This window comes from Lolium perenne, chromosome 4, assembly GCF_019359855.2.
Source record: "Lolium perenne isolate Kyuss_39 chromosome 4, Kyuss_2.0, whole genome shotgun sequence".
In the NCBI taxonomy this organism is placed as follows: domain Eukaryota; kingdom Viridiplantae; phylum Streptophyta; class Magnoliopsida; order Poales; family Poaceae; genus Lolium; species Lolium perenne.
This window is the reverse complement of record NC_067247.2, coordinates 283,059,550-283,130,607: the sequence shown is the minus strand read 5'-3', so window position 1 is coordinate 283,130,607 and position 71,058 is coordinate 283,059,550. Positions and strand designations below refer to the sequence as shown.

The following is a 71,058-nucleotide window of genomic DNA, read 5'->3' as shown; positions in this document are numbered from 1 at the left end:
ATAGAATTTGGGATCACTATATATATATATATATATATATATATATATATATATGCTCTGCCTATAGATGATTTGGGAAATAACATTTTCTCTCTCTACTCTCACAAATCTCAAGTCTCTCTTTTTGGAAACAAATGAAAGCACTTTCTGCCCCTCTCTCGCCCACATTATTTATTCTTTTTTTTTACCTAATTTGGCAGTAAATCTGGAGCAGTTTCTCTTTCTCTCTTGCTTACCTATACCTAATTTGGTAGAAAACGACTAAAAACAAATGCATATATAAGGTAATTTAGCAATTCATAATATAGGTTACTTACATCTCCCAACACACAATTTCAAGGGATTTGTAGTTTCAACAAAATGAACTGCTTAACAAGCAACAACACACACAGATAGAGACGGAGTCAACATGCAACAGTAACATATTCATAAACCCCTTCTTATCAGCTACAACCGCTGCCTATCCTTATTGCTACTCAGACCCATGTTCTTCGGCAGCTTGGGCTTGGGAGGCGGCATGCCACCCCTCTCAATGGTCAGGTTGTGTAGGCGACGCAGGTGAATTCCAAACGCCTTGGTGTTAGGCATGAAGGCATACTTGTTGACGTTATCTCCCACGCTAGGGCGGGTGGATCAAGGGGCTCTAGCATGCATCATGATGTTGGCGAAGTAGGTGCCAATAAACCTCTAGCAGAAGGGGCACTTGTACTCGTATCAATTCAGATGATCCTAATATGAACATGACAAAAAATAAATGAAACAAATTCAATTTAACATTGGACACACGTATGTATTCAAAGTTAGTGAATCAAAAGATCATGCACAACAAATTTGTACACACCACCGGTTCACTAACCCCACTTTGAACATATGAATCATTTAAGTGCATCATCGTGAAAAATCATCAAAGGCACAACCACAACCCCAAATCTTTAAAAATAACATAGTGAGTTTAATTATTTGCATGTCTAACTTGCATAAAATAACTAAATAAGTATAATTACTTGCATAAATTAACTGAGTGTGTTTACATACTACCTCTGTCCCAGTTCATAGGGCTTGCGCGGATCCTAGGTTGTCAATTTAACCAACATAATATTATTTGTATAATATAAAAATTATATCATTAGAAAGTAGAACATCTAAACTTTCTAGTGATATATATTTTGTAATACATATATTGCATTATCATTGTAGAATTTACGATCTAGGGACATGCGTAAGCCCCATGAACTGGGACGGAGGGAGGGAGGGAGTACTTACATAAATTAAGCGAGTGAGTTCAAAACTATAATCCCCAAATCTAAAAATATCTCAAAAATTACAGAGCCGCCCTAGCTAGGCCGGCTGGAACTGGGAGATCGGTCGGAGATGGTACGGAAAGACGGCGTGAGGAAGATAGGAGGATGGGTCAACTCTCGGGATGCTCGCATGGATAAGAGCATCTCCAGTCGCGTCCCCCAAACCGTCCCCCAAAGGGATTTGGGGCGCGCCGGACAAAAAAAGCGTTCCAGCCGCGTCCCCCAAAGCCCATTTTTGTCCGGCGCGGCCCCATACGGTGTCCGGCGCCCCGAGCCCGTCCCCGTCCCATAGGGGACGCTCCGGGGACGCCGGACACAACGAAATGAGAGGCGAGGAGGCGCGGGGCCGACGCGTCAGCGGCACAGGGAAAATTCGTCTCACACTCCCGCCAAATCGCGCCGCTCCCGCCAAATCGCGCCTATACCGCCGCGCACAGGCCTCCCAAAACACATCCCGCCGCCGATTCATTTCTCCTATCCCGCCGATTTCTTTCTCCCTCCCGCCGTCCACCCGCCGCCGCTACCCTCTCCCCATTCCATGGCGCCGCCGACAGCCCCCAAAAAGATGGCGAAGAAAGCGGCCAAGAAGCCGCCGGGCAATGCGACGATAGGGGCGAAAGCGCCGTTCGCGAAGCCGCGGAAGGCGCCGGCTGCGAAGAAGAAGCCTGAAGGAATGACCGACGATGAATGGCAGCAAGATTGCCTGCGCCGGAAGCTATCGACGGCGGAGCGGAAAGGACGGAGGGCGGTGGAGCTGGAGAAGAAGGCTCAGGCGGCGCGCCAGCACCAGCACGTAATGGCCGGGTGTATCGCCGCCACCAACGCGAGCCCATTGAGTACGTCCATGCCGGTGTACGTTCCCGGAGTGATCTCTCCGTCGCAAGCCGCCTTCTACAACGACGGCCCCTCCGCCACTCCCGGGTGCGTGACGCCTAACTTGTCGCCGCACTACCAGGATGCGCTGCCGCACGGCGGCTTCAACCCCAACAACCTCTACCTCCCGGCGTACGAGCAGCGCGAGCCAGGCCCCGGTCCGGACGGCGACCCTTTCACCGGCCGCAGGGGTCCGCTCGAATACGACGGCGCCGGTGCTGAGGAGGACGACGGGGTTGAGGAGGACGACGAGGAAGAGGAGGGGATGGAGGACGACGAGGAGGACGACGATGAGGACGAAGAGGGCGGCGACGAAGAGGACGACGAGGGTGCCGGTGACGATGAACTCGTGGAGGTAAACGCGGACGGCGTGAGGACGAAGAAGAAGAAGAAGAAGAAGAAGAAGGCGTCGGGCACACGAGGCCCGAAGTGGACGCCTCTGGAAGATCTTTGCCTGTGCGAGTCGTGGGCGACGGTGAGCCATGACTCCATCATCGGCGCCAACCAAAAAGGCGGGAAGTATTGGGCGAGGATCAAGACCGAGTTCGATGAGCGCAAGCTCATCAACAGCGACTACCAGAAAGTGACAATGAAGAGGAGCCAAAAGGCAATGTCGACGCGATGGGCCATCATCCAGGCGTCGGTGAACTCCTTCCATGGGTACCATCAGGACTTAGAGACCAGAGGCGATGGCGCGCCGACGTCGCCCAACTGGTACGACTGTTTCTTCCATAATCCGTAGCGCCCACATTGTGTTCGATGAAATGACTCTGCTTCCTTTGGTTAGTTTGATCGGGCCATGGAAATGTACGCCAAGAACTCGGAAGGTCACAAGCCGTTCGCGCTGATGCATTGCTATGGCAAGCTCAAAGTGAATGAGAAATGGCGGCTGACGCGCCTGTCGCTGTCCAAGGGGAAGGACGCCATTGATCTGGACGCGCCGCTGGCAACTTCGACAGGGCGTCCTACTGGCAACAAGGCTGCCAAGGCCGCCTTGGCCGACGCTGCGTCGTCTGAGAAGACGCAGGCGTCGATCACGAAATGCCTCGCCGACGTCTCCTCGACCTTTATCTCCCGCGACAAGAAGGCCGACCAAAGGTGGGCCGAGCTGCTCAAGAGGCAAGAGGAGAAGCTGGAGCTCAAGAAACGCAGGGACGACATGTCCCTGCTGAGAACGTCGACAGAGGGAATGTCTCCCCGGACGCGAGCGGCGTACAACTTCTTCAAAGGCCAGATCCTCGACGAGATCGAAGCCAAAATGGCGGCGGCGGACGCGGCGGCCCTGGCAGCGGCATCGGCATCGGCGGCGGCGCGCGCAAGAAGAAGAGCAGCCGACGCGTCTTCTCTGCTACACCTGCGTCGGCCTCCGCGTCGGCGACGGAGCAGACGCACCATGCACAGGAACAGGCAGATCGCGACGAGGTCGTCGTGCTCGACGGGCCTGCGTCGACTCAGGACACGACGCCGTCGACCAACCCCTTCTTTTGATCCCAGTACTTTGATCGATCGCCGCTACTCTGATCGCGACGAATCGGCGGGAAAGATCTCTTTTGAATGCATCTATTTGAATTTCTGATTGGGGCCGGCGTTTGGGGGACGCGGCTGGGGAGCGACGTCCCCCAAACGCGGCACGAACAAAACACGTCCCCCAAACGCTCGATCCGGCGCCCTTTGGGGTACGGTTTGGGGGACGCGACTGGAGATGCTCTAAGAACCTCGTGAGTGGGGTTCGTTCGTTTTCGGACGTAGTGGACCACAAGATTTGATCGATTCAATGGCTGCATATCCGGAGGTTGCTAGCGTCCATGGCCTGAATACAATCTTTTACCCTTCTATAAACAAGCTGCCAATAGGAAAAATGCCGATGTATGCTGAAATCTGAAGAAAAAAGAGAATCTCACTGTTAAGTCGACTCAATCGGTCCCTCCTACTCTATATATTCGTAAGCCTCGTTTGAAATTTATCATAACACACGCACTCCATTCTCCAATGGATTATTTATCTATAGTCGTTGCACTCGCTGTCACGGTTTCATCCATAGCCATCATTCACCTCCTAACCAGAGTAAAGAAGCCATGTCCGGCCAACCTGCCCCCGGGCTCCCTCGGCCTGCCGGTGATCGGGCAGAGCCTCGGCCTCCTCCGTGCCATGCGTAGCAACACCGACGACCAGTGGATACGGGACAGGATCGACAGGTACGGGCCGGTGTCGAAGCTGTCGCTGTTCGGCACGCCGACGGTGCTCATTGCAGGGCCGGCGGCCAACAAGTTCGTGTTCTTCAGCAGCGCGCTGGCGACGCAGCAGCCCCGGTCCGCCCAGCGGATACTCGGCGGAAACAGTATCTTCGACCTCCACGGCGCCGACCACCGGCGCGTCCGAGGCGCGCTGCTGGAGTTCCTCCGGCCGGACATGCTCAAGATGTACGTGGGGAAGATCGACGGCGAGGTGCGGCGCCACATCGAGGAGAACTGGGCGGGGCGCGCGACCGTGACGGTGATGCCGCTGATGAAGAGGATGACGTTCGACATCATCTCCGCTCTGCTCTTCGGCCTCGAGCGCGGCGACACACGGGACACCCTCTCCGGCGACTTTGCGCGCGTGATGGAGGGCGTATGGGCCATCCCGGTGAACCTGCCTTTCACGGCGTTCAGACGGAGCCTCAAGGCCAGCGGCAGGGGTCGCCGGGTGCTGGAGGGGATCACGCGGGAGAAGAAGGAGAAGGTGGAGCAGGGAAGGCGTCAAGGAACAGCGACCTCGTCACCTGCCTGCTCAGCCTGACGGACGAGCATGGCGAGCGGGTCCTGACCGACGAGGAGATCGTCGCCAACGCCATAGTCGCCCTCATCGCCGGCCCCGACACGACGTCCATCCTAATGACGTTCATGGTCCGCCAGCTCGCCAATGATCCGACAACCCTCGCCGCCATGGTCCAAGGCAAGTAACCATTTGACTCCACTTACACGTTTGTGCATACGGCAAAAACAATCCATGGTCATGCTGTGATCTGTCTCGTGACACAGAGCATGAAGAGATCGCCAAGAACAAGGCTGACGGAGAGGCTCTCACCTGGGAAGACCTGGCCAAGATGAAATTAACGTGGCGAGTCGCGCAGGAGACACTTCGCACCGTCCCTCCCATCTTCGGCAACTTCAGAGTAGCACTCAAGGATATCGAGTTCGACGGCTACTTCATCTCCAAAGGATGGCAGGTCATCTCACCGTAGCATCACCCTTGTCGATGAACTGAAGACACAAACTAACTTTTGCCGTTTTTCAGGTGCTTTGGACAGCAAACGTGACGCACATGGACGCGAGCATCTACCACGAGCCGGCCAAGTTTGACCCGTCCCGGTTTGAGAACCAGTCAGTATCGGCGGTTCCGCCATGCTCCTTCGTCGCCTTCGGCGGTGGCCCGAGGATATGTCCCGGGATAGAGTTCTCTAGGATGGAGACGCTGGTCACCATGCACTATCTGGTGAGGCACTTCACATGGAAGCTCTGCTGTCAATCCGACACTTTCGTCAGGAACCTCTTGCCGTCCCCGCTGCATGGCCTGCCCATCGAAATCGAGCACAGGACCTCTGCTTGACCGGCAATCAGAACTGGTAACTCTACGTCTATACCAGTATTGAGGTCGGTCGCGTACAAACATAGCAGCATCAGATCTCTGTCGAAAAACGGAATAGGAAAAGGACGCAGCTAATTCCGGTCAACCTGGAATTAGCTTAATTCCCGGTCATCTGGTTTCATGTGTAATTCATGTGCAACTAGGGCAAAAGATATGCAATTGCATATGCATGTGCAATTACACATCCATGTCTAATTCTCGTGTGCACGAATTACAATGCAAATTTAACGGTTGTTGAGTTGATCTAGAACTAACTTGATTTCCGGTCAACCTGGAATTATCAAAAGTTATAGGAAAATGTACTACTTCCTTCGTTTACTATTATAACATGTTTAAGATATATCAATATCGACTAGATATAGAATGAAATAAGTAACCTACACCCTCGAACGGTTCTAGATACATGCAATGAAATAAGGTGTGTTGCTATCTCCCCGCAAGAGCCAATCCTCTCTTCATCTCCGGCGCTAAAAATTCTCTTCATTATCAAGAATTTTAAGTAATTCCTGCTGTATCTGAACTTTTCTTTTTATTTGATCTGCAGACAACTTTCTAGATTCTTCCATTAACTCTAGGTCATTCGATTCTGCAGTGATATCTTTCTTCCCCTTTATATAGCCAAAAATTCTCTTCATTCTCAAGAATTTTAAGTAATTCATGTTGTATCCGAACTTTTCTTTTTATTTGATCTGCAGACAACTTTCCAAATTCTTCCATTAACTCTAGATCATTCAATTCTGCAGTGATATCTTTCCTCTTTATATATTTTCCCCTCAAATTAACTCCCCACCCTTTCAAACAATTCTTGACAATTTTCATCTTTTTCTGCATTTTTTCTAAGCTGTTTCTGGCCACCACAAGCTGCATCCAGATCCTATTCACCTTATCTAGAAAATTTTCTTCTAGGATCCATCTTTTTTCAAATCTAAACTCTCTGCAACACTTAGTTTTTGCCTCCATTGTATCCAGAATTGAAGGATTATGATCAGAAACATCCAAGTTTATGAACAGTAGTGAGAGGGAAAATATCCTCCCAAGAACCGCTCATCACGAATCTGTCAAGCTTCTCAAGAGTGGGATCTGCCTGATTGTTTGACCAAGTGTATTGACCTCAAGAAATGTGAATCTTCCTGAGAGCACAAGTATTTATAATAGAATTGAACAAATCAGACCATTTATTGCATCTCATCAACTTATTTTTTTAGAGGAAAATCTTAGGATATTGAAATCTCCCCTACTAACAAGGGGAGGGCTTCATTGCTATAGACATTTCCCAATTCAATACGGAAATCTTCCTTGTCACAAATCTGATCAGCACCATAAACAATAACCAAGTACCATTTTAGATTCAACTTCAGATCCATCAAAATTACATTGATATAAAATTTTGCAACACTTGTATCACAAATGGTAAACCTGGCAACCTAAAACCACCCAGGATACCACCACTTCTCCCAATGGAATTAACCCACTTCCAATCAAACTCACCTCTGGGATCAATCTTCCTGAAAAAGAAGGAGGATAATCTTTCTTGATGGTTTCATGTAAACCAATAAAGTCCAATTGTTGATCTTTCAGCAGGCCAGATAGGAAAATTCTCATGTCACTCTTACCATTAAAGTTGCTTCTATCATATATATTTTGGATTTTTCTTCCTATTCCTGGTTCCAGCAATAATACCACACAAAACGTGGTCATTGAGTGCCTTCACCGAGGCAACACTTGATTTAGACTGTGCCCTTCTAGTGGCATCACCTGATTTAGCTAGTGATCAACTCATTATCACCTTACAAGAAGTTTTTATTCTCTTTTTTTCCTCCTGGATACAACAGGTGTAAAACCCTCCTCATCATCATGGGCATCACTCATTCCCAGCAAAATAATCTGCCTTGTTTCAACAGGATCAGTGGCCACATGTTTGTTTTGTGTATCTACAATAGCATGTCTAGCAATTTCCAAATCTTTCAAGTAATTGATTTTTTCAAGGACAAAAGAATCAGCACTAACATCCATTTCCAAAGCTCTAGCATAGATAACATCATCATCTAATATTGCGAGTGAAAGATTAGCCTCCACATTATTTCTAGCCCTTGCATTAATTCTTGTTGATTGTAAATCAAGAGATTCAATTCTAGCACTCATCCTGGAGATTTAGGGCTATTGCTCACCACCACCTGCACCAATAGTAGTTTCTGATTTTTGTCATCACCAAGTGGATCACTGTTAAATGTCAAATGGAGGATTATCAACTTGTGACAAGGATTTTCGATTGTCTGGTTATGACAAAGACCTCAGTCCCGATGTCAGTTCTGGCAAAATTCCGCTGGGACGCCCCTCCTCGATTCGCCCCTATTCCATTGCCGTGCCCGCTGGAGCTCGCTGCGGCCCGGCGCGAGTGGCTGACAGCCTGACATGGCCGCCGCCGCAAGCTCGCCACGCTCGGGTCGGGAGGGAGCAACCTCCGGAGCAAGCAGGTCGCGTTCACGCAGACCACGTAGAAAAGCCCTGATTTCAGGAACCGACAGAGAAGGCATTGAATGGAGTAGGACCAGAGTCTTAAAATGACGCTTGCAGTTTTGCACAGACATAAAGCGGCCAGCTACCCAGCCTAATCGAGACGCTAACCCAATTCGCCCACCAGATTGATGGCCGCCTCGTCCTCGTTGCCGGACTCCGGCGACCTCATCCTGGTCGAGCCAGCGAGGCCGGGATCACAGGTCGCCGTGGTGACCATCAACCGCCCCGACGCGCTGAACGCGCTGACGCGGCCGATGATGGTCTCCCTGGCCGCGGCTTTCCGACGACTGGACGCCGACGACGGCGTTGCCGCGGTGGTGCTCGCGGGGCGCGGCCGCTCCTTCTGCTCCGGAGTTGACCTGAAGGCGGCGGAGGAGGCGTTCAAGGGCGACGTGAACGACCCCGCCGCCAACCCCGTCACCCAGATGGAGCTCTGCCGCAAACCAATCGTCGGCGCCGTGGCCGGGTTCGCCGTCACAGCGGGGTTCGAGATCGCCCTTGCCTGCGACCTCCTCGTCGCTGGCCGCTCGGCCAAGTTCCTCGACACCCACGCCAAGTAAGCTCTACTCGCACACTTATTTCTCCCATTCTCTCCGAGGCACTAGGACTGATTCTTGCGAGATAATCACTCCGACCTCGCTGTTCTTGCAAATAGAATTACTACGTTGTGAGTGTCGTGGCAGAAATATCCTTCTAGTTAAAAGTTGGTGCTATTTTTTTTTTTTTTTTGAAGCTTTCACCGCGGGGGGAGAGGATCCCCACCTGAATATATTGCATCAAGAACTGTTTTGTTGATTACAGAGGGAGAGGTAGTCAAGCCACAGGTCGGCGTGTACCCTCATTTCCGCTTTCTTGAAGCGGTGGGACCATAGAGTGAAGTCTGAAATAATGTTGCTAAGTGTCGTCGCCGCTGTTTGATCAACCGCTCTGAACACTTTGGCGTTTCTGGCATCCCAAATCTTCCATAGTATAGTGAGGGCGACAGAGCTCCATATCGAGGAGGGGAGGTTGTGAGGTAGCGGCGAAGACCATATGTCTGAGAAGGTGTTGGCATTTGGTGTAATGGCCAGGCGCCTCCATATCGCTGCCGATGCTGGACAGTGGAAGAACAGGTGTGAGCGGTCCTCGACTGGTGCTTGGCATCTCGGGCATTCTTGCGATGTGATGATGTGCTTGTGCAGCAAGTTTGCCCTTGTGTTGATCCTATCCAGGTGTAGCAGCCACCCAAACACCTTGATCTTTTTTGGCACCTTGGAGCTCCAAATGTGTGAGGCGTCTGGATCTTGGAGCTGGCTTTGGATGTGCATGCTGCTTTGGTGGAGAATGGCGATCCATCTAGCATCGTTCTTGTGTCCTGTTCGTCGGTGAGGTGCACCTCCTGCGGCAGAGTAGAGAGAGAGGCAAGTTGCTGGGACGCTGCATTGGTTAGTCTACACCGTAGGCCAGCCGATATATCATTCTGCAAAATGTCACATACGAATGCATGGGTTTGTGTATGGTGGGAGTATAGAGCGGGGTAGGCTGTAGCTAAGGTTTCTGGGAGGAGCCAGTTGTCATGCCAAAAAAGAACTGATTTACCATTGTTTGCAATGCGAGTGGTTATCTGTAGGAGTGTGTCCAAGTGTTTGGCAATAATTTTAGTAAGGTAGGATGGGTTTGAGGCTGCAAATGGATTTGTTGTCTGAGATAGTATCCATTGTTTCCATGGTAGATTTTGTGAATGCAAGAATTTGAAACAAAAGTTCAGCAGAAGGCAAACATTCTGTGCTTTTAAATGCTTTGCGCCAAGACCCCCTCATGTAGTCGGAACACATAACTTATCCCACGCAACGAGGCATTGAGAGCCCGTACATGTTTCTTCAGCAGCCAGAAAAAAGCTCTACGATGAGCATCGATAGTTTTAAGTACAGAGATGGGAATGAGGAAGGAAGACATAAAATATGTTGGTAGAGCATCAAGAACCGCGGAGAGGAGTACAAGCCTCCCCCCTTTTGATAGGAGGGTGGCACACCATCCTGCAAGGTATCTGTCGCAGCTGTCAATGATTGGTTGGAAGGCTGAGGCCGGTAATTTAGTGGAGGATTGTTTTGTCGAAGTTGATGGAGAGTCCAGTGGCTAGGGCAATGTTATCGAGGATTTCCTTTAGGTTTTGGGCAGCTGTTGGTGTGGCTATGACAATGATGAGGGTGTCGTCCGCGTATTGCAGCACATGGCATGGGATATCGTCAAGGAGAAGGTGTGTTAGGAGACCGTCTCGGCAGGCAAAGGTTATTAGTTGTTGTAGGACATCTGCTACTGTAATAAATAAGTATGGTGAAAGTGGGTCGCCTTGGCGAAGCCCTTGTTTACAGTTAATCCAATTGCCTGGCACTCCGTTGACAAGAACCGCTGTTTTGCCTATGTGTAAAAGTTTTTGGATCCAAGAGACGAATTTTGGCGGGAATCCCCGGTGTTTCAAAATTTTGATGAGTGAATCCCAATTAATTGAGTCGAATGCTTTCCGAAAGTCGAGTTTGATGACTAAAGTAGGAGCATTTCTTTTGTGGCAGCAGTTAGGATGTTAGCTGCAAACACAAAATTTTCAGAAATGCATCTCCCTCCAATAAATCCTGTTTGGTTAGGGTTCACTAGAAGCGGGATTATTTTCTGGAGCCTATTAGTGAGGGTTTTGGCAATTGCTTTGATGGGGCAATTTTGCAAGGAAATTGGCCCGAATGCATCTGGTGTTCGTGCATTTTCTTTTTTTGGGATAAGGACCATGTATGCTCTGTTGAGGCCGTCCAAGTCGATTTATCCGTTATGAAATTGTTGGAAGAGGGCGAGGATTTTTGGTTTGATGGCGGTCCAGAATTTGCGGTAGAAACTCGGCCCGAAACCATCTGGGCCAGAACTTGCTGAGGCGTTCATGTCAAAGAAGGCGAATGTGATCTCCTCAGAGGAGAAGGGAGCATCTAGGTGGCGTAGGTGGTGGTGAATGGGTTGATATATGTCGTGGAGATGGAAGTGCCAAGTTGCATTAGAGGAAGTGCCAAGTAATTGAGTATAATAGGAGGTTAGGATGTCTGATTTTTGCGAGTGGTTGGAGAACTCTACGCCGTTTTGCTCGATTGTTGAGATCTTGTTATTCCTGAGATGGTTTGAGGCACAAATATGGAAATATTTTTGTGTTTTCGTCGCCGTAGATCGCAAATTTAATTTTTGATCGTGTCTTCCAATTATACATGTGCATTTCTCGGGCCGGGCCGACCAAGGCCCGACGGGAAAAATCTCGGCCCAGGCCCGGCCCGACCGTCGGGCCGAAAATATTGGCCAAGCCCGGCCCATAGCAGTGAAAGCCCGTCGGGCCTCGGGCCGGGCCGCTTCAGTAAATGGCATATAATCACGGCCTAGGCCCGGCCCATCCTGACCATCGGGCCAAAAAATTAGGCCCAGGCCCGGCTCGGAGACATGGTCGGGTCGGGCTTGGCCCGGGAATTTCGGGCCGGGCCGACCGGGCCAGGCTGCCCATGGCCGCGTATACTTCCAATGGTCAACCCTGGATCGTATGGCCCGGCGTAGAGTTTTTATGACGACGTGTCTGAGGTTGAATTCAGGTTTTGAAAGTTGTCTATGTTCCTCGATTAAATCAAGGAAGGAGATAACATATTTGCAATTAGCTTCGGCCAGGTGGTAAGGGAGTAGATTTCGTCTCCACGATTTGAGCGCGAATCTGGATTTTTTAAGGTTTGAAACTAGCCGGCGGCCCACGTCTGGGTTTGGTTGCTCGGCGGCCCATATAGCGTGAACGATGTCTCGACAGGCCTGGTGGGCGGCCCAAGAATTTTCAAATCTGAAAAAGGCGGGACGAGGGACGGAGGTGGAGATTGAAGCGACAATAGGCACGTGATCGGAGACGAAGCGAGTAAGAGAGGAGACTGATGAGTTTGGAAATGTATTAGCCCATTCAAGATTGATGAAAGCTCTATCAATTTTTTGGAGCTTTGGATTTTGTCTGTTGCTTGACCAGGTAAACGCTAAGCGGTAGTTCGATTAGGGAAAGTGAATTGATGGTGTCATTGAAACTATTGGCTTCGTTTTGCCTGAAATTGTTATGGTTTTTGTCCGTTGAGTATCTCATTAGGTTGAAATCTCCAAGAATAATCCAAGGTGTGGATGTTGCTGGTTCAATAGATTTTAGTTCATCGAGGAAAGATTGTTTGAGGGCGTGTTCGGTTGGGGCATAGACATTTGTGACACAAATTTCATTGGGAGATAGGTAGGTGTGAAGGCAGATTATTAGGGTATACGCTGTCCGTTGGGTAGATTGCAGGGAGAAAAGGCGTGAAGAGAACGCGTTGATCATGCCACCGCATGTACCATTGGATGGGAGGAGTTCAAATTGGTCACATAGGTGAGGGAGGAATGATTTTGCCTTAATTCTATCGCAGTCATTTAGCTTAGTCTCCTGTAGTAGTGAAGTTGGTGCTATTTTGCGAATAGGGTTAACCTTTTTCTGTATGGTGGTGTGATTCTTGTAAAGCTGCCACGCTCGGGTTTCAGGAAAATGGGAAAAAACACTAGAAGCTTTTGTGGTACAAAATTAATCTTCCAACTTAGTAGGGGGAAAGCCGGAATTGATACTGAAGCTTATTTACTCCTACTGTCCTGCTACCTATAATGATAAATCCTGCTAAGATACATTACAACCTCCCATGTTGCTTCCTAATCAACCTTTGGACAATCTGGTGTAGGGTTGGGATATTTCCTTCTTGGGGTCTTTCACAGAAGCTCTCCCGTTTCATTGGGCCGAACAGAGCACGAGAAGTGTCACTAACTTGCATGCCTATCACTGCTGAAATGGGGGAGAAGTGGGGACTCGTTAACCACATTGTTGAAGACAGCCAGGTGCTGAGTAAGGCCATAGAGGTCGCTGAGGCCATTGCGAGGAATAACCGCAATCTGGTGATTCTATACAAGTCAGTTATAAATGATGGGCTTCAGCTGGACATGAAACATGCCCGAGCTCTTGAAAAGGTGCGAACTTAGAACATGCATGTCATAGCATATTTCTGTACTAGCTTAATGTACATTGTGCGATCAATTATTTTTGCAAACACGTATATATGTTGTTTTGAATCTAGTTGTTGCTCAAGTTAGTTAAGTTTGATTTAATCGTGTGCACAATTATAACAAATATGACATAAATATACTTAGGAATTGACAGGATGATCGTCTGCCGCAGCCACTTGTGTTTTCCTGGCTATGATTCTTGAAGATGGATATGTCTTTTGTACTAGTTCTTCTTGGGATTGGAAACAAGAAGAACTGGAGATTTCTTTATTCGTATTCTATTATTCTGCGAGTGCACCCTTCTCTCGTTATTCCACTAGAAAGATCTTTAATAACTAATTCCAGATATCATTGTAACTTATAACATCATGTAAGATGATGACAGTTTTTTAAGGTTAGCCTACCTCCCATAGTGATATGATTCACCAATAACACCAGAAATCTTCTGTGATCTTCCTGGGGAGTTCTTTATCTGGCATGGTCGGTCTTGAATAAGTTTTGGGAAAAGGAGACAATTGGACATCCCATAACGGAAATGATAGAACCACTCTCTTCACCCGTCACCTTCGGATCTATTGATCAAACCAACAATACAAACTCCCTAGGAAAATAAAGAAAATACATCGAGGTTCAGAGGGTGCGATCGTTTTCTTCATCCCGAATTGGTTGATGGCGTGATGCTGCCTCTCCATCACTGAAGCCAACTAGTCTTTGTTGATCACATACGAGAAGTAATCTAGGTCAGGGTCCTACCGGACCAACGCCTTGGATGAAAAACCGTCGAAGCCACGGCCACTGGAAGATCCATATATCCATGATCCCAACCTACAAAAACCTTGCAGACCTCACGCCGGCGCCCGAGGCCGCACGGCCCACTGCCCACACCAACATGATAGAGAGGGGGCTAGAGGACTAAACTGCAAAGACAAACCCTAACCTCACCAACCAAATAGTTCAGTAGTAATCTATGCCAACGTGGCATCGACTTCGACGTAGCCGACATTGTCAATATGGAGAGGCTCGTGAGAAATTATTTGCAAGAACAACATTGTTCTAATGAAGCAACACCGTGTAGCCCTACGGAAAGCCCCATATGGTAGATTGGGGCCTCCCCACACTCCCAAGGTGGTGGAGCCGTTGAAGGAGGAGGGGGCGGCGAGCTACTGGTGGTGGATGGTGTGGCCGCGAGGTGTGCCTAGAAAGTCGCCTCTCTAGGGTTTGGAGAAGAGAGGACGAGTTGTAATTGAGTCCTATTTAGTACTAGTGGGAAATGCTTCCAGTATCTTTTTAAGAATCTCGGCTTAGTTTTCTGTGGACCCTTAACCACAACATGTTCATGAAAAACTTGGTGAACTTACGATATATTTTGTGCAGACTTAAAATGTTTTTTTGGTAATAACAACAAATTATTCTAAGTGAATATTGTGCTTACCGGTTTTGATTGGAAACAGAACAAATAAATATGAATTTCCTTGTTGTTTCTAACTTTCTGTATTGGTCACTGAGGACAGCCGGCCCTCTTATGTTAGCATTGCTCTGGTTTCAGGAAAGAGCTACCAAATTTTACAGTGACATGACAAAGGAGCAATTCGCAGACATGCAGAAGTTTGTGCAAGGCCGGGGATCTACATCAAAGTTGTAGATGCATTGTTCTGTATGTGTGTATTGATATAAAAAAAAATATCAACTTCTATGTATACAGCTACAGTGTGGTGATCTGATTAACTTTAAATGTAAGACGAAGTGAATCTTCCAGTAATAGTAGTACTTTTCTTTTGCGTGGAATTCAGAGTGCTTTATTCAGCTAAAACAGAGACCGAATAAATAATCAGCTTGAAGGCTGGCTACCAGAAAGTCAGGGATACAATCTAGCCAGCTGCTGCTCACCATCAGTGTTCAAGCTAACTTAGTACAAAGATGAGCCAATTGATTAGCTGACCTGGGAATATGCCCAATTAAAAAAAATGAAAACTACCAACTAGCTCTCCAATTCTTGTAGAACTGGCGCCACTGTATTCTAGCATGCCATGCCTCTCCACACAATCTGTCTCCATCACCACATCAGGGTAGCCTCGTTGTTTAGCAAAAGTGACACCATCACGTAGTGCCAGTACTTTGGAGATGAGAGGATCAGTATTACCTGAGTAGGGTTTACTCCATGCTCTAAGATAGGCTGCAGAAGATCTTGAAACACCTCTCGCCCCCTCCCTTGCGAGCTTTCATTGACAAACCACCATCTGTATTAATCTTGATCATATTTTTATCTGGTGGTCGCCATCTATAGCCAGGTAAAATCACCACATCTCTTTTCGGAATTTCAAGAACTGCGAGTTCTTCTTTGGCCATCTTCACAGACCGAACAGATTGAAACTTCCCTTATCATGTGTCGAGCTGTTTCAAGAATTCTAGATCACCCATATAATTGTAATTATTTTGGCTCGATCTGAATCATAAAACCACATGTCACTAGTTATGCCACGTGACCAAGTATGAGGACGAAATTTTTGCAACACAAAATTCATCCAGAACTAGGCTTATTCCCAGAACTTCCGTCCATGCTCCCATTTGATCAAAGCGTGCATAAGAGCATCTTCAACAGACGCGCTATATAGACCGCGCGGCATAAAAACGTCCGATATAGCGCGCGCGGGACAGAATGTGGCGCTCCAGCAGGCGCGGTAAACGGCGCGGCGCTGTAAAATTTTAGGGCGCGCGGCTTTTTGCACAATCCGGAGCGGCATATCTGGCGCGTCGGCTACAGCGCGCGGCATCGCTCGTCCAAGCGCGAAAAAGCCAACGGCTGGAAAATTCCTCCCCCGCGCCCGCGCCTTCATTTCCCCACCTACCGCCGGCGCGAAATCCAGCCGCCGCCCCCGCTTCTGCGCGCCGCCGCGTCGTAGATCCGCGTCGCCCGCACCTCCTCCTGGCAGCGGCGGACGCTCCGCCGCGCTGTGTCGCTCGCGCGGCCGTCAGCGACGAGTTGTAGCCGGCGGTCATTCTCCGCGGCCCCCTTCGCGCCGCCGTCGCGTTCTCCTCCGCGCAGGCGTCGACATGTCGTCCTCGTCGTCCTCGAGCTTGCTTGCAACATGGCGCGCCCATGGTGCTCGCCCATTTGCTCGCAAGGTATGAACCTCCGCCGGCCGGCCTCTATTACTCGCCAAGTAGCTACAATAGTTTATAGTGAAGTAATTTCATACATATGTTTGTAGAGTTCCTCATATGATTCATCGGATGACGAGTTCGACCAAGAAGAAGAGGAGAACATATCGATACTATTAGCATACCGCGCCGTTAAGAGGCCAAAATTTGGTGGATCGGTGTTCGGTAGACAGAAGTTGTGGAGAGAAAGGATTGAAGGGCATGAGAAGTTGATGCGGTCGTATTTCAATGAGAATCCGATTTTCCCCGAAAGCTATTTTCGGCGGCGTTTCCGGATGAGTCTCAACTTGTTCAGGCACATTGCAACGGAGGTCACCAAATATGATCGTTTCTTTGAGCAAAGGAGGAATGCCGCCGGAGAACTTGGTCATAGCACATATCAAAAGGTGACCGCCACCTTGCGTATGTTGGCATATGGTATACCGGCGGATCTTATTGATGATCATTTGGCCATGGGAGAGAGCACTTCTATCTTGTGTGTGAAGCGCTTTGTCGTTGCAATTGTCAATGTCTTTGGCTCCACATACTTGAGAGCCCCCAATGCTCAAGACACGGCAAGGCTTTTGGAGATCAACGCCAACCGGGGGTTTCCCGGTATGCTTGGTTCCATTGATTGTATGCATTGGAGTTGGAAGAATTGTCCAGCGGCATGGCATGGACAATTCAAAGGCTACAAGAAGGATGCCACCATAGTACTTGAAGCGGTGGCCGACCAAGAGACTTGGATATGGCATGCTTTCTTTGGAATGCCCGGATCTTGCAATGACATCAATGTTCTTCAACGGTCACCACTAATGATAAGACTTGCAATGCGGGAAGGTCCATTGGTGGAGTTTGAAGCAAATGGCCACAAGTACAACTATGGCTACTTCCTCGCCGACGGCATATATCCAAGGTGGCAAACATTTGTGAAGCCAATTATTCAACCAAGAGGTAAAAAGCAAACTCAATTCCACAATGCACAAGCGGCGGCTAGGAAAGATGTAGAGAGAGCATTTGGGATTTTGCAAGTCCAATTTGCCATTGTTAGAGGACCGGCTAGATTTTGGGATCAAGAATGCCTTTGGTATATCATGACCGCTTGTGTAATCATGCACAACATGATTATAGAGGATGATCGCGGAAAAGATGTGGATCATACCCACTACGACTTGATGGGGGTTCCCGTGCAAGTGACGAGGTCCGCACATAGGATTGCCCGATTCATTGCCTCATACCATGCCATTCGGTGCAACGACACACATGATGAGCTTCAAAAAGATCTCATGGAAGAATGGTGGAATTGGAATGGACAACAATAGTTGCATATTTGTTGTATTTGTTTGAAAACTATGTGTTGTATTGTCTCAAAACCATGTTGTATTGTTGTATGTTGGACGTGTTGTATTTGGTGTGAAGTATTGTTGTGAACAATGTATTGTATTTGGATGGTACAATATATTTGTGAATTTTTATATATTGTTTGATCTTCTTGGATGCATACTTGTTTGTGTTTGTTGTTTGCGCCGCGTCCGCGCACTGCAAAATGGCGCGTCCGGCGGAGGTGCTATTTTACCGCGCCAACGCGCGCTGCAAAATGGCGCACCCGGCGGAGGAGAAATCGATCCGGCGCGAGGCAAAGGTATAGCGCGCGCAGATTTTTGCTTTTAGCGCGCCGCGATATAGCGCGCCTGCTGGAGATGCTCTAAGAACTTCGTCTGCATCAAGGCAAATTTTGCATCTGCCAATTGAAGCAATATGTCCATGCTTCAAGATAGATTCAACCCGGAGAATATCGCGAAGAACCCTCCACCAGAATACACGTACTTTTGGCATAAAAATCAATTTCCAGAGAGGCCACATATGTTTTTTTGGATTCTGAAGTTTCGCTTATCGCCCCTCCGTCTAGAGCTGCAAGCTCGCTGCAACTCATTAGAAATAGATATGTCTCTTAAGAGAACAGGCTTACAGGCCCGGAAGTCATCACCACCTTCATACCTTAACGGGATATTCAAAATAGCACCCGCTTCTGGTGTAATGAAGTCTCTTCTTACCATATCAATATTCTAGCATCCTTTTTCTTGACCAAATAGGTCGGGTACTGTATTATGATCCTCCTTTTCATCTTCCTCTCCAAGTTGCATCGACGGCTGCATTGTCTGGATCCTAGGGATCCACTTATCATTCCAAATAGTAATTGAGGAACCATCACCAACTCGCTTGATAAGCCCCAATTGAAGGACATCTTTTCATGCAACAATTGCTCGCCAAGCAGTTGCATGCAGAAGCCCCAATTGAAGGGCATCTCTTCTTGCAACAATTGCTCGCCAAGCAGTTGCATGCAGAAAATCGGTATATGGGACTATCTACCTTTAATAACTCGGGAGCAAAGCGTGTCATGGTTGGACACAAACCGCTAGCCATGCTTGCCCAATGATGCCAAATTAAAAAGCCCAAAGCTCCCGCATTCCCTCTTTTAGATTAGGTGTCGTAAGTATGTTCCTAGAGACCCGATGCAAAGAATGATGGTCCAAAGAATTACTTCACCGGTATTTCTCAATAATGAACATCAAGGTTTTGTAAACTTTCTTTGTCACTTCAAAGCAGCTCATACCGTTAGTGGGAATCACCAGATTAGCAGTTTTCAGAAACACATCTCTCCCCACGCACGACATAACTCTCTCATAATCTTGGATCTATATGATTAACGGGCACACTGGAAATTATACCAAGTAACACTAACTAAAAGCTTCTACTTGAACACCCAACACTTACTTTACATTCTGCTGCAAGGGATCTGGAGTATTGGGACTAAAGAAAGTTGAGCTCTTCTCTCTTTTTTTTTTGAGAAACACAGTACAACGCAGACGCTCATATACACGTGCATACACTCACCCCCATGAACGCACACACGCACACCCTACCCCTATGAGCACCTCCGAAAGACTGAGCCGGCGGGGATCTTGAAATTGACGAAGTCACCACTAGCGCCTCGCTGTCGACGGGAACGTCGCCTCCCACTGAATGAATATTCCACCTTAATGAGACACACAGATGCCAAATCTGGGATTTGAACTCTGGTGGGCTGGGGGTACAACCACCCTCCTAACCACCCAACCTCAGGTTGGTTCTCTGAGCTCTTCTCTCTATTAACACTTTGTAGGGATACGTAGCATAGAAAACAAAAAATTTCCTACCGCGATAACGCAATCCAAGCCAAGATGCAATCTAGAAGATGGGAGCAACGAGGGGATGAACGAGACTAACCCTTGAAGATTTCCAAAGCCTACAAGAGGAGGCTCTCGTTGCTGCGGTAGACGATCACTTGCCGCTTTCAAAAGCGCGTAGAAGATCTTGACGGTGCCACAATCGGGCAGCACCTCCGTACTCGGTCACACGTTCGGTGTTGATGAAGACGACGTCCTTCTCCCCGTTCCAGCGGGCAGCGGAAGTAGTAGATCCTCCTCGGAATCCCGGCAGCACGACGGTGTGGTGGCGGTGGTGGTGGAGATCTCCGACAGAGCTTCGCCCAAGCTATGTGGGAGAGAGAGGGAGGAGGGAACCGCTAGGGTTTCTAGGGAGAGGGGGCTCTTGGGGGGTGCGGCCATGGTGGTCTTGGTGTGGCCGGCCATCCCCTCCCCTCCCCTTTATATAGGTGGAAGCCCCAAGGATTAGGTCAAAAATCTCCGAATAAGACCCCAACATAAAACCTTCCATATGACCAAACCTAGGGGGAGTGGGACTCCCCCCTTTCCTTTGGTAGGGTGGCCGGCCACCATGGGGAGGAGTCCACTTGGGACTCCTCCTCCCTTAGGCTGGCCGGCCAAGGTGGGTGGAGTCCCACCTTCCATGCTTATTTCTTCCGGACTCTTCTAGAACCTTCTAGAACCTTCCAGAGAAAATACCGGATCATTTTCAAACCTAGAAAATGACTTCCTATATATGAATCTTATTATCCGGACCATTCCGGACCTCCTCGTGATGTCCTGGATCCCATCCGAGACTCCGAACAAAACTTCGAACTCCATTCCATATTTCCATATCTACTTAAACGACATCAAACCTTAAGTGTGTCACCCTACGGTTCACGAACTATATAGACATGGTTGAGACTTCTCTCCAACCAATAACCAATAGCGGGATCTGGAGATCCATAATGGCTCCCACATATTCAACGATGACTTAGTGATCGAATGAACCATTCACATACGATACCAATTCCCTTTGTCACGCGATATTTTACTTGTCCGAGGTTTGATCATCGGTATCTCTCAATACCTTGTTCAACCTCGTGTCCTGACAAGTACTCTTTACTCGTACCGTGGTATGTAGTCTCTTATGAACTTATTCATATGCTTGCAAGCTAATTAGACAAAATTCCACCGAGAGGGCCCAGAGTATATCTATCCGTCATCGGGATGGACAAATCGCACTGTTGATCCATATGCCTCAACTCATACTTTCCGGATACTTAATCCCACCTTTATAACCACCCATTTACGCAGTGGCGTTTGATGTAATCAAAGTACCTTTCCGGTATAAGTGATTTACATGATCTCATGGTCAAAAGGACTAGGTAACTATGTATCGAAAGCTTATAGTAAATAACTTAATGACGTGATCTTATGCTATGCTTAAATGGGTGTGTCCATTACATCATTCATATAATGATATAACCTTGTTATTAATAACATCCAATGTTCAGGATTATGAAACTAATCATCTATTAATCAACAAGCTAGTTAAGAGGCTTACTAGGGACTCATTGTTGTTTACATAACACACATGTATCAATGTTTCGGTTAATACAATTATAGCATGGTATATAAACTTTTATCATAAACATAACGATATATAATAACCACTTTTATTATTGCCTCTTGGGCATATCTCCAACAGTCTCCCACTTGCACGAGAGTCAATAATCTAGATTACATTGTAAGGTACCTAACACCCATGGCATTCTGGTGTTGGTCATACTTTGCCCTAGGGAGAGCTTTAGTCAACGGTTCTGACACACTCAGAAACGTATGTATTTTGCAATTCATTTGCGTCTTCACGCATCACTCATTTTCCAAATGAGTCGGCATTAAATATGTTTGGTCTTCTGGTGGAACCTTAATTCTGCGGTCTGAAATATGTCACTAATATTGTCATACACAATATAGCTTCAAAGTTCTGACACTATCGGAACTACACCAAGTTCTCAAAGAACCTCTTTACTTAACATCCTCAGTCATTGTCAAAACAATGACATATTCTGCCTTCGTTTGTAGAATCCGTCACAACATTTAGAACTTATCTAAATCTAGCATAGACAACTTCTAGCTCATTGTGCTACCTTTTAAACAACACTTAGTCTAATTTGAGATTGAAATTTTTTATTTTTATATGTGACCAAACTAATATTGGTGCAACACCTTACAGCGATTTGTTTGTCATTACTCATACAAAACTATATATCCTTGGTTCTTCTAAAGCACTCAGGGATATTCTTACTGTTTATCCAATGATCATCACATGAATCATTCTGGTATATGCTCCTAACATTTTATAGCACAGGACATCTGATTGTGTACATATTATTCGTGATCCATAATCACTCATGTGTTTTTACTCATTGAGTGTCAGATACACTCAAGTCTTGTTAAAACTTCACATGAAAAGAACACCTTCTTAATATTTCTATATTGAACTACTTCAATATCCATTCTATGTACTTTGACTTAAACTTATTATGTGTTTTAATCTATCTTCATAGATCTTGACACTAAATATGTTTCTGTCCATATTCTTTCATTGAAGTTAATTCTCAATGAAACCTTTTATAATTAAGTATATAATTACAACATTTATAACCAACTATATGTCATCTACATAAAGTATTATAAATATGTCTCAGCGCTCCCACTTAATTTCTTGCAAATGCAAGCCTCTTCATCGTCTCTGATGAAATCATAACTCTTTGATCATTTCATCTGGTGAAGATTCCAACTCCGCGATACTTACTTCATTCAATTGAAGTTCGTATTCCTATCTAGTATTCCACGGACTAGCAAAACTCTTGGTTGTATCTTGTATACACCTTTAATACACACTTCTGTTAAGTAATGTATGTTGCCATCCTACGTAAACTACTTTTCGACAAGTCGAGCTTCTTCAATGATATTCCATCCAAGTACATCAATTTTATAGATCCATTTACTTTCAAAAAGTATTCATCTATCTTGGATTTCATGGCGTACAGCCATTTTAACGGAGTCGGGGCCCATCATAACTTCTTTGTTTGTAGTTGGTTTATCATTGTTCAAAATCAATCCTTTGTCCACAAATCATTTATTTGATCACAAAGTAAACCATACCTACAAGGTTCAATAAGTACTTCGATCTCCATGGCTAAAACACTTTGTAGTCATGGAAGCTATGATCGTCGTGGCCGCTTCCGGAATCAATTTCCGATGCTGCGCTACTCTGATCATTATGCTCAGGTTCATAAACCTTATCAAGTTCTATTGTCCTCCCACTCAAATACTTCGCTGGAAAACACTTTCTTGGAAATAAGCAAGTAACATTAACAAACACTTTTGTCTTTTACTTCATAGTGAAAAGAATTCCCAATCAATTCTTTGGGATAACCAACAAAGACATTCATCCGATTTTGGTTGTAAACTCTTAGACCAAAATTTAAAGAAAGGACTATTATGGTTTATACCCATGCCATAGCTTGTATGGTGTCATTTCAACGGATCATGATGATGCTCTATTTAGTGTAAAAGCGGTAGTCTCTAAAGCATAATTCACAAAAAATATAATGGCATCAATATTTTATCTCATCGTTGATCCAACAAGGTTTGGATACATCTCTCGGATACTCCATCATCATTATGATACTCCAAGAAACGTGAGTTGTAGAACAATTTCATAACTCTCTTAGATGTTCGCTAAAACTCGTAATTCAAATATTTCCCCCATGATCCAATCATAGATATTTGACTTTTCTATTACGATGATTTCCACTTCATGCTGAAACTTATTTGAATCCATTCAAATGTTTCAAACTTCTTCCTTATCGAATATATCCATATATATACTCAATTCATTGTTGGAAGTTTTCATGAAGTAGAAGAATCTCCCGCACACAACTATGCCCAGTGAACCTCATACATCATCATGTATGTTTCCACTAAGTTAGTTATCCATTCAACTCTTGGCCTATGAACGGTATTTTAGTAATTCTCTTTAGAAAAGATTTGCAAGCGCCAAACGATTCAAAAATCGAATGATTCCAAAAATCCATTTGCATGGAGTTCCTTCATGCGTTCCTTTCTAATATGACCTAAATTGCGGTTCCACAAATAAGTGGAATTCAAATCATTTGCCTTATGGCATTTTAGCGTCAGTATTATGTATGTGTATTTCACCATTAAGATTTATAATAACATATCCACCGTACATGGAGTAATGTCATAATTTGAACAACTCATTGTTTTCATTTGACCAGAGCAAAATAACAATTATTAAGTTCTTTATTATAAATTCTAAGGGCTAGATAGGATGCCAACGACGAACATAATAACACTTTATTTTTTGTTCCAGAAGTGCATTCCTATCATATTCCTTGTCAGCCACTTAGGCCATTGTATTCTTGTATTGCGTTGTTTTGTATGACATTTCATACCAACCAATATGGTACTAATACCCAAGAATTTCATTGTGTGACCAAACTAGGAATACAACCATAACATGTATATCATTTATATACACCTGAGCTAGACTTTCTAGTCTTTTCTTTTCTTTCTGCCAAAATATCTTTTGTAGTTTCTCTTTTAGCTTTTCTCATTATTCAGAAAACACTTCACCTTCAATAACTTCTAGGTTTGTTGGTCAAATACCAATAACCTTGAGGTTCTTACTTTGAAGTTGATCATCATATGACAAGTGTTCCAGATTTCACTATTAGTAACTTTGTAATATGATGAACAATTTCACTCATAATTTTATCCATCAATTCATGACGACTTTTCCGAGACCATGTCTGTACATGCTAAGCTCGTAAAGTTTAACCTCAGTATTCGCATGTGCAAATCTGGCTTGCACCCGTTGTATGCACACGTAGAATCTATACCTTAGTATTCGAAACGACGAGTCTTTAGCAATGGTGCATACTAAGGATGATTACTTCATGGATATGCGAATATCGTTACTGCCCCAATAGTTGGAGGATTGGGACGCCTTGCGTCTTCAACCTTCATACATTCCCATAAAACTTATGAGTTTATGTAGTCTCACCAAATTATATTCTATCATCTTGCAATAAGGTCTTAGATATCACATATATCTCATACCTTGATTATTTCTGAAAATTAAATTTTCAGCTCCTTACTTTTCAAACAGATTTGAACTTCAAGTTTCACGGAGACAAGATAAGTTTAGGTACTAATTGAAACCATAGTTCTTTGAATCAACAATGTGAGGTTTACTAAAAGTTTGCAATAGGACTTAATCATTTCTTGATTCTTTAACAATACGGTACCAGTCCGTAAAGTTTATTGTCAGATTTTAACAGTATTTCTATCTCAATAACAAGACTAGCGCATGGTAGAAAAACGGATGCCAATACTACAAAATTAATTCAAAATACTACTCAGACTATGTTTATGATAATTAGTTCATGTTTTAATCTAATTACTAATGAACTCCCACTTAATACAACATCCCTCATAGTTGTTAAGTGGTACACGATCCACATCCACTACACCAAAACCGATCATCACGTGAGATGATGTAGCTTCAATGGTGAACATCAACATGTTGATCATATCATCCATATGACTCGTGTTCAACCTTTCGGTTTCCGTTGTCCCGAGGCCATGTCTGTACATGTTAGGCTCGTCAAGCAAGCCCAAGTATTCCGCGTGTGCAACATGGCTTACACCCGTTGTTTGTGAACGTAGAATCTATCACATCCGATCATCACGAGATGCTTCGAAACGACGAACTTTGGCAACGGTGCATACGAGGGGAGAACACTTTATTATCTTGATATTAATGTGAGGGATCATCTTATAATGCTACCGTCGCGATCTAAGCAAAATAAGATGCATAAAGGATTAACATCACATGCAATTCATATGTGATACGATATGGCCCTTTAGTCTTTGCGCCTTCGATCTTCATCTCCAAAGCAAGGACATGATCTCCATCATCAACGGGCATGATCTCCATCATCGTTGGCGTAGCGTCAAGGTCCATGGCGCCGTCTTCATGGTTGTTCACTTCATGTAGCAACTATTACAACTACTTTGAAATACTACTCAACATGAAATTTTAAAGACAACCATAAGGCTCCTGCCGGTTGCCACAATACAATAATGATCATCTCATACATATACATCATCACATCATGGCCATATCACATCACCAAACCCTGCAAAAACAAGTTAGACGTCTCTAATTTGGTTTGCATATTTTACGTGGTTTAGGGTTTTGGAGTGAGATCTAATCTACCTACGAACATGAACCACAACGGTGATACTAGTGTTGTCAATAGAAAGAGTAAATTGAATCTTCACTATGGTGGGAGAGACAGACACCCGCAAAGCCACTTATGCAATATAAGTTGCATGTCGAACGTGGAGCAAGTCTCATGAACGCGGTCATGTAAAGTTAACCCGAGCCGCTTCATCCCACCATGCCACAAAGATGCAAAGTACTCAAACTAAAGACAACAAAGCATCAACGCCCACAAAACAATTGTGTTCTACTCGTGCAACCATCTATGCATAGACACGGCTCTGATACCACTGTAAGGATACGTAGCATAGAAAACAAAAAATTTCCTACTGCGAGAACGCAATGCAAGCCAAGATGCAATCTAGAAGATGGGAGCAACGAGGGGATGAACGAGACTAACCCTTGAAGATTTCCAAAGCCTACAAGAGGAGGCTCTCGTTGCTACGGTAGACGATCACTTGCCGCTTTCAAAAGCGCGTAGAAGATCTTGACGGTGCCACAATCGGGCAGCACCTCCGTACTCGGTCACACGTTCGGTGTTGATGAAGACGACGTCCTTCTCCCCGTTCCAGCGGGCAGCGGAAGTAGTAGATCCTCCTCGGAATCCCGGCAGCATGACGGCGTGGTGGCGGTGGTGGTGGAGATCTCCGACAGAGCTTCGCCTAAGCTATGTGGGAGAGAGAGGGAGGAGGGAACCGCTAGGGTTTCTAGGGAGAGGGGGCTCTTGGGGGGTGCGGCCATGGTGGTCTTGGTGTGGCCGGCCAGGCCCTCCCCTCCCCTCTTTATATAGGTGGAAGCTCCAAGGATTAGGTCAAAAATCTCCGAATAAGACCCCAACATAAAACCTTCCATATGACCAAACCTAGGGGGAGTGGGACTCCCCCCTTTCCTTTGGTAGGGTGGCCGGCCACCATGGGGAGGAGTCCACTTGGGACTCCTCCTCCCTTAGGCTGGCCGGCCAAGGTGGGTGGAGTCCCTCTGGGACTCCACCTTCCATGCTTATTTCTTCCGGACTCTTCTAGAACCTTCTAGAACCTTCCAGAGAAAATACCGGATCATTTTCAAACCTAGAAAATGACTTCCTATATATGAATCTTATTCTCCGGACCTCCTCGTGATGTCCTGGATCCCATCCGAGACTCCGAACAAAACTTCGAACTCCATTCCATATTTCCATATCTACTTAAACGACATCAAACCTTAAGTGTGTCACCCTACGGTTCGCGAACTATGTAGACATGGTTGAGACTTCTCTCCGACCAATAACCAATAGCGGGATCTGGAGATCCATAATGGCTCCCACATATTCAACGATGACTTAGTGATCGAATGAACCATTCACATACGATACCAATTCCCTTTGTCACGCGATATTTTACTTGTCCGAGGTTTGATCATCGGTATCTCTCTATACCTTGTTCAACCTCGTGTCCTGACAAGTACTCTTTACTCGTACCGTGGTATGTAGTCTCTTATGAACTTATTCATATGCTTGCAAGCTAATTAGACGACATTCCACCGAGAGGGCCCAGAGTATATCTATCCGTCATCGGGATGGACAAATCCCACTGTTGATCCATATGCCTCAACTCATACTTTCCGGATACTTAATCCCACCTTTATAACCACTCATTTACGCAGTGGCGTTTGATGTAATCAAAGTACCTTTCCGGTATAAGTGATTTACATGATCTCATGGTCAAAAGGACTAGGTAACTATGTATCGAAAGCTTATAGAAAATAACTTAATGACGTGATCTTATGCTATGCTTAAATGGGTGTGTCCATTACATCATTCATATAATGATATAACCTTGTTATTAATAACATCCAATGTTCATGATTATGAAACTAATCATCTATTAATCAACAAGCTAGTTAAGAGGCTTACTAGGGACTCATTGTTGTTTACATAACACACATGTATCAATGTTTCGGTTAATACAATTATAGCATGGTATATAAACTTTTATCATAAACATAAAGATATATAATAACCACTTTTATTATTGCCTCTTGGGCATGTCTCCAACACACTTTGTCCTGAACAATCTCCATATATACGCATAATTTCATTCAATCTCTCTCCAGTTTTGATACTTGCACTCATGAAAACTAAACGGTTTATCATCGAACAATAAGCGATTGATCCAGCTAGGGAGAATGTAAACTCACCCTTATTGCTCTATCTATATAGCTACCACCAAAATGATTAAGCAGGGCACTAAAACATCGAGCACACAAAAGGAGAGGCTCACGATGACCGGGTTTTCTGCACTACAATAGGATTGTTGCAGTACTTAATAACATCAAAAATTTATAAGATCGATCCTATGGCAGTTTTGCAGAATGGAAACTAAACAACCCCGCGACTGTGTCAATGCAGCCATGTTCACACCCTATTAAGGAAATAGCATATTCTATAGGCTGGTACGGAACTATTGTAAACAATAGTTTGAAGAAGTTGTGAATAAGAATAATAATTAAAACAAGGTAAAGTAAATGTTATAAGTAAATTAAGAACATGTGAATGGTATTAAGATGAACTACAAAGGAATAAAATGCGCTCTCGGGGGAAACATGGATTCACCACTAGCATGAGTAGTATGTTGATTAGGACTTAATGTGTTAGTTACAATATGTTGGCAAAGTGAGGAGAGGCCCGTACAAAGGTGCTCCAAGAAGCATTGTTCCACACCTCTCATAGCCACTACCTTGTCCCTCCGCATGTCATGTGGGTCTAGTAATTAAGGGTCTTCCCGTGGCTATGGTCGTATGCTCTTGTACATCGTACCCCTTGTTAAGACATGATTGAAAGAAACACCGGATTGTTGTCACATGTACGCCCACGTACCTCCAACTACGCTTAATGATGATTGTCTTCAGTGTCCCTAATAGCAAATATACATGGTGCACAACATACACCATCACTGAAGACAACCACCACTTTCACATAGTGTAACTAATCAACAAAAATCTTTATTTCGAATCATAGAAGTGCTAGCGTTCCTCCATCTTCCCAAGAACTAAGAGACTACTCACATATAGAGATATAAGGGAATCATCATGACAATAAGGAGAAATGTATATGAATGTACGAATGAATACAAGTGCAAATCCACAATCAAGTTCTGGATTACAACAAGATGAATGGAGGAATACATGATGGCGCGTGGATGATGATGGTGTTGATGGAGATTGATGTTGCTGCCTCCTTATCCCAAGTCTTCTTATTTTCTCCCTTCAATGGTGGCAGCGACACGGTGGCAGGGCTTCATCGTGCCAAGATGGGAATGAGATTGTTGATGAAGGCTAGGGTCCCCCTATCCTTTTATAGCCTCCCGGAGGTCGGTTTTGCGTTTTGGGTAACCCCCCCCCCCCCCCCACACACACACACACACACCAGATATGGCATCCGATACTACTATGGACTTATACAATAATCGGGGCTACATTTCTTCATATGAACTCTTATTTAGGTGATCTTCAGCTCGTTAGATTCATGCGGACGAGGGATACAACACCATGATCTTGGATCTTTATTATCTTGTGATGGAAAAAATGATTTCTTTCCACCCTTAAAATGGCTAAGTTTTTGGTGCGTGTAACTACTCCAAATTGCATCCTTTGGCTCCTTTCCTTGAGTTTTGGCCATAAAGGTTCATAACACCTACACACACGCTAAAGACAATGAAAAGTGATAAAATCCTACTAAAACTACTAGTTATACAAATTTCTCATAAAAATGAAGCATTCGTGCATTTTAGACTCATCAACTCACCATTTACACGCACAATAATTCTGACCGAAGAGACACAATAATTCTGACCGAAGAGACAATGTTGTCATTAAAGCCTAGTTTTAGCATAATTGACTATAGGAAATGCCATTCAACCCCATTGTATGCTTTTATCATGGCAAGCTTGATTGCACATATTTAGTTGGGTCCTTCTTTCCTCCTCATGGAGTGGACACTCTCATATGCAATTAGCACTTTGTCCGTGATAAGTTGTCGAGGAACAAAAGCACTCTATTCTTCCTCCAATGATGTCATCCAAAAATATGCACAGACTATTTGCAATACATTTGGTACCAATCTTGTATAAAACAATGCCTATACTGGGAAAAAAATTGTGGGTGGTGGTGCCTTTCGGATAAGAGTTATAGAAGTGTCATTCATGCCATCAGGCAAGTTACCACCATTAAGGAAATCTAGCACCGCTAAAACCACAATTCTTGATTAAATTCAAGTGCCTCAGAAAAAAACCATCAATAAAGTCCTCCAGGAGCTCTTCTTAGGGCTCCTTTGATTTAAGGAAAATCATAGGAATAGGAAAGGTATAGGATTGGAATGGCATGTCTACTTGAATCCTATAGGAAGATGTCGGACCCCTTTGATTTAAAAGATAGGAAAAAGCATAGGAATAGGAAAGGTATAGGATTGGAATGGTATGTCTACTTGAATCCTATAGAAAGATGAAGTGTGTTTGATTGTAGTAAAGGGATTTTTTCATGAGGTATGAGCTAATGCCTTTTTCCTATAGGAATTACACTACAAGATACCTATAGGAATATTTTCTATAGGATATGTTCCTATGAATCAAACAACATGTATAGAAAATTTTCCCATAGGAACCAAATCCTACACAATTCCTATACAGATCCTTTGAATCAAAGGAGCCTGAAGTTTGTTTGATTGTAGCAAAGGAATTTTTTCATGAGGTAAGAGCTAATGTTTTTTTCCTATAGGAATTAGACTATAAGATTCCTATAGGAATATATGTTCCTATGAATCAAACAACATGTATAGGAAATTTTCCCATAGAAATCAAATCATACATAATTTCTATGTAAATCCTTTAAATCAAAGGAGCCCTTAATCTCCTCCTCCGTGTATAGTGGTTTTGACCGGAAACAAACCAAATGAATCGAAATTGGCTTTTATTGCCGATTTAGTAGCATTGTTATAGTTTCAGGAAAGAGCTACTTTTACAATGGCATGACAAATGGGCAACTCACAGGCATGGAGAAAAGTTCGTGAAAGGCCGGACCTCTAATGCACCATTGTTGTAGCACGTCGGTTTCAAAAATTGTTTTTGTAGTAGTACTAGCACGTACATGTTCTGTATGTGTGTGTTGAAATGTCAACTTGCATATACAGCTCCCTCTCCCTCCGCCAGGGGGAGAACCCTAGCCGCTGCCACCACCCGCTCCCACCTCTCCCCCCATCCTCCCTCGCCGCCGCCATGGGGCGCGGCCAGGCAAAGCCTGGTCGACGTCGGTGGCGGGGATCTCTCTCGCCGCCTCGTCTTCTCTATGGAGAGAGGGAGTGGTGCAGGCGTCGGGCACCTCGGCGGGGCGGCTCACCGGCGCGTGGGTGTAGCAGCCGCGCGGCGGCGGCAACTCCGGCCGTTCACGGCGGTCGGAGGTTAGATCCCAGGGCAGCGGCCCTGGTTTGGCGGCGTTGTACTGGTGGCAGGTCGTCTCCCTCAGCCCCGTTGACAGCGTCCTCGCTATGTGGTGGCGGTCGCCCTTGTCGGCGTCGAGCTTGCGGGACGGTTGTCATCCGTCTGCGTCCAAGAGTCTCCGGGGGAAACCCTAGATCCTTCGGATCAGTCGATGGTGGCACATCGTGTCATATCACTGTTGTGGCATCGTCTTGGAGGTCTTATCACAGCTGATGTATATCGTCTGCTAGACCGGACTGCTCCGGGAGAAATCCTAGATCCGATCCCGGATCGGGCGATGGCGGCGTACGGCATCGTTCTTCCTCCTGGGGGCATCGTCTATGGAGCAGATGTAAGCTGGAGGGTCCTGAGGTGGAGCAGCGTTTTTCTTTCGTGTTGAAGACGGTGATTCTCGACGGTGTGGTGCAGCGGGGTAGCATCGTCGGATACGTCATGTTCGACGTGTGCAGGGTGGTGGAGCTGTCTAGCGTCGTGGTGGCGTTGGTGGCAGGCCTCGCAAGGTCATTGCATTGATCTCTCCTAAAGATGGGTATGCGGAAGATGGTGGCAGCGAGGTCTTCTGGAGCGTGTATGAAGGTACGCGCGGAGGGTCTGCTAGACCGGTTGTGCCACATGCTCGCCGTTGGGCCACTTGTCGAGGCCTTCGGTTTTCTGATGCGCGTTGGTGTGATGTCAGGGTGTTGGCTCTATTCATTGACCCCCCCCCTTCATCGGTGATGTAGGATTAGCGAGATGTCATTAGTTTGGTGGCTTTGGTTCGATCTTTGTAATTCTTCTTGTAAGGAGTTGTGAATAATCTAATAAAAAAGTCGTGTGCATCCCTTGGATGCAGAAGCTGGGGTGATATTCCCCCATTTCAAAAAAAAACTTGTGAAAGTGTCCAATAAGAGCATCTCCACCGGCGGCCCCCAAATAGACGTCGTCAGAGGCGCCGACACTGTCTTATGAGGGGCGCCGACAGAGCATTCTCTATTTGAGGATGTTGTTCCCACACCGGCGCCCCCATATGGCAGCCCCAAAAGAAATTTAAACTTAAAATGACATTTTGAAAACGATATTCATACGAAATTCAAACGAAATTTATACGAAAGTTACTCAAATTTAAACTAAAAACAAAAAAATCTAGCGGCACCGTGCGTCGAAGCCGCTGAAGTCGAGGTTGTTGCCGTTGTCGTCGTTGTCCTCCTCCTCCTTTGGTGCCGGCGGCTCGGAAGGTTCGGCGAGGTCGACGAAGTTGGCACCGGTATCCCTGGCGGATCACACCGCCGCCTGCCGTGGGTCAATCGTCATCTGTCGGTAGTCCTCCTCGATGGAGCGGCTGACGATGAAGTTTTCGCCGGGGAACTCCTACGGGTCGTCTCCGCCACGGAGGGCTGCCTGCGCCTCCGCCTCCTTCTCCCACCATTGCTTCTTCGCCGGCAGAAGTGGTGGCGAGGCCGCGGCGTCCTCCTACTTAAGGCAGCAGCGTTGGCCCGACCCCGTCGTCCGAGACGGAGCCCAAGACGCGCGCCTCGCCTCATCGCGGATGACGATGCCTCCCGAAGGAGGCGCGGGCGCGGCCGAGCGCGTGCGGTCGCCGGCTGCTGACGATCTGGTGTGCGAGCTCCCGGACGCCGTCGTCCTTGCCAGCCCGCTCTGTAGAGGCGGCGCCTCCGGCGCCATGCACTCCGCCTGCGGGAAGTAAAGTGGGACGCGCGGTGGGTCGCCGCGGGCGCGCTGGCGGTAGCCATACTGCTGCAGCATGGCGTCGACGTCGCGGCTGTGCCACCAGGCACGGTGACCGACGTTGTTGAAGCGGTTGTTCGCGCGGCCGACCACCCGCCCGAGCTCGATGGCGCGCTCATCTTCGAATCGTCGCGGCCATGCTGGGCTGTTGAGCGTGTTCGCCGGCAAGTTCCTCTCCATCGGCGTCATACGCTTCCTCCGCTCGTTGATGAGGACACACATCTCTAGTCCTGCCGGTGGCGGCGGTGGCACGGCAAAGCCGGAGTTGGAGACGTGCCACCCGTGCGGCAGCTTGTACTGTACTGGCACAGGGATGCACTTCCAGTACAGTACATCCGCCTCGTCGTAGGTAAGTTGTAGCGAGCGGAGCATGCCGCCGCCGCCAGCCTCGTCGTTTTGCGACATCGCGTCGGTGGGGTGCGTGGGAGATGTGGTTGTTTACGTGACGTCTGCGACAATGTCGGCTAGGGTTGGAAGACGGGGAAGAAGAAGAGAAGTGCGCGCCGGTGGGATTTTAAGGGAGGCGGCGGACGCGCATTGAAGGCGCGTGGGGAAGGTGGGTGGACGCCGCGTGGCCAGTCGCGGCCTTCGTCGCCGCTTCGGTTTCCGCGCGAGAGGTCATTAACACCGACGACCAACCTTCCCGCGTCGTTTTCGACGCGAACCGTCACGTCCTCTCGCTGACAAGCCGCCCCCACCCGCGAAAACTGTCGTGCCGCGAGGCACCGACGCGTCCGATTTGCGCCCTTCGCGAAGGGCCGGCACGGGATTGCCGGCGCTTCTATTGGCTCGAAAAAGGGCCGGCGATTTTTGGGGTTCATCGGTACGAGCTTATTTTCGATGTCGGCCCCTAAAATGCTATCAGGGCTGCCAGTGGAGATGCTTTAAATAACATGACATAAACAAGCGCTCCAAATATGCCATACTCAGAAAGTACCTTCACATGTACTATTACACTTGTTTTACATTTGGAAATTAATCAGGTCACCCGTAGCTAAAGATATATATGGACCTGTTCCCCGCCGTACGATCGGCCAACCGAGTTGGAGTGCTTGCCATCCAAACGTAGAGTCCCAGTCCTAGTTCGAGTCCTTATTTTGCTTGCCGTGTTGAGTCCGTCATTGAGTCCTTGCTTCGTATACATACCGACGCACCGTCGTAGTGTCGTACGTGTGAGACCAAGCACTTCGCGGCGAGATCGCATCGGCAAGTCGGGCCTACGCCAACAACAATTCTTCGTCGCCGCTGCTGGGAGCGATGGCGGCCAAGCGAGCGGCAGGACTCGCGCCAAACTGGTCCGCGCTCCCGATGGACGTCATGTACAGAGTCGTCGGCCGCCTCCCCGTCGGCGTCGACCGTCTCCGCGCCGCCAAAGTCTGCCGCCAATGGCGCGCCGCAGTGCGGCGACGGAGGCGAAGGCACGGCAACGGGCCCGTGGTGTACCTCGCGCTCGTGGACGGGAAGGTGTTCAGCTTCCCGGGCGCGAAGCCCGCGCGTCCATCTCGCTGCCCGGGCTACCTCGGCGTGTGCAACGACCAGCTTCTCTTCGAGGATAGAGAGTACTGCTGCTACCGTCTGGTGAGCCCTTTCACCGGCAGGGCGACGGCTCTCCCTAACCTGTCCTCCATCCGGGACGAGCAGATGAGTCCGGATATGTCCATCCGTAAGATGATCGTGCGCCCGGACGGCCTGATCGCCGCCATCGTCGGCCGCGAGCACTTCGCCAAGGTCGCGCTCTGCTCGCTGGAGCACTTCTCGTGGTCCGTCGGCGCGGGCGACCAATGGCGGTGGTACGAGGACATGGTGTACCACGATGGGAAGCTGTACGCGCTCGTCGCCAACGGTGGGGACCTCCTCGCGTTCGACCTGGGCTACGAGGACAACGGGGAGGCCATGATCTCCGGAGTCAAGACCGTCATCACCGGCAGTGGCTACAGCGGCCTGCGGGGAATGCGCTACCTCGTCAAATCACGCAGCGGCGAGCTTCTCATGGTCAACAAGATCATGAACGGCGCCGAGAATCCGTACGCTTTCGAGTTGTACAAGGCGGTTCTCCAGTCGTGGGGGTCGAGCTGGGAGCGGGTGACCCCCCTGGACTGCGATGAGGCGCTCTTCGTCGGCCGGCTGAGCTCGCGGGCCGTGCACGCCGACCGTGAAGGATTTGAGGGCTATCAGATCTTCTTCCTTGATGATACGGTTGGGATGTCGTCCCGGACGTCGGCGCCGTGGGTGCAGCCTTCGCATCACGCAGGCGTGTATGACATGCTGACCGGGAATATTACCAAGCTCCTGCCGCGGGAGTCGACGAAGAACGAAGGTCCGTCGCCGGCCACATGGCTCTTCCCTGAGGACTCCGACGACGACGATGAGTGACCAGAAAGCGTGTATGCGGCAGCTTGCCTGTTATGATCTCTGCGTTGCACATCTGATGTTCGAATCTTGGATTGATGAATCTTTGGCTGTTAAGAGAACTGAGTTCCAGCTCAGTGGCAAGGCAAGCGAGTGCGCAGCCAGCCCACCCGGGTTCGAATCCCCATCTCGCGGTAATTTCGCGGGGAGGGGCGAATAAACCGGGTTATCATCCTAGCGTCCATCCGCGGGGAGAGTCTCATCCTACCTAACAACGTATAGTCAAGGGAGGTATCATTCCCCCTTTGGCCCATAGTTTTAAAAACCGGACCGGTGACCGAACCGGTGAGGCTGTTGGTTCAGGTTTTTACCGGTTGGACCACTGGTTTACCGGTTCACTGTCTGGTTTTTTAAGATTTAGATTTGTATAGTTATTACTTATAAATGCTGTAAAATAATGTTTTGTGCAAAAATAATTTAGAATTGCAATTTTTCCTAACATTTCACATAATAACATAATAAATTAGTGAGCAGCTGAGCACCTAATTTTTGACTTTACCATGTCCGAGGCAGCCAAGTATCTACACACATGTATGCAATTTTGCATGCAAAGCAAAGCATAGTAAGTAGAACAGCTTATTTTCATTTTTGAGGGGAAGCCAGCAAACAGGTAACACACAATGTATGCCATGGAGTGCAAAGCTGGAACACGAAGCCCATCACGTGTACCGGTCATGTACAAAATGAACTTACGCCATTTTTTGGTGCTAGCGTGTTGATTATGTACAAAACCATCCTGTGTCAAGTCTATACATTACTCCTAGAAACGAGCCTGGGCTACTCGGCCTCCCAGGGGCTTCGACGGGGGGATTTCATCCTGCTCGTTCATCTTGGCGTGTACAGTAACTTTGGAGTTTCACTTTTTACCATAGCCGTCGGATGCAGGGAAATGTTTTCTCGCTTTGTTCATCTTCTGAACGAGTCCATGACGAGTAGGGCCAAGTACGTGGTGGGCCGACAGTTCCAGGCAGCGAGATCTCCTCGTCCGCGTCACTTTGCTTTTCCTATCGACCAATCCTCTCCCGTCCCCGCCCCATTCCGCCGCATCCTCTCCAATCCCTGCCTCGTCTCCTCCCCGATCCTCTTCTTTCTCTCCTCGTACCGATCCGCCGCCTCCTACCGCCGACCAAGACGACCGCCCCCACCTCTCAGATGCGAGGAGGTAGAGCGCCGGGGCAAGGGCAGCGGCGACAATGGTTGGCTGGGAGAGAGGACGCGGAGGAGGACGTCGTGGAGGAGCGGGAGGTGGGTGGCGGCTGGGAAGGCGGGGCGCTGCCCGCGGCCGCACGCGAAGAAGAGGACAACCTCGACGTGGTGAAGACAGTGCAGTCGGTCGGACGGCAGAGATGCGGCTGTTGGACGGCAGCAAGGGGAGGCCGCGGCGAGCTCAGGCAGGGGCGGCGTAGGCGGGCGGGCGAGCTCCAGCTTTAGCGGGGGCGGCCGTGAGCGAGCGCAGTGAGCTCCGGTCCGGCAAGGGGCGGGTGCAGCGACCTTGGACAGGGGCGGGCGCAGGCGAGCCCCAGCTACAGCGGGGAGCAGTCACATCCCATCATCTACCAGGTAAAATCCAAACGCTAGCTCATGTATTTCCCGATCTGACAGTGATGGGCATGGACAGTGATCTGCTGCAGACTGAAGAATGACAGTGATGAGATGGAGTTGACAAATTTCAAATGGACGACTTCTGGGCTCGTTCTCGTCTCCGTCAGGAAGGTGAGCTCCTGCATCCTTTCTCAGTCTACACTTGATTTTGTTGCTGGCACTGTGCTATGTGCTTGTAGGCTACTGCCACTCGTGCTGCTAGATGTGTGTGCTGAATTCGTCATATGGCTGGGTGAATACTGTTGGAGCTGAATTTTATGTTCTTGTGGCCTATTTTCATGGGACACTGCATCTGGATATTGTGACGTCCTCAGCTGTGATTGCATATCTGGTCTGCGCTTTTACATTGTTTGTTTTGTTGACAAACTACATCTCATCTGCACATAGCCAGTGAAGCACTGCTATATTTATGTTCGGCCCCTCGTGGTCCTGGAGTCTTCTTTCCCTTCAAATTTCTGAAGCCAATAAGCCTAAAAGATCAAATTGTGATTTTTAAATAAATCGTGAAATTAGGTCTTTCTCCGGCTTGCCAAATTTCTATTGTGACTGCCATGTAAAGTAGAGCAGATGTGGTGAAGCATAGCATCCAGAACTAGGTTCCTTCTTTTTCCAACCAACTATTGCAGTTATTGTATAAGCTAGAATATGATTTAGCAATATATATTCCTATAATCAACATAAGAGCAGGCACCAAAGTATTGATAGTCTCTTGCTTTGGTTACTGATCAAATCTTCAAGAGAGTGATGGTCTATTAATAGTTAGCTATCCACCAAAAACTCGGATAACAAGGCCATCAGTATCACTGTATGATGATCATCTTGGCCCAGTGTACATGATAGTAACTACTTTCAACTTGTTTGTAAATTTAAATTGGAGAAGTAGATAGTTCTAATTTCTTAACATCCATTGTTCAACAACGCAGGGCTCTATGTTTCTAGCATTGAAGGCATGTTTCCCTTGTAAACAAAGAGCCAAAACTGAAAGGCGTCTCATGGTTTGAACTGAATACTGCTCTTCTTGAGCTTATTGATAATTGCTGTTCGAGAAGGCTGCAAGCTTGCTGGCATACCATTCAACAGTGATGAACCAAATGAAACACGGATTAGGGTACATTCTTGAGCTGGCTCAACTTTACAACAAAGGCCTTCCTTTGCCAGTTTTTCCCGTTAATTTATTTGTACTGCATTAATGCTTTATTTCTTTTCACATTTATTGTAACATTTTGTCAAGTTAATGGCATGCACTATATGTTGAGTTTGTTTGTTTGAGTTGTTATCTCAGAGTTGAAGCATGTCCTTTTTGCTACATGACCCACCATCTTTTTCATTGGCGTGCCTTTTACCATATGATTGCATATAGTTTCCCTTTAATGTGGGTAATATAACATGTGTAAAGAATGCCTCCAAATTGTTTAGTAATTCGGTTTGACTACTGGCTTTTAGCATTGTATTTTTTCACAGCTCCAGGAGCCTTTTGCAACATGTAAAATTTGTGGATGCTACCGGACCAACTTAAGTGCTTGAGCCATTGGCGCAACTACATATGGTCCATATTCAGGAGAGTGACTTCCATGTTGAAAATAAAGGAAATGATTGGGATGTTCGTATCGGCAGTAGCATGTCATGTTTTCATAATAGGAACATACATGAAATATGCTGCTGAAAGAATAAGTAAAAAGTTATGGTTATAATTCAAGTTGATTCACCAATGGCGCAAACTCTAAATGTATGGCGTGTATATAAAATGAACGGATGAAAGTGCCTTCTATGTTATTGAATGTGTTGGTGTCACCCAAAAAAATACATGATAGTGCCTTCTATGTTATACACATTCATTTCTCTTTGCTATGAACAAATCGGTAGATGCACAAAATGTTGCTCCTATGTTATACATGTGTTATCTTTATGCAGTTGCTTGAAAGTTTTATTTTTTTTAAGAAAGATTTCTTATACAGGCTTAAGGGTTCGCAAAAACCTGTTAAATTCTTGGACAACGAAACAAACATCAGCCAAGTAAACTTATGATTATAGTGTGGTTTTGCTTCCGCCTCTGCGCCAGGGCGCACCAGGTCATCTAGTAACAAAAAGGTAGCTGAATGGGTAGGAGTGCACGACAGCAGGAGACGCACGTTCGATTCCTGGGACCATCATTTCGTTTTTCGCGCGAGGCAGTATTTTCAGCGGTTCGACCGGCCATCTGTCAAGCTGGTTTTCTCCTGAAACCACCGATCGAACCGCGGTTCTGCCGGTTTGCACCGGGTCACTTGCCTGGACGGTCCTGTGCGCTTAATAGACCGGCGGAGGCACCGGTTCCGGTTTTTTCCGGTTCAACCTGTGGTCCGGTCCGGTTTTTAAAACTATGCTTTGGCCAACGTTTCCGTTGTTTTTGTGTTCTTAGAGCATCTCTAGCACCCCCAAATTGATTAAAAACCCGGAATTTTTTTTTTGGAGGTTTGTTTGCAGATCAAGCTAGCGACCTCTATAGTTGGGGATTGGAAAGCTTTTTTGCAGGCCAACCTGGATACGGTCAACGCTCTCACGACAGCTCGCTCCAACACAGTTCGACGATAAACTCGCCGGAGTCCGGGTAAATTCCGGCGAACTTCCACGTAATTCGACCGGGGATTAGGCAAATCGAACCGCGCTCGCCGTAATTAGCCACCGGTTGAATTCGGGTAGAGCCGGTCGAGCAGCACGACGAGGATGCTCGGGGCGGCCGAGAATGGGGCGTGGGTGTGGCCGGCAGCCGGTGGCGCGGGGCGTGGGTGTGGCCTGCAGCCGGCGGCGCGGGCGGGCTGCTACGCGCGAGCGTGGCAGCGGTAGCGGCGATCGCTATGGCGTGGCCAGCGCGCGGTCTCGTCTGCGAGCGCGGGCGGGTTGCGGCCGACGCGGGACGGCCGAGCGCGGGCCGACGGCGTGGTGCGGCGGCGCAGGGTGGGTGGGAAGAAGAAGGTGGATTAAAAAAAAATGTCACCTAGGTGGAATATTCGAGAATATGCTATTTTAGAGTTTCTATTTACGGGGTCTGGTATGTGGAGGCATTTTCCGGCCTCCAAATCACGATTTTTTTGACCTCCAAACCGCGTATTAAGGTTTCTGCTAGAGATGCTCCTAGAGCATGTATAATTGTATTAGTAGAGAAATATAAGTGGTACAATCATTTTCTCTTGCAATTAATGATAATTAATTAATTTTAGTACAGAATTCTATTGATAAGGGAAAACAATATACAATGGAGAATATAGACTTCTCTTATATTTTCTAAGTGATTTTTTGAGCGAATTTATAAGTGATTATTCCTTAGCTAAGGGAGCATAACTTTCTAACTTTTTCTTTCTTTATTCTCTCTTCTCTAACTAAGCAAAAATTCAACGTGGTGAGAGGTAAAGAAGGTTGAGATCACCATACTGTACATGCCCTTAAATCGCCTCAAGACCAAATCTCCAAGATCCCTTTAGGGATAAGGGTTACATTATTTTTCTTTGTGTCATTTTTTGTTTGTTTTGGGGTACTCAGACAACCCTCGTAAATATGTTATCCAAAAGTCTAGAAGAACATTTTTTAACACTATGAAATGAGTGCAATTTTTTATATTAACACGATTGAGTGCTATATGGTCATCATGATGCAATATTGAGTGGACATATATTATAGCAAAGATTCACCTCTAGATGTGGTGCTTTAGCTTGAATGTTGCCATTTGGCAAATATGTGCCGGAGGAATAAGATCCTTATTCAGATGTGCAAGATCTCCATGACTAGAACGCTGCCAATTTAAACACAAACCCCTATGACAAATACAGTATGTCCCCATCCCATGACTAGATGCGGAGCTATAGGAAAGAAGAAAAGGAGACAAAATTTACCACCGCCCATGGCTGTCTAACCGGTTCCCCCACCCTGATGCCCAAACGGGTACAAGAGATACGAGTGTGGTGATCGTCTATGTGAGATGGAAAAAAAAATACATAAAGTGTCTCGGTGTGAATGTGATTTAGGGGAACATATCAAGTACTCCGAGGCTTTGGATTATTCCCTGAGCACCGGTGCATTTTGACATGCTAACAAGTTACTAAAAAATATGAAAAAAAATCACAAAGTGTTGCACAATTTTAAGTCCAAACTCAATTTGCATCTCAAGAAACAAAAAGAGAGAGAGATATATAAGTGTAGCGTTAGTAATTGTAATGAGTCTAATTCACAACCCAGTTAAATGACTACATAGAACTAAGAAGAGATCTCTTTGCTTTCTAGATATGTGCTTGAAATGTTTATTTTACTTGATTGACTTATGCTATGTTTGTGTTAGCATTTTTTTTTTTTGAGATCTTCACAACTTTGAGGATAATGTTTATAGATGTGAGAGATACTTTATGCCGGGAATACACAATACATTCTTATTGGGAAAGAGGTAGGCCGGCACAGGCACGTTCTTGGGCAAAAATCGAATAGAAATAAAGGTGAATTTTTCTAAAAGTCAATAAGGTTACCCTTCTTTACTATCTGTCAAAATATAGTGCATATTAGTTTTTTTTAAAATTTAACTAAACCTCATAAAGTTTGAGTAAATTTATGCCAGCAGCCTACGGTTAGCAGCACCTCAGAAAATCTAGTAGTACAAAAGGACTCGTACCCCATGGAGTACTCCCTCCTTCACAATTACCCTACTGCTCTAGGTTCAGTTAAAGTTAAACTTTATAAAGTTTGACTATAAATATAGGAAAAAATATAAAGTTAGTATCATTAGAATCATCTTCAAATGTGTTATATTATGTAAATATGTAATTATAGATGTTATTTTTTTTCTATATCTTTAGTCAAACTTTAGAAACTTCGACTTTTAACTAAAACCAAAATGCAAGGTAAACAAAAACAGAAGGAAAAAAGGTAAAAGCAGATCCAGTGATCCACAGTCCACGCAAGTCAAACGCCACTAATCTCAAAGCAACAGCCTAGTCGAGACTCGAGAGAGCACACGCACGCACTCGCCGTGGACCGTGGCGCCGCCGACCCCTCCGGCGCTCCGCCCCTCCTCCGCCTGCCCACAAACCCCAGTCCGGGGGGTTTCCCGCGCCTCCCATGGCGCCGCCCCGCCTCCTCCTCCGCATCCTCTTCCTCCTAATGGTCGCCGCGGCCGCGTCGGCGGCGGCGCGGCGTGAGGCGTTCCGTCGGGACCCTGGGCACGCGCAGTGGCACCACGGCGCCTTCCACGACGTCGAGGACAGCATCCGCGCCGACGTTCGACGCATGCTCCACACCCGCGCAGAGGTACCCACTCCCCCGCTAAACCTCCGATCCGAACTCGGCCGGAGCTGAGCAGCTGAGGTCGACTGGATCCGAACTCGATCGGAGCTTGTGGTGCGGTGAATACTATCTCCCGTATATGGGAATATGGGATCCGCGTCTGCCAACGGATTTCGTTTCTCTCCCTCTCGTTGATATGGAGTTCTTTTTTTTTTTTTTTATAGCTGTAGGACGCATCAAAAATTTAGAAATTTGGACTTGCATAAAAGTAGAACTCGAGCTGCCTGAATGTGTGAGAGTATTTACAGGAGTTTGCGTTATGAATTATGCCTGTGACTTGGGGCACCGTAGATTAAATTGAGCATGACCTTAGTTTCTATATGTTGTAGTTGGCCATTTACCATGGTAACCAGGAGAGCTAAGCGAACAGTAGTGATGTATCTGTAAACATTCGCTATTTCTCCGCTGCCCTTTCTTATTTAGAACATGTATCAGCTTGCTCTATTAAAGGTTTGAACATCTATAAGAACACGTCGGGGGCATTTTGCAGGTTCCATTTCAAGTGCCCCTCGAGGTTAATGTTGTTCTGATTGGTTTCAATGGTGACGGAGGGTATAGATACCCCTTGGATGGGCACAAGCTCGAACAGTTCCTCAAGATGAGCTTTCCGCTTCATAGGCCCTCTTGTTTCGAGACAGGGGAACCAGTTGATATTGAGCATCATATCGTGTATAATGTCATCGCGGTAAGGGTTCATTTAGCACGGTGATAGAATTATTCTTCACTACGATTTTGTCCTTACTATCATCCAGTGCTATTATGAAAATATTAATTACTTTGTTAGGCTGGACAACCAGAGCTTATTTCTCTTGAGAAGTCACTGAAGGAGGCTATGGTTTCTTCAGGAACTGCAAGAGAGGTAGAAATAGGTTATTTTCCTACAAAATCATGTTTGGATGCTGTTCTGATCTTAATTTACACAAGTCATGGCACTAATTATTTTGTCCCTCGCAGAGTGAATACGGTAGGGAATTCCCCCTCTTTGAGGTAGAAGCAACTGCGGTGGAGCATATATTCGAGAGGCTATACTCATTTATTTTTGATATCGAGCCTGGTCGTTCTACAACTGAGATGGATAGACCTGTACCTGTTGCAATATTTGTTGTTAATTTTGATAAGGTATTGGGACTTCTATCTAGCATTATTCTCTTCTGTAATCATATGATTCTGATGAAACACTTTTCAAACTCCTAAAATACCTGCATGCAAATTGTAGCTAATATCAGTGTGTAGACTTGTACTCTGTTGGATATATTGAAGTAAAAATTCTTTTTTTTTTTTGTTGTTGTTTATCTTCCTATTACTATTTGAGGGAAAAGTAGGGAAAAAAACTGACGGAAAGATATTTAAAAATAACTGCACAAAAGGTATTACAAAGGACAAGAAAGGAAAATAAAAGAAGTTAATTCAATCAGTGGGAGTTGCATCCTGAACGATACTCACTTTTCTAAAAAAAAAACAATACTCTCACGTTTAATGGATCCAAGTCAAATAGTTTTCTCCATCTAAGTTTGATAGTGTACTTAAAAGTTAAATTTATTCGTTTGTAATTACTGACTACATATGCCAGCAGTCTATAATTAACACCTTAAACAACATTTGAGAATTTCGATAGAGATAGTCATGCTCATATAACATCCTTTGCCTTCTGTAACAATTGGGAAGTATGCAGGGATGAGCCCCAGAAGACATTCATAAGAGCCCAAAAAATCATAGTAAACTGGCCAGAGACATAACATGCATACACTTATACTTTGAGAATATAAAGGGAGAGCCCTTATGGAATATAGTTGAAAGTGTGCAAAATGTAGTATAAGGGGAAATAAAGGAAACTAAGTTGATTCAGCTAGTGGGAGTTGCCGACTTGCATCTTGAACTATACGCACTTTTCTTACAAAAACAGTAATCTCACTTTTAGGTATTGAATTTCAATTGATCCAAGTCGAACAATCTCTCCATCTAATTTTTTTTGATGGTATATTTTATAAAAAAATATTATTTTGTTGTAGCTATATATTTGTTGTAGCTATATATGCCAGCAGCTTGCGGTTATCAACACCTCAAACAACATTTTAGATATAGATAGTCATGCTCAGGCAGCATCCTTAGACTTCTGTAACAATTGGAAATATGGAGAGATGAGTCACATAAGACATTGATAAGATCCTAACAATCCTTACAGCATGTTTGGTAACTTTGGGGAAAGGGAATGGGAATTTGGAGTGTGTAGTTTGTTAGAGGATTAGCCTTAGGGTGTTTGACTGTTAGTCCCAATCCCACGTTTGGTGCGTCATATGAATTTGAGGTTCGTGGGGTTAGTTGTCGCCTGGTCACCTTCAGGCGATGGGAGCCTGTTGGCGCAGGTGAGGCAGGTGCTAACTGAGATAACTGAGATTTCTCTTTAGATGAGGCGTATGGAGCTAACTGAGATTTCTCTCCGAACTGATTTGAGTTCTAGGAAGCTAGCTAATCTTGATCAACTAGCAAAGCTATCTATCTAGCTATGGCAAAGTAACTAAATTGATCTTCTTGCCCAGCTGAATACATGCACACACGTGAACGACTTCGGCAAGTATCGAGCCTCCTAATTTTCCTCATGTCGCCAGGGACAACCACCTGATTGACTACGTACATGTGTCAGCTATGCTGCGATCATTGCTTTCGCCATGAAAGTACTTCTGCGAGTTGCACCGGTTGACAGGCTAATGTTAACAATTGAATGTGCACCAACAGAATGACACCAACGGCATTAAGGAACGCTCCTCATCCGCGTATTTGCAGAGTCGTCGCAGCCGTACGCGTCGACGCTGCACTTGCAGAGGCCGCACTTGAAGCGTGGGCGTGCACGGCCCTTGATGGATCCTCCCCTCCTGAGCGGCAACTGTGGATCCCAGTGGTGTAGCGCCCAATAAGACGATTTTTTTCTACCAACTCCTTATCCCTAGCCGAATTACCTGGTCTCCCCAGGGAATAGATCTGAAGGAGTTTAGCTTCTCAATTCCCCTTCCGTTTCCGTCCTCAAATCCCATTCCTACAAACCAATCAAAGGATTATAAGTCTCACATCCCTCAAACTCCCATTCCCCACCTGCAACTCCCCCAACCAAACACACTGTTAGTGAACTGGTGAGAGAGAACATTCGATTCAATTTCATCCTTAGGTCTTATAAGTACAGTTATAGTTTGAGAATAGTAATTAACATTGACAAATCTCTTCCATGGCAGGTTAGAATGGATCCTCGGAACAAAGAAGCTGATCTTGATAGTTTAATGTATAGTGCAATTGGTGGACTGACAGAACAAGAACTAAAAAAACAAGAAGCAGATTACATCTACCGTTACCGTTACAATGGCGGTGGTGCTACTCAGGTTTGGCTGAGTTCTGGAAGGTAATAAGTTGTTCTCATAGGCTGCTTTTTTTTTGTTACAACTTGCAAGAAACCTTGACAGCCAAGAAATTGCATTTTGAGCAGTAAATGTGACCAAAAGTACCCCTTCTGCCCATTACATGATTGCATGAGCGATACAAAGAGTAGTCTAAAAAAAACATATCAACATTTCTGAACTATTTGCTGCTCCATTGCACTCCTCCCAGATGATCATTTTGTTTTCCTAATTTTAATGTTCTTCATGTTTCATTATTCACTATTGGATTTTTGTTCTATCACTTATCTATACCATAATAATCTGTAATGTTGGTCTTTAACAACGATGATTTATTGGCCCACCCTTGGGAATTACAAAAAAAGCTTTATCCCCTTGTTTTCTGTCCTGAAAAAACAGCTAAGCTGTAACAGGCAATCCTTTTTGAGTCTTTCAGTCGAAAGAACATTTTACTGAATCCGGTATCCTTGTTTTCTTCCAAAAAAGATACTCCCTCCGGTCCATATTATTTGTTGCTGATTCGCATGTATGTACACACATTTTAGTGTCTGTTCACTCGCTGCAGCGTCAAGTAATATGGATCAGAGGGAGTAGTTTTTCCCAAGAGGCTCAGGGTATGATATCAGGTGCAAATAAGGCCGAGACCGTCTTATTCAGCATTGCTTAAGATAATCATATTCGCCTTTTCCTTCTCACTTTGTTGTTAGTTGCTAGCCATCAGGGCTTCAAATCCTGGCAGGAATTGGCTAGTTCCCATTATTTTAGTCTAACCCAAGTTGACCTGGTATTTGCAAACTAACTGAAATTTGGATTAACTGTCCTTTACTTTGGAAGTAAGCATATACGAGTGATTATGGGATATGAAGGAACACGGACACTTAAGAAATATATACAAAGAGAAAAGGTTTAGTAAGCCGGAAAATAATTGATCGAGTCACGCTTGGACAACCCTGCCTCCTGGGTCGCTCGTGCGGGTGACTCCGGAGGTGACCACAAAACCCTAGAAAAGCTTGTCCCGACCCTTCCTCCCTGGCCGCCGCCACCGCCGGCGGTGGTGGCGGCGCCCGGCCGCAAAAGGCGGTGGGCAGCTGTGTGGCGCACCCCGACGAAATCCCTTCGCGCGGAGGGGCGTCGTCGCGCGGGTCGGGAGACGGCGCGGTGATGGAGCAGCGGATGATGGCCTGGCGGCGCGGCGAGGCGACGACAGAGGCTGCGCGGCGGTGCGGCGCGCCTTCTGACGGCGGTGGCGGTGCGCCTGCCGGAGGCGGCACTCGGGCCCAATCTGAGCCTGACCTGGGCCGGGCGGGCCGCTGCCTTGGCGCGTACTGTGTGACGTCGCTGGCGGCGGGCCTGCGCTGGCTGCCCCTGCTCCCATCTCCCTCCTCCCGCCCTCTCCCCATCCGCCGCTGGTTTAGGACGCCGGGCGGGCGTGCAGGCGAGCAGCAGGTGGCTGCTCTGCTGCGCCCCGGCGGCGGAAGCTGCGGGCCAGCGCGCTCCCGGCGGTGGCTGATGGCGCTGGTCGGTGCCCCCTCCTGCGACAACAAGTCTAGCCCCCCTGCAGGTTCTTCTTCTCCGGCGGCCTTCTTCACCGACTCGGCTGTGCCTTGCATCAAACGGTCTTCGGAGGTCCTTGTTCTAGGGTCGGGGCGAAATCCCCGCGCGTCAGCAGCCTGCGCTGTCAACGGCGACGCCCGAGGGCGCCGTTACCTTGTTGAAGACTTTGGCATGACTCTTCTCCGACTTCCTCCTCGAGCACCGGGGGAAACTCCAGGTCCGGCCTGCCGGACCGGGCAACGGCGTCGTCTCAGCGCCGCTACCTTCTTGAAGGCGCTGCCTTGGTTGCGAGTGGAGTACCAGATGTGGCAGCCAAAGGTCGACGATACTCTTCTGGAGTAGAGTGCCACACAGGGCGCGGATGTGTGTGGCGCAATATCTGTCAGCACCAGCACTCCCCCGACAACTCTACACCAGTTCCTGCCGAAGCCCTGCCTCTCACCTGCCGACTCTCTAGGCACAATGGGTGCGAGGTACGTTGGACTAGGCAGTCCTGGAGCTGAAACGTCCCCGGAGTTGTTTGGCAACGGCGGTGTTATGGCCCTGTTGCTCCGAGTCCCTCTGCCTCGTCACTCTTGGCTGGAGGCATGGTGGCATGGCTAGGTGTGGCCCAACGTTGTTGCGGTCTGTAGAGGGCACCTCCTTGCCAAGTTGTAGTCGCTTGGTGAGGACGGTCGTGTGTGTGCGTCGCGTGTGTGTGTGTCCCTCCTTCTGGAGGTTGTACCCCTGTTGTTTTCTATCTGTTCAATGAAATGAAACGCAAAACCTCTTGCGTTTTCTCGAAAAAAGCCGGAAAATAATTGGTCTCTGCCATACTAAACACTAGACATGATCAAGGATTGAACACAAACAGAATTTTGTACCCTGGTTGCCATGACTCGTTGAATTACATATCATATTTTCTGTGCACATCTTATTCGTAAAGACTAAAGAGTGCTCCTTGTATATCACAGTCATGCCGTACTGTTAATTGTTGCACGTTAGAGCAAATTTCTTTTATCATATACTAGAAGTTTTAACAGATTGCATTTTAGATATACATGCTCTAAACCACCAGTGATTACTCCTTGCAGATTTGTTGTAATAGATCTGTCAGCAGGCCCTTGTACATATGGGAAAATAGAAACAGAAGAAGGCAGTGTTAGTTATAGGTCAATGCCGCGGCTGTCAAATATAATCTTCCCACGAGGACTTGCTGCTCCAAGTGCTACTAACACACAAAATATTTTTATGGGGCAGCTTGGAGGTTTAATTTCAACTACCATTGAGCATGTGATAGCTCCTGACATCAGGTATTACCAGGAATTTCCTTTGAATGGAATTACTTCATAATCCATAGATAACTGTAATGTAATATATTTTATGTAGATCGACATAGTTAGTAGGAAGTCGCAATAACAAATTGTCGTATGAGTATTCAATTTATTCTCAAAATATATTCGATCTGTCACTGACATGCGTGTGTGTACAAAATCCATTCTCTTTTGGCATATGTGTGTGTGTTATTACAACAAGTATACTCATATATTGGTTGTAATAACATTTTATATTGTGGGACAGAGGGACTACTTAGAAATGCAAAAGCTAAACTCAACTATCAGGAATAAGGATCAGGTTTAATCACCTCCCTATCTTAGTGTGGTCTTTGACACTTTTGTGTCACAAGTTCCTTGTATGCATCTTGCCCGCGTACTTGGAACCTGTAGCATGTGCTAGGTTACTGTGTTTTCATTATATCTGCATAAACCATCCTTACAGAAGACAATGCCTTAGTTTGTTTGGTCATCTCTGGGCATGGAAGTATGAGATAAATAATTGTAGTTTAGTTTTTTCCAGCTTTATAGGTTCAGGTTAAATCAGAAGAAGGGATTGACCAACTGTACATAAGTAATCTGTCAATTGAATATGTTGTAGGATTCCACTGCCTCACCAAGGAGGGGGGCTGTCTTTCCTTCATAGTAGGTTTAGGCACTGAATCTTCTATTTTGCCTGTTATTCTGATATGTCCTTTAAAAAAAATCCAGGTTTGAAACTGTTGACATGACATTGAGGTTGCTTGTACCTATCATTGTGCTACAGAACCACAATAGGTACAACATTCTTCAAGCTGGTCACAACAACAGTATAGATGTTCAAGCTATTGAAAGAGAGGTTAGTTGACTTTCATACGCAACCCATATATACATCTTTATGTTACCAAAGCCACAGTATTATGCAGTCAACTTACTAGTTTATTTTGTTCATGCACTAGTTAAGTTTATTTAGTTCTCGCAAAAAAATAAAAAATAGGAGGACCATTCCTATTAAAAATTATATGGGGCAAAAACATATGTTCTCCATTCCCATTGACATGAAATAGCATCGCAAATCTTGAGAGTGTCCAAAAGCATTATGGAAATGTGGTTCATCTGGAAGAATTAACATATTAAAATAACATATAAACTTGTGGATACTCCATTGTATTTTGTTTCATTTGTTGGGAGAAATTGTCAGTTATACAAAATAGGAACAAGGCAATGTAAATGTATTGTATACAATCACAGTGATGTCAAGGGTATATGGTCCTTCCTATTGGTCTAGGGCCTGGATGTTCTCTTGAGTCCTTGTAATATTTTTTTCCCTTTGGCTATGCAATACATCAAGGTCTATCGAGGACGACAAAATTATTTTTAGACCAGTGCTTTGAGGCTGCGAGCAAAGCTTTCCCAATCAGTATTAGTTCCAGCACTGTTGACTGTTCATTGTTCTTTCACAATCGATAGTGCCAATGGGATTTCACATTTCATTCAAAATGTCTCTTTGCAGGTTTATAATAGCTATTAAATGCCTGTGGCAAACCCCTGTGAATAGTTTTCATGTCTTTTTGCCAAGAATTAAAAGTTACAAGTATGGAGTGATGATCTGTCCTGCAGCTACAACTTGTCTTGTTGAAAGCTTGTCTTGAATGTATTATGGGTCACATTGTTCAATTTAGGAAGCTCAGGATCATCATGATTCAATATTGATTGAAAATGGATAGCAGTACAATCATGTGTTGACCTAAATATCAAGTACACATGATTATCGATTAGTGACATGTGTACATCTGTTTATTTTAACCTTGTGACCTCAATTGCTACAACAACCATGCATGCTCCTTGGTGTTTTTCAGGTCAAAAAGATGGTCCATGCTGGGCAGGAGGTTATAGTAATTTCTGGTTCGCATGCACTGCATGATCATGAAAAGTTAGCGGTTGCAGTTTCCAAAGCAATGCGTAGCCACTCTCTTCATGAAACAAAGAGTGATGGTCGATTTCATGTCCGCACCAAAACATACTTAGATGGAGCTATACTCAAAGAGGTATGTTGGAGTTGGATTTTAGCTTTATTAAAATGCAGCATGCTGTATTGCAAGGGCATAATTTCCACTATTGTAGCTTCATAGCCATACTTACCCTCAGATCTTGGTTGAAAGAGACACTTGTGGGGAAATTAACATAATCAGGGAGATTCTCACGTGGAGAACTATATACTAGACTTCATCTGGCCTGTTAGCCATCTCTTCCTAATACCTTGAGAATAAACAAGCACAACACTTATAATCTGTAATCTACTTATGCTTGAAAAAAGGCTGGGTCAAGTGGGATTACAGACGTTTTGGCACCAGGTGTAGAAGACCATACTTAATGTGTCCGTTGACTTTTATGAAATTATGAAACCTGAAGAACCACAAGGCAGACTAATTAGAGGGGAAATCATACAGATGTATTCAAAATGCTTATCTTACTACATTTCAACTGCAATATTCCAATGTGGGTTATACTAACTGGTACAGGAAATGGAACGTTCTGCCGATGTGCTGTCGGCTGGTTTATTGGAAGTTGCGGATCCTTCCCTCTCAAGTAGATACTTCCTGAAGCAGGTGTGTAATATTTTCTGTATGAATATACTGGAACTTCACGCCAGTATCATGAATTATGATACCTTTTTTTAAAGTATGGGTCTTATGTATGACAAACTTTATTTTTGTCAACAACAGCATTGGATGGAGGAGCAAGATAATGTACAAGATTCTATCAAGCACAAGCCCATTTGGGAATCTTACATGCCCAGGAATAAGAAAGAAAAAAGAGGTGGAAAAAAGAAACATGGATCTATGTACAGAACTTATGGAACCAGAGTAATTCCAGTGTAAGCAACCCCACACAGGGAGATTAAGTGTAACATTTCAAACTCATACTGTGCTCCGGTAAATATATAACAAGGATAAAACTGTAAGTGATAAATTAAGAACAATAAGAAGACAAGAGTCACTTTTCACATGGATTTTTTCCTTTTGGTTTTCTGTAAATTTAGGGAGTTAAATATGATGCATCCTCAAATAATGCGCTAGAAAAATAAGAAGTATCATTTGTGCATGGAAGTAGAACTATTGACATGATACTTTAAGAATTGGGATCCTAAGAATGCTTTGCTGAGGCAGATGGTACACTTCAACTTTTTGCTGATTTCTTTTTTAATCACAGTTTTGTATTATCATTGGCTGAAGTTGATGCTGAGCTTATGATGGAAGAGGAAAGTCTTGTTTGGACAAGTAAAGATGTTGTAATTGTACTGGAGCATAACAATAAAATGATTCCTCTAAGGTATGTTAAACTTTTATGTACAGGCAAATTTGTTTTATGGATGCCTGCACTGCGTGAGTTCTAGTTGCTGCTGTGTTTAAGTGTACTTTTGATGTTGCAGCTACGTGTCAGAAACAAATAGGCAGTTTGCTTATCCATCTCTAGCACAGCGCCACATCTTGGCTGGTTTGGCTTCCGCGGTTGGAGGTCTGAGTGCACCGTACGAACGGGCATCACGTATTCATGAAAGACCAATTGTGAACTGGCTATGGTCTGCAGGATGCCATCCTTTTGGACCATTCTCGAACTCCTCTCAGATCAGTCAAATCCTTCAGGATGTTGCACTGGTAATGTCAACGAACAACTCATATTCCATTTTCCTTAATGCAATGATAGGAGTATGGGAGGGAGAGCAATGCTAACATGTTTAAATGAGGTGTTGTTATAATAGTTGTTCAGGCCTTCCATAGTTCGTGAAACGTTGAGTTCAGGCCCGATATACATCCATTGCTTGTTACCATCCATTGACCAATTTCTGACAATTGTTCCATGTGTGTTTGGGACATGATAGGTTGTGTATTTATTTTCTCTACTATCTCGTCGCCATCTGTGTCCAGAAAGTCTGGGTATAAGCATAAACAAACGTCATGTTTCCTTTATAACCAATGTAAACTCTGCTTGAAATTCGGATTTCTTAACCTTTGTCGACATGTATGCCTACCATAGTTTGTGAAACGTTGAGTTCAGGCCCAATATACACTCCATTGCTTGTTGCCATCCATTGACCAGTTTCTGACAATTGTTGTGCGTTAGGGGCATGATAGGTTGTGCATTTATTTTCTCTACTATCTTGCCGCCTTTGTGTCCAGGAAGTCTGGGTATATGCATAAACAAACGTCATGTTTCCTTTATAACCAATGTGAACTGCTTCAAATTCGGATTCCTTAACCTGTGTCCACATGTATGCCTACCATCGACAACAAAATGCATTCTCAGTGCAATTATTGATTATAAAATACATCTCTAGCGGCTTTTGCAACTCATTTAAAGCTGCTGTGTACAAACCCTGCCTTCAGCTGTTGCCATATTAGTTATTGATAACTTATAATTCTTTAATGTGTAGAGAACTACAATTTATGCACGGGTGGATGCGGCTCTTCGCAAAATAAGGGACACATCGGAGGTCATTTGACATTCAATTGAACTTGTCATCATTTGATTATTTTCTTGACGCATACGCAAACTAAAACTGTGGCTGGTTGTTGGTTGTTGGTGCAGTCCGTTCAATCTTTTGCGTCAGAACATCTTAAGACACCATTAGGAGAACCTGTTAAAGGTAATAAAAACAAGTCCAACACTGATTTATGGGTAGAGAAATTCTACAAGAAGGTAACCACGCTGCCGGAGCCTTTCCCCCATGATCTTGTTGAGCGTTTAGAAGAGTACCTGGATGTAAGTACATGTTTCATACATTGCACTAGTCTGCCTTTTAGTGTGACAGTTCTGCCTGGACCTGATATCCTTTTCTTCTGCGCCCCATTTCAGAGGCTTGAGGGACAACTTGTGGATCTCTCTTCCTTGCTCTATGACCATCGTCTGGTTGATGCTTCTCAAAACAGTTCTGACATCCTGCAGAGCACTATATTTACAGAACAGTATGTTATTTTATCTGGAGTCAAATCTCCAACTAGTTTTTTTTTTCCGTTTACCTTTAAGCGAAGTGTATAGGAAAAAGACATTTTTCTTGTTTGTTTGTTGATTAGTTTTATCCATATTTACCCTTTCTTTGGAATCATTCTTGTGACTTCTGTTTGGACAGGTACGTAGAACGTGTCTTGTCCGCGGAGAGAGACAAGATGAAGTGCTGCCGCATTGAATATAGTCATCCAAAACAGTCATCCCAGGCTTTTGTCTACGGAGGAATCTTTCTGGCCGGGTTCCTTGTGTACTCACTGGTTATTTTCTTCTCTTCACCAGTTCGATAACTCGCAGAATCACTGGATGAAGGCACTTGAGGATTTTCTCTATGGTGACAAGATGATAAGATGGGTGCGTCAAGGATGTGCATGGAGCCATGAACTAACATCGTGTTGTATTAGCTAGGGGTTGTCTCTCGAAAAGAAAAATGTTAGGGGCTATCTCGGACTAGTTCTCAGCTAAAAAGAAATCAGATTATACCACAGTTTTGTCTATGAGATTGTTATTTCTCAGTACTTGTTCCGTTGGAATCCCCCAGTAGTTGATGGTCAGTTCATGATACGTGGCGTTACGGTTTTCCCCGTTTTGCAATTTATTACTGCACAGTAGTACATACAGAAATTCAACTCGGCTCTGCTCTAGGGTGCATATGCTCCACCACCTAAAAAACATGTTTTTAATTGTTAAAAATTTGGGGGAGTGGTGTTTTGGAACATGGGAGCATATGCTCCCTTTATTTTGAAATGCATCTTACACATTTTGAATTTCAAAAAAATTGAAACCAAAAATTCGCATGTAAATCTTCTCGTACTACACGCTTACAAAGTTGTTTCATAAAAAATCGATTTATCATATGACGTGTGTAAAAAAGATAAAACTCAGTGCTAAAAATGATGCTTTCCACAAGATAAGTTTTCTCTTTTTTATATAGACCACAAAAAATATTGGTTTTTCGTGAAACTTGACGAACAAACATATATTATGAAGATGTACTTGTAAAAAAATTGTTAAATTTTTTCGAAATTTCGAAATATGATTTTTTGGTAGAGGGTGCATACGCACCCGGGAGCCGAATCGAATTTCCGAAAATTTGGCATATACATCTAGCTTGTACATCTCGACAATCTATGTGTGTTCGTACCATTTGGTGAAAAAAATTGATATTTCCTGTGGTTGATGTAAAAAAAAAGGATAAAACATGTCTTGCAAAGAGCTTTATTTTTAGCACCAATATTTTTGACAAGTCGATTTAATGGAAAGACTTTGTGCGCACGGACCATGTAAAAATGTACATGTGAATATTTCGTTTAAATTTTTTAACATTTCAAAATATATTAAAGATGCATTTCAAAATAAAGGCACCTTCATGGTGCAAGTAAACACTTATCTTTTTCTGTTTTCATCAAAACATTGGATATTCACGTTGGTTCATTTTAGATGCTACCATCCGACCATCCGTGCTTAGTCTATTCCGTCCACTCTGTATATACTAGTACATCTTAAATCATAGTGAATTCTGGAGTCGATTTTCTGCTCATATATTCGAGAGAGCCAGCAAAGCCAAATAAGAATAAATAAAATAGAAGGAAAATGGAACAAACTATTAGTTAAACAAACGGGCTGCCTTGCACGATGAGTATACTACAAAAAAAAGGGAAGAACAAAGAAGTCATTGGCTTTTTATCGGCGTGTAAAGAAAGCCAAGTGAGACTCTCGGAAAATGAAACGGCTGTGTGATCCGGCAGCACCCGCGCGTGCGTGCGCACGATGGATCATCGGCTCCATTGGCAGTGCTCCCGGATGTCCCGGAACAAGCAGGCGAGCAGGTGGCGGTCGTAGTCCATGGTGGTGTACTGCACCACGTGGCTGAAGTACCTGACGGCCTCGTCGTGGGTGACCATGCAGTGCATGATCCCGCTCCGCCGGAGCACCTCCACGTCCCGCGCCGTGTTCACCAGAGACCCCACGAGCGCCACGAACCCGGTCACCAGGTTCCCCCCGTCCAGCTGCCTCGCGGCGCGGCCGCCGCCCTGCTCGAACGCCACCAGGTTGGCCAGCAGCACCTTGGCGGCCTCGTCCACCACGAACGCCGGCATGTGCAGCACGCCGTACCGGAAGCTGATGTCGAACATGTCGCGCGGGGTCGGCTTCCGCTTGAACGTCACGCCGGCGTCCTCCATCTTGGCCGCCTGCGGCACCATCGACGTCAGCCGGCCCTTCACGGCGCCGTCGCTGGACCGCGGGGACGGGACCGGCGACTGCTTCCACACGGCCAGCGACGCGCCGTTGGCGTCGCCGCTGCCGTTGCCGTTGGCCTTGCGCGCCTTGATGTCGCCGGCGTCCGTGGACGGGTTGCGCACGTTGCACTCGTAGTGCAGGTGCAGCAGGTGGTGGATCGTCTTGCCGCTGCGCGGCCGGATGGCACGGCTCGACGGCAGGTCCCCGGCGAAGGCCTTGTAGAAGATGTCGAGGAGCGCGTCGCGATCGCCCTCGCCGGGGAAGGCGAGCGCGTGCAGCTTCTCGAGGACGAAGAAGGGGATCTGGTTCTCCAGGAGGAGCACGTCGTGGTACATGTGCTGCCACGCCCACTTGGCGCCCCCCGGCGCCGCCAGTTGCCCCTCGCCCTTGCGCAGGAAGAACTCCAGCAGGAAGCAGCCGTCCAGCACCAGCATCTCCGCGAAGTCGTCGGCGCCCACCTCGTCGAACCCCTCCGCGTAGCACCGCCGCGCGTCGGCCTCGAGCGCGGACGCCGCGCGCAGGCACGCGCCCAGCTGGCCGTCGTCGGCGTTCTCGCTGCTCCCCCGAGAGAGGAAGTCTCGGAGGAGGCGCCACTTGTGCTGCTGCGCGGCGCCGAGCCCGGCGCGGCCGTGGTAGTAGGGCCCCACGGACACGACCTTGGGCTCGTACAGGTCCGGGTGCCGCCCGCGCACGGTGGCCGGGAGGCGGAAGATCGTGTAGGGGTCCTCGGCCTCGGAGTGCACCGCGTCGACGCGCCGCTGCATCGCCTCCACGCGCGCGTCACGGAAGAAGCGGCTCTTCTCGGCAGCAGATCCGCTGCCATTCCTCTCGTCCTCCATGGCGATCGTGCCAGACGAAAGCGCGCGCTTGCGGAGAAGAGAACGATTATGCGGCGAGGCGCCGGCAAGGGGTTTTAAAAGAGGGATGAGATCATCGGAAAGACAACGAGAGGCGTGGCGGGAACGGAGTTGTACCTCACCTTCCCCGACCGTGAACTCCCAATTTCTTACGGACGGTGTCTAACTGTCTATGACTTCCAGCAGCTACGGTACTTGACGAAACTATGCTGCGGCGATCTCGTCTATGCTAGTGGCTCCTTGCGAGAAGACTTTCACTGGACACGATAAAATACTGCTGCCTCCATCTTATTAAACATGTTTTAACTTTATCTAAATTTAAAGGTATCAAGACACTAATATATTGACAGGCTGCACTAATGTAAAACCATTGAACCCTAATATATTCGCACGTTCACGCCCTCGGACGCAAATGTAAAACTTTTGGACCCTGATATATTGGCACGTTTGTGCACTCGTTCCCTACCTCGATGTTCATGGAAGTTGCCAGGGTAAAAGTATAGGTAGACCCACAATTTTGTCTTTTTAGAGAAATCAAAAGTTGGCATCCAAGCTGTTGGATCCAAAAATGACGGACCAGATAGCATCACGTGTGGGGGGGTGAAAATCCTCACATACGTGCAATATAATTCCCGAAACCTTTTAGATATTTTAAATTGGACTATATATAGACCAAAATGAACACACCTTTACAGTAAAACACATAGAGACATACATTTACGAAAAAGGCAATGTCTTACATTAGTGAACGGAGAAAGTACTTCCTCCATTTCAAATTAGTTCGCACGGTTTAAAAAAATAGCAAACCTACGTAATAAATTGACTCTAGAAACATATTCTATGTGCGTATATAGGACAAATTTGACTAAATCTGCGTTGACTAATTTGGCACAGGCGGTATAGATTTCTACCCTATCAGGATTCTTCAGTGCATGTCGACTTCTCCTTCTAGTGATGAAATACGCAGTTCTCCTGCGTGGTTTAAAAAAACAAATATTTCAGCAATGGGACAGAGGTTCAACAGTATTAGACATACAAATGTTTTACGGACTATTTCATTGGAGTCGTTAGCTGGCAGACTATTCAACATGTGGCACGTGTTTGCATGAATGGACTAACAAAGGAACAAACAAACAAATGGCTTACAGTTTTTTTAAAAAAAAACAAGGCAAAATATTTGTCTTTTTTATTGATGGAGAAGAAAGTGATGCATTTACAACTAAATTAATATACATGCCGGAAAAAAAAAGTTCACCTAGTCACCATCGGTGATGCATTCGAGCACGAAGTCACAAGCTCGAGCGGTGACAAACGACAGAAACAACTGGTCCGATCAGTTCAGCCCTTCAAGAGTTTTGAACAATTGCAGATGGAGCCCTTCAAGCGTGGACCTAGGCGAGGCAAGCAAGAAACGGTAAAAAGAAAAATGGTGTGTACCCTGAACGTCGACCGCCTGGGCACGTCGTAAGCAGTCTGGCGTTTTCAAAGCATAATTTTCCAGCGGTGGTTACATTGGTTGTGACGGCTGGCGCACACGCATATGACTGGGTCGCACGTCAAGCAAAGGGTGCCATTCGGTACATCATGCTCTGCACTTTGGTGTTCGACAAGCAAGCCAACATGTACAGCTCATATCACGCTACTATGTAGACACGCACGACCTCGTGTTGATGCCAGCGACATGCTTTCGCGCTCAATCGCCCGCACAGAGTTATCAACGCCTAGTGTGAAGTGGAGGAGGCAGGAATCTAGATTTGGCGCAGACCGAGTTACATTGTATTCTCCTCTTCGTATTGATTGTCGTTGATTTGGATATATCTAAATTTGTGCTAATAGGAAATGAAGTGAATACAAACTAGTACTTAGGCTTCAGAGAAAATCACTATTGTGAAGATCTATATCCCCATATATGAATATATTTGAGCATGTATAGTCCTAATGGTAACAATTTTGACCCGGTTCTGTATAATTATTGTATGTTGTCCAAACTGTAGCTAAGGTATGAATACGTAGTTCAAAATACGATTTACTTGAGAACTTACTTCCTATATGCACCCCTCTCGGGCAAGTTCAAAGTCTCGAGCCACATATTCATACCATTTCAACAGGCTTTTAGATTTCAGACTTGCTTCAATGCCATCAGGTGCATCAGACGTAGCTTCATGACAACTAAACTAATCTTTTTATACTTCCTCCGATTCAGTTTAACAGGCACAGGCATGCATGTGCTTTGAAAAAACTTTGATCATTAGTTTGATCAACAAAATATGAATTATATTTAGAAAATATATGACGGTCTAATTTTGTGACATATAATTTATGTTTTTTGATCAATTATTGGTCAAAGTTTTTCTTAAATGGCGTACGTGGCTGTTAAACTGAATCGGAGGGAGCACTTATTCTGGAGTTTAAATGTAGGGAACTTTTAGTACATGCTTTCAAAGACTTCATGCATTTACTAAAAATGATAGTGCTAAATTTGTGGTATTGATGAACCACACTATGATCAACCCCACAATACAACACAATATATATGGTTCCATTGGGAATACAAAATGAAGATGACTCGAAACAAAGGTAACACCAAGACTATTTGAATAAAGAACTTCTTGGAGTTCGAAGCTTTGCCAAGTTTACCACTTATGGTTTGAAACTTCAGCCATATCCAGAACTAACTTCACACTTGAAAACATATCATTTAACTCTTATGAATATTTTTGGGGCGGTTGAGTGAGATGAACGACTTTGCCGAAACAGCGAGTGAGATACCAAAGACATACCACATAAGCTCACACACCATCCAATAGATCATATAATTAAATAAATAAAACAAAACTCCTTATTTCCGTTTTATTCTTTGTCTCCTTACATCATCTATCTCATCATTCACCCCATTTGACCATTTTTTTCTCATCCCTACTATACGCGTGTCCCTTCACTCGCATCTCAAGGCCATGTCAATGAAACCAATGATATTTCACATGAATAGTGCGGAAAAAGAGCGAGAATACATGATTGATTTCACCCTTTCAACATGCTTTAGTAACATTGATGAACACTCAAAAGTCGAAACCAAAACTAGGAGTAAGTCCTATAGTTGTTGCGGTATAGTTGGATCTTTTGAGGGTTTAAGGTTTTGTTGGATAGTGCATCTCTTTCCATTTAATCTGCAGTTAGTTTTATTTAAGTCAAACTTTATAAAATTTGGTTAAGTATATAGAAAAAATATCAGCATCTACAATATCAAATCAATATTAGTATAACGACGATGATAGATCTATGGATTTGCACCAAAATTTTATATTTCTAGAACAATGGCCTCCTTTTAGTGCAGGATTAACTAAGGTTAGAAATAGGGTTATAATACAATTGGTAAAATAAATTAGAAGAAAAATGCTTTGGAATATCCTTGATTGTACAAAATATAGCTTAAATACTTAAATAGCAAAGGTTGCTCAAAGATTAAGCACATATTGTGTTCTTGCCCACCTCAACTTTGCTTGACCCCGTCAATATTTTCCCGTGCAATCACATTCATACTCTTGTACTCCTCCAAGCCATCATTGGCGGCAGCCACCAACCACCATTAACCTTTTCTAATCAGATTTCTCATTATATCCTCGTGATGTTACAAACAACTGACCGGATAGGGTGTCAGGTATACATGTCAAATTGTCAATGACCTGCAATCACCACTCCGTTAAACCTTTAATCACCAATTTTACCAAACCATTAAACCAGCAATTCCCTTAAAGCCTTATTCGGTTCATACACTTTTTAAGTCTATATGAGTGATGATAACCAAGGGATGTCTCCCACCTAGTTTTTGCTACTCCCTCCTAATTGAACGGCACATAGTTAACAAAAGACAAACTCTTAGGACATCTCCAACGGAGCGACGTATTTTTGACGCCTAAATTGTCCGCGAGCGTCTGTTTGCATCGCCTGTCTGTTTGTATCGCCTGGCGGACGCGAAAATGACTGCGAGACGCAAATTATCCATTTGCGTCGGGGGCACCCAGCGGTCCGACGCATTTTGGAGACCCCAATATTTTGTTTTCAGAATTGCTTCTTATTTTCCTTGTTTCAAGAATCCTACCAGATGCATGAAGGCTCACACCATCTACAATTTTACTGCACATGAATCTTTGAAACAACATGGAGAACAAAACATGAAAACAAGTTCTAGTGATTATGCCATGCTTTGTCGAATCGAACAAGTTCAAACATATTTAACATACAAACTAGGAGAACAAACGCAAAAACAAACAAGTTTTAAACTAATTCTTGGTCTTCTTGTTAGAAGGCCCCGCCTCGTCGTCCTCACGGACGCGCCTCCTGGTTGTCACCTCCTCCTCCGAAGAGGTACTGTCGGTCGACGCGTCCGACGAGTTTGAGTTCCCCTTCGACGACTGGTCATTGGGGTCTTCCTCGTCGTCGGTGAACGGACGACGAGCCTCCGCCTGCGCCCTCGCTGGGGCCCGTGCCTCATTCCTTGCCGCTGCCGCGTCGTCAGCCGCCTCCACACCCTCCAGTCGTGCCCACTTTGCGTCGGAGTCCTCCTCCTGGCCGTCGAGGCCAACGGTGCCTCCCTCCTCCTCGCCCTCCATCAGCGGGGAGCTAGGGTTGCTCGACGTCGCAGCCCTATCCCACCAATGCCGCCATCCCGGCGGCTTCCCCTCACTGTCGGTGTCCGATGGCAACAACAGGTTTCTCATGGTGGCTAGACGGTGTTGGAGAAGAAGAAGAATGGCAGCCGGTTGGACGTGAATTACACCAGACGCAGTGGTTATATTCAGTGGGTATTAATGGTGGCGCGTATAACGAAGAGGAATGAGGTTGCTCTTCCGTGACGGTGACGGTTAGGCACTTCATTCCGGCGATTGGCGCATCGATCGGCGCGGTTGGCACTCCGGCGGTTGACTTTTCCGGCAGTTGCTTTGCTTTAATTCGCACCGATCGAGTCAGGATCGCTGCCAGGCGGGCCTGGGGGGAAGCGAGCGGACACTCGAACCGATCGCGCTGCGTCCACGGAGACGCAAACGTGCCGCATATTTGCGCCGCGTTTGCATATCCGCGGACACCCCGGACACGATGCGTCGTCCCGCTGGAGCAGGGTGCAAGCGCATTTCCGGTTCGCGCGGACGCAAACGGTCGCGCAGCGTCCATTTGCGTCGCCCTTCTACCGGTTGTAGCTACAATCGCTTTTTTCCCTCTAACGCACCACTTAGTCAACGCTTCATCCCACCCCTCTCCTGGGTCGCCCCCGCGCGACCTTGGGCGGAAACCCTAGCTCCCTCCCACCCCGTCCCCAACACCCCCACCCCTTCCTGCCACCGCCGGCGTGCGCCGCCGGGCAAAGCCCGCGCGGTGCCGGCGGCGGCGGGCTTTCCCTTCCCCGTCGCGAGGAGATCTGGGCGGGGCGGCGCTCTCCTTGGTGGCGGTGTGGCTCGGCGATGGTCGGCGAGGCCTGGCGTGGCAACAGCCGGCGTGCTGCGTCAGGGGCGACCTCCCGCAGGTGGAGGCAGCGGCGGGTGGTGGTGCTCGCGACGGCTGCCTTCCATGGCACGGCGGTGGCCTGAGTCCACCTCTGCAGTTCCCGCGCTCGACAGCGCAAGGGGCGGGGGCTTGGCGTGTGAAGCTTCCCGGGGCGGGCTATGCGCGTTGCGGGCTAGATCTGGGCCAGGCGGGCCTGGATCTGGTGGTGACGGCGACGGCTGTCGACCCTGGGGGACGGTGGCCTAGGGCGGTGCTGGTGCGCCGGCGCCGCAGTGGTTCGAGAGGTGGCTGGTGGCGGCGTGCTTGGTGGTGGGGTGCTCGGTCGACGGTCGGCCAGATCTGGCCGGTCCGCTGGTTGACACTCGTGCTACAGGTCGGGCGGGCGTGGGGGTGGTAGGACGACGGCGGGTCGATTGTGGCGGCGGCCTCGAGCGTGCATGTCGGACCCGGGCCAGGCGGGCCTAGGTCTGGGTGATGCTTTGCGGGCCTTTTGGTCCCGAGCTAAACGGAGGCTGCGCCTGACCTGTTTGTCGCTCCACTGTCGTTCCGTCCTCTGGCATGTGCACGTGTGCGCTAGTGCTAGACCTAGTGGTTTGGACCTGGCGGCGCCCTCGAGGCTTCTTGGTCAAGATCCTATGGGTTTGGGTGTTGGAGGAACGGGAGAAATCCCTGCTGGCGTGTCTGGCACCGACGTGGCGGCGCCTGTGGGTGTCATCCTTCCTCCTTTGAGGGCGTCGTGGTTTCCTTCCTCTCCATTCCCTGCCGAGTGTCGGGGGAAACCCTAGGACCAGCTTGTTGGCCCGGGCAGCAGCGGCGTCACGACGTCGCCTCCCTTCTTGAAGGTGCTGCCTTGGTGCTCGAGGATCTTTGACTCAAGAAGTGGCTTGGTAGGGCAAGTTCAGAGGGCGGCATGGTGGAGGGCTGCAATCTTACTTCGTCGCTAGTCGTTGTCTATGTTGTCTTCGAGTTGTATCTCTCTTTCTTGTTGGGCATGTTTTTGCTGCTGCCCCAGCACTTTTCGTGTGTGTGAACCCATGTATGATCGTTGCTTTATTAATAAAGCGGGGCGAAAGCCTATTTCGAGGAGTCAACGCTTCATCAAATTAGAAAACCGCTACATCCCATCCCGGCCAGGTCCCCACCCGCAGCGCCTAGCAGGACGCCGACTGCCAGCCACCTACACCTCACCTCTGTGCCCATACGCTTCCGCAGCCGGTGAGGCAGAGCTCGAGCTCCACCGTGCTCGCCCCTCCACTTTCGCGACAGGCGAGGCAGAGCTCCACTATTGCTCCCTTGCGCTTCCGCCACCGTGCATGTTTGTGCTTCCATCGACGACGCCCTGGAGCTCTCCCTGCTGACTCCCTGGATCTCCAAACACCAGGCCGAGCGTCGGTAATTGTGCTTGCAAGGTCTGACTGCCTGCCAACATGGCGGAGCTCGTCATGGGCTTCATGGACGGCTAACTCCCCATGTCCCTACTCAGGAGCTGTCGCACCCGCACTCACGCGTGCTCGGGCTGCTGCTACTCCTCCCCTTGCGTAGCTGCGGCCATGGCTATTCCTTCGCCGCCGTAAGTTCGTGTTGTCATGAGTGGGCATCCGCCACGCGCACCGGACGCCGTGACAGACCGACCACCACTGGAGCAGATTTCACCGTGCATGGCCGCCGCTACTCCTCATCTCGCTAGCTGTCACGGCTGCTCCTCCACCGCCCGCGGATTTGTTGCCAACGACCACAAATCGGGCATGAATTTGGTACAGAAATTTGCACCAATGTTACATCTCTTAATGTGTATTGTTGGATACATCAAACAAATACGTTGGATGCATTGCAGAGAAATGTTGTATAATAATGTCATTTTTTGAAAATGTTACATATTAGAGAAAATTGATACATTCAGAGTTTTTTTTTACCATTGGCAAAAAAGTTTTACCATTATTTCGTGATTAAATAGAAAAATGATGAAGACTGATATTACATACTGTGAATTTTTTTATCGCACGCAAACCGATTTTGTATCACGATCGGACGCACGGAAGTTGCTCACTTAAGTTGATCAACGGTCCGAAAGGTGGCTAATTTGTGGGCTTTTTACAACTGGCTGATGCCTAGGGCTAGCCTTTAACAAAATAATTAAACCATTACTTTCATTAATAAAATATAAATTATGTCATAAAAAATATATTGGAAAGTTTTTTAAAACATGAATCTAGTAGCACAGTTTAGTTTTTGTAGACATATAATTTATATTTTATTGACCAAATAAATTGTCAAAGTTTATGTTACTGCACGCCCTTTGGGAAGGTTGATAGTATTCATCACCTCCTTTGATTATGCAGGATTGTGTTCCTCAATTGGGTTTTTTGTTTGTCACAACAGTAAAATCAAAGTCCAATAATGGTTAACTAAGATTTTAGAATCTCAAAGTCATATATTCAAGTTTGAATATCAAAGCACATTCACGAACGGATGGATTTCAAAAGGGAAATATACTCCCTCCATTCACAATTACCTCTCATTCAATATAACTAATATAAAATGCATATAATGTAAAAATATACAATATCATTATAACTCCAAAGGTATAACATAACAAGATAACTAATATAAAATGCATATAATGTAAAAATATACTTTATGATCATTATAATATGATGTATGTTAGGTACTCCCTCTATTTCACTTTACTAGGCTTGCACGTGTACCTAGATCGTCGATTTAATCTATATAATATAATTTATACTACCTTCATCCCAAGGCTTAAGGCCTATATTTTTTAGAAAGTTAAAGTATATTAAGTTTGACTAAGTTTTTATCAAAAATCATTAACATGAAAAGTACAAAATGAACATCATTAAATAGATAAAGAAATATACTACCTCCAATTCAAGGAATAAGGCGTCCTCCTTTTACGTGCTTTTCGTTTCACTAAAAATTACTTTAAATATATAAAGATTGTTTGTATGAAATTAACATCATTAGAAAGTGTTTTTCAATACGAATCCAACAATACTAATTACATATGATATAACCAAGATTTTGTTGCTTAATTTTTATGATCAAAGTTCGTCTTGGAATACGCGTGCGCCTTATTTCTTGGGACGGAGGTAGTATTTTCGTATGATACCTACAAAATATCATATTTATTCATAAATTCTTCTAAAAATTTGATCAAATTTTAATTCATTTGACTTTCTGAAAAAAATATAGGTCTTAACACTTGGGATGGTGGTAGTAGAACACAAAAATTATACAATTAGGAAGTATAAAACCTAGTATATTTTTTTAATACATGTATCTTATGTTAAGCTGATCAAATTGACGACCTATGGATACACATAGCTAAACTGAAATGAAGGGAGTACTACTATTTCTAATGGAGGGAGTACTACTTTCATAATTACCGAATGATATAATTTCAAAATTCAATATATAACTATTATAGCCATTTTTTATATTTTTACATAGATTTAAAAAATACTTAGTTTAACAGTAACACCTACCAACACTAAGTAAATACACACTAGTTAAATTTTGAAGGAAAGTTACTTTCCTGTGTAATGATTTTGTTTTCCACTTATTCCAGTGGGTACTTTTTTTCCGCCTCTTTCCTTTTTTTTTTGACATGTGCCTCTTTCCATTAGTTCTATCACACACCGGTTAGTTCTTTTTTCTCTTTCATTAAGATGCAGGCATGTGGCATGTTATTTTCAGTTCTCCGATAGATCTTTAGTTTCAGTTGAGCTGCTGGTTACAGTCGTGCATGCATATTGGTATCACGCGGAACTGAGGCTCCTCTTAAGGGATACACAGGCATTATGCTAAACAGCACATCTTGAGTTCGAAATTGATAATCGAACAGATTCAATGTTCCTGTTCTTTAAAACTAGTAAAGTCAAATTTTATCTTCAATGTCGATTATATGTAGAGTTCGCGAAGTGTTTCACATTAAAACGACTTGCTTCCATTGAGTTCAATGTAAGTCCGTGAAGTCGCTACGAGATGTATACATCTGTGACGCAGCCTGAGACTATGGCAACAGGCTGCCTGGATGATGAACCACCCGACAATCTTCCTCACACGATTCAAAACAATCAGAGGTGGACACAGAAGGATCATAAACAAATCACAGACGGAGGAAGACGGGCAGGATATTCCTGTACGAGAGAGCCTGCGAGTAACAGATACAAAATATTCATTCCCCTCCACTAGCCTCTCGAAGTTCGATCGACAAAATAAACAGTTCAAAGAAGCTGAGCGAACAATGTGAAGAGATATAGGAAGGTTGGTAAGCGGGTTGCCCACTGAGATGGGCAGGCCGACCAGATTTCCTTCCTTGTTGGTTTGACTACAGCCGAATCTGGCAAGCAGGACGAGGGTACAAAGAACCCAGGCCCTGGTACAATGCAGCCTTATTGTTCGTGGTTTCAATCAACGATAAATGAAAGATAAAAGTTACTAAAGATAAATCTGATGTGCTGGATTTTGAGTGAGGTGTCAGACAATGCTTTCTAGGCAAACGCATCTCCGTCAGAACACAGCGATTTTCACTGCTCGGAGCCCAGTGCATATCTTCATCCATACCACCAGAACGTGAAACGCAAACAATCATCAAATAAGGAACGTGCAAAATAAAAGAAATAAAGACGATCGAATCTGTTGCCCTCAGCGATTATGCTTATGGTTGTCAACAAAGAACAAATGTCTTCAGGTCTCAAAGATATGCCATCACTGGACTCACAGAACATGACCGGATAAGCAGAAACGTTCCGAATAAAACGCGAAGAAACAAGACGACTACGGGGGTAATGTTGGAGATTGTTATTCGCTGCTCCTCACGATTAAAAGTAGGAGAAACGACTCAAGATCCCCAATAGTCTGGCCCCTTTGGAAAATTCAAGCCCCGTGGAAAAATCTGAGGGTTCGACTCATCAAGGGGCTCGAGTGAAACATGATTTCAGCAACAAACACCAGAAAAAAAAAAAGGCGGATCAAAAACAAGAACAGGCGAAGTGTTGCGACGATTGTTTGCGGATTTACCTGTGGCGGCGCTGCTGTGAGGAACTCGGCTCTTCGTGCCTCTGCCTTTATAGCCGGCCAGATGCGGTGGCTAGGGTTTTATTTAGGTAAATGGGCCATGTGCCTCTTGGCCCGTTTCTGGGAGCAGCAATTGACGAGATAATTCAGCCTTGTTAGGCCCAAACATTGGTAGCGAATCTACAAAAGCCAACGTGCGAGGACAACTGGAAAAAACTCTCTCTTTTTTTTGACAATCAATATCACATATCTAAAGCTATAATTGATGCAACCCCATGGGCTACTCACACCGCATCCACGTACGCCACCAGGCACGCACGGCCTGGCCGGTTGCCTCATTTCGTTTCCAACCAGCAATTGGGCCACGTATCATGCGGGTATTGGCTTGAGGAGAAAAAGAGAAAAGGGATCGAGTAGGGGAAAACGTAGCGACCAGCCAAACCCTATCCTCTCAGCCGCCGCCCCTGTCCCTGCTCTCTCCGTGAGTCGCCTCCTCCACCCAGCCGTCCGGCCGTTGAGCTCCGCCTCCTCCCCATCGAGCTGCACATCATCCCCGTCGCCGCCTCGCGCCACTTCTCACGCTCCTCCATGGATGGTGGAAAGGAGGACCGCGTGGCAGGAAACGGCGGGCCGCCGTGTGAGTCGCTGAGATCGACGTCTCAATCTTCATCGCGCGACGGTCGCCGCACGAGGGAGCACAGAGCCACCACCGATGGTGGCAAGGAGGAGCAAGGACGCTCCGCCGAAAGTTGCAGTTTGCGGCACGGCAAAAAGAGCGCTCCACCAGACGCTGCATTTTACAGCGCGAGCTACCGCGGCAAACATAAAACACACCCAAATATGCAATTGAGAAGATCAAACAAACATAAAACACACTCAATTCGCATCTCTGTTAACTCCCTCAACATCCTCCCAGAGATGTATGCATTGAACACAACAGTCAATCGACATGTCCCCACTAATATCCTTGATCCAATTTTGATCGATTAGGGCGTCAACCACTAAACGCGTGTTCTTCATTATATTCTTCTCTAGTGCCACAACATCCAGAGCAATTTCCTCAACTGTGTGGCCTCCAATCCACCGATCACGCCAGAAAAGAGTACTAGCATCGTCTCCAACCGTGAATAGAGCGAGGCTTTGGAACACCTGTTGGACCTCCAGGTCTTGTAGGTTCGGTGTCCTGGATTGATCAGTGCGCCGAAGCCAAACCAACGAACACGCAGAGCAACCCTTGTCATTCTAGCATTTGGAACACCTGCTGGACCTCCAGGTCTTGTAGGGTCGGCAAACCTTATCATGGCCTGGATTGATCAGTGCGCCGAAGCCAAACCAACGAACACGCAGAGCAACCCTTGTCATTCTAGCATTAAACACGTGATCGCCAATGTTGTGATCTAATATTTGCATAAGAAGAATAGAATTAAAAGAAGAAATGGTTGAAAGGGTCGTATGCCGCACCTAGAGGGGGGGTGAATAGGTGCTAACCAATTTTTAGTTCTTTTTCAATTTAGGCTTGACACAAAGGTAAATTCTCTAGATATGCAACTAAGTGAATTTACCTATATGACAAGATAAGAAACTAAGCAAGATATAGCTACACAATATAAGAGATAGAATAGGATAGAGGTAACCGAGAGTGGAGCACGCGATGACACGGAGATGATTCCCATAGTTCCCTTCCTTTGCAAAAGGTACGTCTACGTTTGGAGGAGTGTGGTTGCTACGAAAGGCAAACCAACAGCCACGAAGGCTTCACTCAGATCTCCTGTGAGCAACGCCACGAAGGTCTAGCCCACTTCCACTAAGGGATTTCCTCGAGGCGGAAACCGGGCCTTTACAAGGTTCTTGGGGCACACATCCACAACTGAATTGGAGGCTCCCAAATCTGTAACAATACAACAATCAACAACAACACATCAACACAAATCAACTAGGGAACCAAATAGGAACACTAGCATGAGATCCCTCAAACAAATGAGGGGGAAATGAAAAACGCTTCGGTGAGGATGTAGATCGGTGTCTTCTCTTTCGAATCTCCAAAGATCAAGAGCTTTGGTTGGGGGAGGAAAGAGATCTTGCAAATCTTGTGTTCTTGAGGTGGCTCTAATGGAGGTGAAGCTTGGCAGATTTCTTGTGCAATGATTGAGCAAAGGTGGAAGGAAGAAGAAGAGGGGTATAAATACCCCTCCCCAAAATCCAGCCGTTGAGCCTTCCGGGGGACCGGATAATCCGGCCTAAGTAAGGGCCGGATAATCCCCCCCCCCCCCCCGGATAATCCGGCCTCAAGCACAAAACCGGGACAATGTCCGGCCAAATGTCCGGCCTCACATCAGACTTGCTTTTCTTCAGGTCCTTAGCCATTTTTCGAGGGGCCGGATATTTTCGAAATGTCCGGCCCGGATAATCCGGCCCTGGGACAAAACCGGGACAATATCCGGGCAAATGTCCGGCCCCTATCCAGAAGTGTACTGAGCAGCAATTTCTCAGGTCCTTAGCCGAAAAACTGGGGGCCGGATATTTTGGAAATATCCGGCCCGGATTATCCGGCCTGATGAACTTTTTGCTGATTCTTTTTGACAGCACTGACCACATCCAACACACATACAAATGTATCTATATAATCCTTGTACCACTTAACCAAACATTAGTGTATCACATACATTGACATCAAACACTCAAAACATAATATGAGAGATGTTCTTTCAATCTCCCCCTTTTTGGTGTTTGATGACAATATACGGATTTGCAAGAGAATCACTATAGAGACAAGCATGATGGCAAAACATAGAGGCACTCCCCCTACATGTGTGCATATAAGTAATTTGCATTTGAATACAAATACACAACACATAGGAGCGAGGTGCCTCAACACAAGAGGTATCCATCATGAGCTCTAACAAGAGACATATACATATATGAAGTTGAGATAGGATGCTAGAAATCATACCCATGTGTAGATATATGATACGGAGATATAGCATCACACATAATATAATAGTCTTGATCTCAACATATAGAAATCCGAAAACCATAACAATGTCTCACACCACATAGCACATAGTTTTAAACGGAACACAACCAAAGCAAATAGTTCAAATAAGATGGAACACAAGCAATAAAGGAATGATAAACGCATATGCTTGTGCCCAAACCATGCAAATCCCCGAGAGAGTTCCTAATAGAACACTTCTCCCCCTTTGGCATCGAGACGCCAAAAAGGGGACAAGCGCGATGCTACTCGCCCCGTGGGGATCACTCGGAGCCATCGTCATTGTCGGACTGGTACTCCTCTTCTTCTTCTTCTTCATCAGTGTCAGGGGCATCCGGAGAGCGACGAGTGAGGTTGGACCTTTGAATGCAACTATCAAGATCACTCCACGGAACCTGTGCAGAATGCCACCCACTGTAACCTGGGTGAACTGGAGGCTGAGGCGGGGGTCCTTGCTCACCACTGAGCTTGTGCAGAATAACCGCCTGAGTATGCTTAATCTCAGAACGCTCTCGGCTGGCCGCATAGTTCTCCTTATGGATCTCAATGTTCATGCATAGGATGTGACGCTGAAACCAACTAAGCCTGCTCACATGTTTCTTCATAGCTGGGAGATCAGGATGGCGAGCAGGAGCAAAACCACTGGAACGAGCATCACCCATGAAGGAGT

The 71,058-nt window shown here is 46.0% G+C and overlaps 4 protein-coding genes, 1 long non-coding RNA gene, 3 other non-coding genes and 1 pseudogene across 9 annotated transcripts; 5 read left to right on the top strand and 4 right to left on the bottom strand.

Moving 5' to 3' along the window:
- The first annotated feature begins 4,157 nt into the window (after nt 1–4,157).
- LOC127295576 (taxadiene 5-alpha hydroxylase-like) lies at nt 4,158–6,051 on the top strand (annotated as a pseudogene).
- A 2,315-nt stretch (nt 6,052–8,366) lies between these two features.
- On the top strand, nt 8,367–15,152 carry LOC127295574 (probable enoyl-CoA hydratase 1, peroxisomal). 2 transcript variants are annotated; one of them, XM_051325544.2, is made up of 3 exons: nt 8,367–8,874; nt 13,049–13,331; nt 13,512–13,765. In XM_051325544.2, the coding sequence occupies exons 1-3, from the start codon at nt 8,447–8,449 to the stop codon at nt 13,524–13,526; spliced, it is 726 nt and encodes a 241-aa protein (XP_051181504.1). In that variant the 5' UTR covers nt 8,367–8,446; the 3' UTR covers nt 13,527–13,765. The 2 variants fall into 2 exon arrangements, with proteins under 2 accessions (XP_051181504.1, XP_051181503.1); XM_051325543.2 differs by lacking the exon at nt 13,512–13,765 and adding an exon at nt 14,914–15,152 and having other exon boundaries at nt 8,368–8,874.
- Nucleotides 15,153–34,468: 19,316 nt separating this feature from the next.
- LOC127347671 (uncharacterized) lies at nt 34,469–35,584 on the top strand. The gene has a single exon (XM_051373836.1). The coding sequence runs from the start codon at nt 34,469–34,471 to the stop codon at nt 35,582–35,584; it is 1,116 nt and encodes a 371-aa protein (XP_051229796.1).
- Nucleotides 35,585–36,110: 526 nt separating this feature from the next.
- On the top strand, nt 36,111–38,491 carry LOC127295573 (uncharacterized). The gene is made up of 2 exons (XR_007847935.2): nt 36,111–37,333; nt 38,146–38,491. It is a non-coding gene; the product is annotated as an uncharacterized lncRNA (long non-coding RNA).
- A 3,659-nt stretch (nt 38,492–42,150) lies between these two features.
- Nucleotides 42,151–54,324, top strand: LOC127295572 (uncharacterized). Its single transcript, XM_051325542.2, has 16 exons — nt 42,151–42,490; nt 43,017–43,211; nt 43,311–43,385; nt 43,481–43,645; nt 45,751–45,914; nt 48,537–48,755; nt 49,488–49,614; nt 50,615–50,803; nt 51,278–51,364; nt 51,482–51,633; nt 51,969–52,088; nt 52,189–52,414; nt 53,191–53,250; nt 53,346–53,519; nt 53,613–53,722; nt 53,887–54,324. The coding sequence occupies exons 1-16, from the start codon at nt 42,302–42,304 to the stop codon at nt 54,050–54,052; spliced, it is 2,418 nt and encodes an 805-aa protein (XP_051181502.1). The 5' UTR covers nt 42,151–42,301; the 3' UTR covers nt 54,053–54,324.
- Nucleotides 54,325–55,378: 1,054 nt separating this feature from the next.
- On the bottom strand, nt 55,379–57,015 carry LOC127295571 (UPF0481 protein At3g47200-like). The gene has a single exon (XM_051325541.2). The coding sequence runs from the start codon at nt 56,840–56,842 to the stop codon at nt 55,538–55,540; it is 1,305 nt and encodes a 434-aa protein (XP_051181501.1). The 5' UTR covers nt 56,843–57,015; the 3' UTR covers nt 55,379–55,537.
- A 9,616-nt stretch (nt 57,016–66,631) lies between these two features.
- On the bottom strand, nt 66,632–66,716 carry LOC127297783 (small nucleolar RNA snoR109). Its single transcript, XR_007849472.1, has one exon. It is a non-coding gene; the product is annotated as a small nucleolar RNA snoR109 (small nucleolar RNA).
- A 137-nt stretch (nt 66,717–66,853) lies between these two features.
- On the bottom strand, nt 66,854–66,941 carry LOC127297803 (small nucleolar RNA snoR118). The gene has a single exon (XR_007849490.1). It is a non-coding gene; the product is annotated as a small nucleolar RNA snoR118 (small nucleolar RNA).
- Nucleotides 66,942–67,020: 79 nt separating this feature from the next.
- On the bottom strand, nt 67,021–67,095 carry LOC127297738 (small nucleolar RNA R66). The gene has a single exon (XR_007849427.1). It is a non-coding gene; the product is annotated as a small nucleolar RNA R66 (small nucleolar RNA).
- Nucleotides 67,096–71,058: the final 3,963 nt, after the last annotated feature.

Bases quoted from the DNA above. Each gene is read 5' to 3' on its own strand.
- LOC127347671 (XM_051373836.1), top strand. From the start codon at position 34,469: ATGGCGGCCAAGCGAGCGGCAGGACTCGCGCCAAACTGGTCCGCGCTC.
- LOC127295572 (XM_051325542.2), top strand. From the start codon at position 42,302: ATGGCGCCGCCCCGCCTCCTCCTCCGCATCCTCTTCCTCCTAATGGTC. The intron at 43,212-43,310 runs GTAAGGGTTCAT...TTACTTTGTTAG, and splicing joins TCGTGTATAATGTCATCGCG to GCTGGACAACCAGAGCTTAT. The intron at 48,756-49,487 runs GTATTACCAGGA...AAAAAAATCCAG, and splicing joins GTGATAGCTCCTGACATCAG to GTTTGAAACTGTTGACATGA.
- LOC127295571 (XM_051325541.2), bottom strand. From the start codon at position 56,842: ATGGAGGACGAGAGGAATGGCAGCGGATCTGCTGCCGAGAAGAGCCGC.
- LOC127295574 (XM_051325543.2), top strand. From the start codon at position 8,447: ATGGCCGCCTCGTCCTCGTTGCCGGACTCCGGCGACCTCATCCTGGTC. The intron at 8,875-13,048 runs GTAAGCTCTACT...AATCTGGTGTAG, and splicing joins TTCCTCGACACCCACGCCAA to GGTTGGGATATTTCCTTCTT. The intron at 13,332-14,913 runs GTGCGAACTTAG...CTCTGGTTTCAG, and splicing joins ATGCCCGAGCTCTTGAAAAG to GAAAGAGCTACCAAATTTTA.